At 42.9% G+C, this 72,089-nt stretch overlaps 1 protein-coding gene across 1 annotated transcript; it reads left to right on the top strand.

Moving 5' to 3' along the window:
• The first annotated feature begins 19,198 nt into the window (after positions 1–19,198).
• Positions 19,199–61,675, top strand: GUSB (glucuronidase beta). Its single transcript, XM_083174058.1, has 13 exons — positions 19,199–19,534; positions 22,656–22,844; positions 26,969–27,150; positions 30,454–30,596; positions 32,820–33,007; positions 34,646–34,786; positions 44,523–44,701; positions 44,821–44,967; positions 46,725–46,809; positions 47,032–47,208; positions 47,930–48,065; positions 48,338–48,473; positions 61,531–61,675. Exons 1-13 carry the CDS (start codon positions 19,328–19,330, stop codon positions 61,631–61,633), a joined length of 2,013 nt encoding a protein of 670 aa, XP_083030184.1. The 5' UTR covers positions 19,199–19,327; the 3' UTR covers positions 61,634–61,675.
• The last annotated feature ends 10,414 nt before the right edge of the window (positions 61,676–72,089 follow it).

Here is a 72,089-nt window from a genome sequence, read left to right as displayed (position 1 = left end):
ACATCCAATGGGCATTATGTGTGTAACAATGTGTAAGGGCATTATGGTGTGTGGCATAATAACAAGTCACTGTCAACACTGCCGCTGTGAGAGGAGGCGGAGCAGACAGGTTGCTGTATACAGTAAAAAGTAACAACCAGAGAGCGCACTGTATTGATCTAATTTACTATTTTTATTTAGTATTTATAAAGATGATAATCTAAATCACATATATAGTAAAAAATTAATAAAACAATAATTAAATACACCTTAAAAAAGATTTATAATAAATTCTATATTCATTGATTCATAAAATGCATCAGCATCCACCTTCATTGAACAATTATGTTAATAATTTCCTTCTGGGCAACTCAGACCCATTTAGAAACAATTGTAGCTTCCCTTGTATTTTTGTATATACTTCAGATAAATATAAAAGTTTGAAGCAAAGTTAATGCAACTGAACTGAATGTTCTTTAAATGATCATGTGCCTCTGTGGCCTGCAAACAAATAGATGGTATATTACCGGCTGCTGGCTTGGTGCGGCGTTGAGAAGTGATGTAATAGAGTGCTTCTACCAGCGTTGCTCTGATGGAGGGGAGCCAGTGCTGAGAGCAGACACGCAGTGGGCGAAAGGATGGTAAGTTGGTCCCGTACCCGCTCACACCATCGTGACCCCGTTGCAGTGGGAGCCGCCGTGGGACGTCTCAGGATGGAATGGGCGATGGTAAGTTGGTCCTGTACACGCTCACACCAGCATGACTCCTATGAATAGGGAGCCGGCGCTGGGAGCCTCACTCTCTGCATACTCAAATGCCAATCACCTTCCAGATCATGGATTTCACTCTTAGGGATCGCTGCAGGTCTCCTTTATTAGAGTTGTAATATTGTGCAGATTCCACGTATAGGTAATTTTCCAAGGGTATAGAGGAATATGATGGATGGTCTGGATGCAGAAATATTAAGTTCCGCTGCGCAAATGCTGGAAGAGGATGCAGCCAGATGCAGGAGGATGGAACTACGGTACCATGGAGGAGCTGTTCTATGCAGCAGTATCGGCAGCAAACTGCAAGTAACTTCAAACATAGCTGCCTATTCAGCATGAAGGGCAAACTGTCACTGGTGGAAGGGTGATCTTTTTTGGCCATCACCGGGTGGAAAGGGATGGGTGTCATCGAAAAGAGACACCTGGTCAGAGGGGAGTGGTGCTGTTATACTGTAGCTGTCACCTGGGCGGGGGTGTGGAGGTTTGGATTCTCTATAGGCTGTCACATGGTGGGGAATTTTTGTAAGCTTTCACCAGGCCCATGTGTATGTCCGCTCTGTCACCCAGTGTGTATGTGCCACTGTCCCTCTGTCTTACGGTATCTCATTTTGGTGTAAAGGGTGTTGCGGTTTGGTGTAATGGGCATTATGGAGGGGGGAGCCAGGAACCTTTTTGACAGGGGAGAGCAAAATTTCTAGTTACGCCACTCTGTCCATGACACATATTATTTATAATAAAACATACTGTATCGTTACATGATTTAACTAATGGTGCATAGATAAATTGATAGTGGTTCAGTTGAGCACAAATGCCAATTAAACGGAATGCAACATTACAAATCTTTGTTCCAACTGATTACAAAGAGCATTAGCAGCCAGTGTTCACAAAACTGATTTTGGCTTAAAAGCGCGGCAGCACATTGCAGCGCACATTATAACAATAATTTCACAGCTGGACCAGCCTTCCTGATAAATCCATTGGTACATATTATTAATAACAAAACACACTGTTTCCCTACATGATTTTTAACTGATGGTGCAGCCGGGAAATGCCGCTTATCTGCTGCAAGGCTGTGAAACTAAATACATGATTTACAGTATAGTGGCTCAGTTAAACATAAGCGCTAACTAATGAAATGCAACAGTATAAATCTTTGCTCTAACTCAGTGGTTCCCAACCTCAGTCCTCAAGTACCCCCAACAGTGCACATTTTCCAGGTCTCCAAACAGAATCACGTGACATAATTACCTCCACCTGTGGATCTTTTAAAATTTGTATGAATAATGAGAGCACCTGCCGGGTGACCTGAAAAACGTGCACTGTTGGGGGTACTTGAGGACCAGGGTTGGGAACCTCTGCTCTAACTGATTACAAAGAACAATAATAGCCATTATTTATCGCTGGTGAGAGCGGCAGCATATTGCAGTGCAAACATAATATCAACTTCAAAGCCAGACTATATATCTCCTGGGGTTAATGGCACGGATTTGGTATGGAATCCCGGCGGTCAAAATCCCGACGCCGAAATCCCGATAAGAGGGGGACGTAGATCGCCCCCTCTTGCGGGTTCGGCACGCTAATTTATTCTCCCTCTATGGGTGTTGTGGACACCCACAGAGGGAGAAAGTTTCGGGATTTTGGCGGTCGGGATTTTGACCGCCGGGAAATTGACCGCATCCCAATGGCACAGCATAGTGCATAAAGCCTATTTAAGTGTAGACAGTGTGGATTATGTGCTCCTAGGTCGGCTCTTGCCTTAAACCTGTGAGAAGGGGGGGTTATACTGTAGCTGATATTGAATTGGAATGATCTGATAGCGCAGCTCATTGTAGTGCGCACTATTATAAGTGCTCATCAATCACCAATATAAGAGGGCTAGTGTAACTGCTAATGGTATAGAGTAGACAGTAGTGCAGGCATTCCCAACCACGGTCCTCAAGGCACACCAACAGTGCAGGTTTTAGTGATATACAGGCTTTAGCACAGAGACGGATTAATCAGAATCACTCAGGTACTAATTAAGTCACCTGTGCTCAAGCCTGGATATCACTAAAACCTGTACTGTGGGTGTGCCTTGAGGACCGTGGTTCGGAAAGCCTGCAGTAGTGCCTAGCCCAGGGCTGGGCAATTTCAACCCTCCAGATGTTGAGGAACTACATATCCCAGCATGCCTTGCATCAGTTTCAGCATGGCCACATAGCAAAACTAATGCAAAGCATCCTGGGATGTGTAGTTCCTCAACATCTGGAGGGCCGCAATTGCCCAGCCCTGGCCTAGCCCATACTCTGTTCAGTAACTATCAGTCACACATATTAACAGTCATTTTATTTTTTATGCTGTCAGAGCCTATTGACTATATTAATGACTGTCAATCAATACATAATATAACAACGACTATCATTACAGTATAATACTACTAATCGAGGCAATGCAAAAGATAAAAAAAAATGCAAAAAAATAATCGGTACTGGTTTCCTATCTGGGCGCCCTATCTGATCGCGGGTACATTTATGTGTGCCCGCGATGACCGCGATTTCCCATTGAAACCCATGTTAAACATGGAAATCGTGTCGGTCGCGTCGCGGCCGGCCATAAATGTACCCGCGATGCCCGCGACGCGATGCTCCCGATTTCCCATAGGAATCAATGTTAAATGCCCGCGATGGACCCGATTTTACTGTTAAATGGCTCAATGTACCCGATTTGGCCATAGGAATCAATGTTAAATGGGCCACAGAGCCCATTAACCCTTAAATGTCCCCCCCAATTTTTAACGCCACCCCACGATCCACGTCAACCCGAAGCGTGGCGAGCGCAGCGAGCCCGCGAGGGGCGGCGGTACGCGTCCTCCGACCTTTTCATGCCCTACTATCCACTAGGGCGTGGAGTGAGAATATAATAGTGTGGCGAGCGCAGCGAGCCACCGAGCCCGAAGCGTGGCGAGGGGACGCGGATACCTTCACAGTTATACGCGTCCCCTCGCGGGCTTCACAGGTGTCCGTGGCGACGCCGACACCTGTGAAGCCCGCCAGGGGACGCGTCTACCTGTGAAGGTCTCCGCGTCCCCTCGCGGGGCTCGCTGCGCTCGCCACGCTTCGGGCTCGGTGGCTCGCTGCGCTCGCCACACTATTCTATTCTCACTCCACGCCCTAGTGGATAGTAGGGCATGAAAAGGTCGGAGGACGCGTACCGCCGCCCCTCGCGGGCTCGCTGCGCTCGCCACGCTTCGGGTTGGCGTGGATCGTGGGGTGGCGTTAAAAATTGGGGGGGACATTTAAGGGTTAATGGGCTCTGTGGCCCATTTAACATTGATTCCTATGGCCAAATCGGGTCCATTGAGCCATTTAACAGTAAAATCGCGGTCAATCAAGCCTTTTTAACATTGTTCCCTATGTAAAAATCGCGGTCATCGCGGGCATCCCGATTTACCCGCGAAGCCCGCGATGACCGCGATTTTTACCCCCGATGACCGCGATTTCAATCGTGGGCGCCCAGATAGGAAACAAGTACCAAATAATCCTTTCTTGAACAAGGTACTTACAACTATCCAGCATTTATGCAAAAATACAGCAGGGGGTGTGAACTCTAAGGGCTCTGCTCTGTCTACAAAGCTAGCAGCTTCCAAGGCCCGCCCCTGCAATGAGACAGGCAGTAGGAGATGGTGCGATCATTTATGATGTACCCACCCTGTGTTGCACCCCACAGACCAACAGGCAGAAGGACAAGTTGCAGAGTCCCCACCCGGCCGCTGTGCCTCCCCAGCCTTCTGACAAATGGAAACCCGGGACACATGTGACCTGATGACATCACTCTCTGTGTCTGGGAACAAGAAGCCTTGGTGGAGATTGGAGATATTTTCAGATATTTTTAGGAGCGCTCCATACAGTGAGTGACTGCTGACATCTATGCCCTATGTATATCCATTTCCTATAAGCATGTTTTGCATCTGGCTTTTTTAATAGTTTTTTTTTCTGCCTTTCTTCTCTTCACTCCTGGCACACAGCTAAAATCGACCCTGTCACCGCCTGTCACCCCATAGTCATTATCCCCACTCATCACTACCCCACACCCACTACCCCCACCATCCCGCTCACAGCCTGTCCCCCACATCCATCATGCCTATTCATCCTGTCACCCCACACCAGCTACCCTCACCTTCTTGCTCACTGCCTGTCACCCCAAAGCCATTAGCCCCAATCATTCTGTCACCCAACACCATCTACCCTCACTTTCCTGCTCACAGACTGTCACCCCACAGCCATCATCCCCACTCATCCTGTACCCTCACTATCCCGCTCACAGCCTGTCGCCCCACAGCCATCATCCCCACTCATCCTGTCACCCCCCCACACACACACACACACCTTCCTGCTCACAGACCATCACCCCACAGCCATTATCCCCACTCATCCTGTACCCTCACTATCCCGCTCACAGCCTGTCGCCCCACAGCCATCATCCCCACTCATCCTGTCACCCCCACACACACACAAACCTTCCTGCTCACAGACCATCACCCCACAGCCTTAATCCCCACTGGTGCTGGGCCAGAGGTGGAACTACTGTAGCAGAGGACTTTGGGGGCACCAAGCAAAATCTTGCCTAGGGCATCAATTTGGTTAGGGCCGGCTCTGCAGTAGTGGATAGAAAAGTAAATATTTCAATGTACCCAGATTGTAGCGACAATGTATGAAAATGCTACTTTAAAGTATCGACTTCCAGGCAATATTACATAAGCTTTGGAGTCTAATAGTGTGTACACACGGGGCGATATGGCTTCCGATGTTGCCGATATAGTGAACACCGGAAGCCATATCGAAAGCAGATCGCATGTTTTTTTTAGGGCTTGCGAGCCCGATGCGCTGCTGATTGGCAGTGAAATAGAGAGGGCAGCCAAGACTATATAGTGCAGATCTGCAGATAAAATGTCCCTCTGCATGCATGCCGAGCGATGCCAGTCCCGATACTGATCGTATCGGGACTCGCATCTCACATCATATCCTGCCGTGTGTACTCACCTTAACAGTTCTACATAATAGGACTGAATATTTAATCTAGTGAAACTTGTTAAACAGGACCACTAAGAGAATTTTGCTATCAATAACAGTACCCTGTATTAAAAGATATTAAAAATAAAATCTTTCTGGCCAACCATCAAATCCCAATGTGATTACATTCATATAGATTGTAAACATATATAGTGTGTGTGTATATATGTGAAAGGGGTCCTACGGTGAGTGGCATATAGTGTAAGGTGAATAATGGGGGGGCGACAGAAAGTTTTTTGGCAGGGGGGAGCAAATTTATAGTTATGCCACTGTATATAATGGATAGTTCATTTATAACAGAACTTTTATTTCATGCTCATAAAATAAAGAAACCCCTGTACATAATGTTTTAGTTGCCTGTTATGAGAAAATAAAAATATTTTTAAAAGTCAAAGTAAACTCGGACAACACACAACACTTATGGTGTGTACACACGATGAGATTCCCTTGCTATTCGACTTAATATTCTACTGCTATACAATCTTTGCTATCTCTGTGTTTTTTACATACAATTCATACAATCAGCATTAGATTTGCACTATATAGTCATTGCTGTCCTGTCTATCTGGGTTTCGATTTGTGCTGTCACGGGAGCGCGCATCGGGATCGCAAGGTAAAAAACCTGTGCGATCTGCATGCCATTTTACTATATAATCAGAATCTAATGTCAAATCTCACCGTCACAAGGATTATGAGACTAACGATTAAATAGGTACTGTAAGTATACTTACCTGACCCCTGTTGAGATCATCTTTATCGGGATGCTGGCGATAGACTGAGAGCCGGCATCCCAATCCTAACAAAAACAGGTGACCCGAAACAAGGCGATCAGCCAAGGTATGCAAGGTGCCGACATAAAGGTGTGCTCTCCATGCTCTGCTTAATGGCTGCAGTCTGTCCACTGTCGCTGCTAGTCGCTGCTGCACCTGCCCAACTGTATGGCAGCTTGCACAATGAAGTGGATCTACTCTCCAGTTCCACCTCAGTCTGTGCTCTTCCCCGCTGCACCTGTCAAGCCAGGGGATACACTTGCAGTCCAGCCAGAGGGAAGCCAAAGTCCAGTTGGGACTGTGGGGCCAATTGCCATATATGGCCCCTGCTCCAGTCACGCACCATGGTCTGGCAGCCCACAGAGCAGAGGAGCTCTGAGCTCCTGTATAAAGAACAAAGGAGGATAGAACCAAGGCACAACCAAAGCTGCTGTACAGGGAGTGTGTAGGTCTCCCGATATTAAATGTATAGGCAAAAAAGAGGGGAGTACAGCGCTAGGTTTAACTGAAAAGAATGTACACTACCACATGTACATAAATTCAAAACATTTATTGTACAAAGAAATAAATGAGAGCTCTCATAAAAACATATATGGTGATAATAAAACAAGGTATAAAAGCAATCATACAGAGGCTCTCTGAATATAACTCCACAATGTAAGCATCAGCACATATATAGTTACCAGAGGGAGACGGGGGGTATGTGTGATCTCCTTGGTGATTATACTGCATAGGTATGTCCCAATCCGGATAAATTGCCCAGTAGTCCAGGAATCAATATAAAGATGGTTTTAGGCAGTCCTTATGGTATATAGATACCAGGCTTGGTGTTGCAATGGCTGCTTGAGAAGGAAGGTCCTGGAGGGTGGTGAACTGGTCCGGAAGTAAAGTGCAAAGTTGTAGTGCAGTCTTGGCTGGTGCAAACAGGCAATAAGGTGCAGTGGAGTAGTATATGAGCTGCTCCTGTGGTCCCTCTCAAGTCACTTCATCTGCTCTTGATTATCACAGTGGTAAGCAACAATGGAATCCCCCTCTCCCATTTGCAAACACAGGATTTTAGAGGGGGTTTCCAAATGCATTCCACAATCTCCCTCTCAGGTCAGGCGATAGCGGGGTCAAAGGGGACAGCTGACCCAGGCCCCAATGATCAGAGGGGCACCAGAATCAGCCACTCATCCCTGCCACTCATCCCTGCAGTCAGCCGCCCAGCACTCGGTTGCTGTGTGCGGCTGGTACATAAACTACCTAGCAGCAGCATGCATTTATATATTCACCCCCAAAGAAGATTTGGCCTGAGCATTGTTTTACCTGAGTCATCTTCTACATATACGAGGGTGGATCAATAAGTTGAGGCCAAATTGCATGAATTGCGCTACGAATTTGTTTTCCTGTGAGCCACGTTTTGAGGTTAGGGAACAGAAAGAAGTCACAGGGAGCCAAGTTGGGTGGATGCGGTAACAATTCATAGCGCAATTCATTAAATTTGGCCGCAACAATTCCAGATCAGAGAGCTGGTGCATTGTCGTGGTGGCAAAAAACAAACCTATAAATCAATCTGAAATTTGGTATGGCGTTGTTTGAAAGATGGTAATACACGATAGTAATACCAACTTGCCTCAGCAACGCCACCTGTCTTCAAACACAGGCACTTCTAGATCAAGCCTTGTATTAAAACAATACATTTGTATGCGAATATCTTTCACAGCTCTCAAGGTGAAGCTGCTAATACTTAGACAATTATGTAGTATTCAAAAATGAAGCTATTAGACTACATAGCGGAAATGTGACAGAGCAACAAATATTAAAAACATAGGGGCAGATGTATGAAGGGTCGTTATGGGGGAGAAGGGGTATCAGCACACGTTATGTGCACTATACCGCTTCTCCCCCATGTATGAAGGAGCTGGGATGCGGTACAGGACAGGGGCGCTATGCACTCCTGTCCATATCGGCTCTGCTATCTAAATGATAGCAGGCCGAATGTATGAAAGGTCAGCATCGCTGACCGTTCTGCCCGCTGCTGCTTTTGGCTTTGTCAGCATCAGGCTGGTGAAGCACTTTCTAAACAGCAGGGACATCGCTGTCCCTGCTGTTAGCTCTGGGCTGTGCTGGGGATCTTGCGTGAGCAGCGAGATCCCGCACATGCCCAGTGCAGCCTGCCGGGGGACAGGAGATAGCGCATCAGTTTAAACTGATGCTCTATCTCCAGGAGGGGACATCACCGGAGGGGGGAGTTAGCGCTCCCCGCTTCGGCAGACAAGATGTTAATACATCTTACTGATGTCCCTTCCTGCTTCCCCTCATTAATGAGGCGAAGCAGGAAGTATTATAGCGGCGCGATAAGCACCGCTATAATACATCTGCCCCATAATTTTTTGACTGACAGGAGGAAATCTCTAATCAGAGCTTTTATATATTTTCGTAATAGCATTTTTGGTCTATTTATCAAATAATTTGCTATTACAGTACATAAAAACTTCTACAAATTACAAATCGGACCTGCGCAAGGTGACTGTGCTTGTATTATCTAAATTAGTGAATCATAAATCATAATTTGGTTCTTTTTCTACACGTAATTGCCATCTAGAGGCCAACTTTATTATTGCGCACCCTTTATTAATTTCTAGTGCCATGAGTGTAATTGCAGTTTATCAGTCCTGCCACACTTACTGGGGTAAATGTACTGAGATGGGGATTCTATTGAATATGGGATGTTGCCATTAGCAATCAATCAAATTTGACTTCCTATTTATTTGGCACCTTCTAGAAGATGGGTCCTCAAACTGCGGCCCTCCAGATGTTGTGAAACTACAATTCCCAGCATGCCTTGCCACAGTTTTAACCCCTTCCTGACGCAGCCAGTTTTTGCCTTCCTGACAGAGCCCTTTTTTTCAAATCTGACATGTCTCACTTAAGTGGGGATAACTTTTTTTTGCTTTTACTTATCCCAGTGATTTTGAGATTGTTTTCTCGTGACACATTGTACTTCAAATTAGTGGTAAATTTGGGTCGATACAGTCTGTGTTTTTTTGTGAAAAATACCAAAATGTCGTAAAAAAATGGAAAATTTAGCAATTTTCAAAATGTTAAATTTTCTGCTTGTGAGACAAATAATCATACCACTCAAAATAGTTAATAACTAACATAGACCATATGTCTACTTTATGTTTCCATCATTATTTCAACTTCCTTTTAAATTTTTTGGACACTAGGAGGCTTAAAATATGAATAGCAAATTCTCAAATTTTCAAGAAAATTTCAAACACTGATTTTTTTAGGGACCAGTTCAGTTCTGATGTGACTTTGAGGGACTTGTATGTGAGACACCCCCATAAATGATGCCATTTCAAAAACTGCACCCCTCACAGTATTCAAAACAGCATTTTGGAAGTTTGTTAACCCTTTAGGTGTTTCACAGGAATTAAAACAAAGTGTAGGTGAAATTTCAAAATTTCATTTTTTTTGCAGATTTGCAAATTTAATACATTTTTCTAAGGAACACAGTAGATTTTACTAGAGAAATGTGACGAAAAATTGATTCCCCCAATTCTTTTGTTTTCATAAATATTCTATATGTGGCCCTAGTGTGCACGTTGACCAAACCACAGGCTTCATAATAGAAGGAGCACCTACTTGATTTTGGAGCCTCCTTTTTCTGAGATAATTTTTTAGGCACCATGTAGGTTTCTAGGCACCATAAGATGCTAAAAGTTAGGAACCCCCCCACAAGTGACCCCATTTTGCAAACTACACCCCTCAGGGAATTCATCTAGGGGTATAGTGTACATTTCAAACCCCCAGGGGTTTCACCAATTGTGGTGCAACTGGGCAGTGAAAATGAAAAATTAAATTTTTTACACAAAAATGCAGTTCTGGCTCAAAATTTTTCATTTTCCCAAGGAATGAAGGAGACAAAGCACCCCAAAATCTGTGCCCCAATTTCTCCCGAGTACGGCAATGCCTCACATGTGACCAAAAAATACCATTTGGGTGCATGGCAGGACTCAGAAGGGAAGGAGTGATTTTTGGATTTTGCAGCTCAGATTCTGGTGGAATGTTGGTGGGTGCTATGTCGCATTAGCAAGACCCCCGAAGCACCAATACAGTGGAACCCCCCCACAAGTGATCCCATTTTGCCAACTACACCCCTCAGGGTATTCATCTAGGGGTATAGTGTACATTTCAAACCCCCAGGGGTTTCACCAATTTTGATACAACTGGGCTGTGCAAATGAAAAATTACATTTTTTACACAAAAATGCAGTTCTGGCCCAAAATTTTTCATTTTCACAAGGAATGAAGGAGACAAAGCACCCCAAAATCTGTGCCCCAATTTCTCCCGAGTACGGCAATGCCTCACATGTGACCAAAAAATACCATTTGGGTGCATGGCAGGACTCAGAAGGGAAGGAGTGATTTTTGGATTTTGCAGCTCAGATTCTGGTGGAATGTTGGTGGGTGCTATGTCGCATTAGCAAGACCCCCGAAGCACCAATACAGTGGAACCCCCCCACAAGTGACCCCATTTTGCAAACTACACCCCTCAGGGAATTCATCTAGGGGTATAGTGTACATTTCAAACCCCCAGGGGTTTCACCAATTGTGGTGCAACTGGGCAGTGAAAATGAAAAATTAAATTTTTTACACAAAAATGCAGTTCTGGCTCAAAATTTTTCATTTTCCCAAGGAATGAAGGAGACAAAGCACCCCAAAATCTGTGCCCCAATTTCTCCCGAGTACGGCAATGCCTCACATGTGACCAAAAAATACCATTTGGGTGCATGGCAGGACTCAGAAGGGAAGGAGTGATATTTGGATTTTGCAGCTCAGATTCTGGTGGAATGTTGGTGGGTGCTATGTCGCATTAGCAAGACCCCCAAAGCACCAATACAGTGGAACCCCCCCACAAGTGACCCCATTTTGCAAACTACACCCCTCAGGGAATTCATCTAGGGGTATAGTGTACATTTCAAACCCCCAGGGGTTTCACCAATTTTGATACAACTGGGCAGTGAAAATGAAAAATTACATTTTTTTACACAAAAATGCAGTTCTGGCTCAAAATTTTTCATTTTCATAAGGTATGGCGGAGAAAAAGCACCCGAAAATCTGTGCCCCAATTTCTCCCGAGTATGGCAATGCCTCATATGTGACCAAAAAATACCAGTTGGGTGCATGGCAGGACTCAGAAGGGAAGGAATGATTTTTGGATTTTGCAGCTCAGATTCTGGTGGAATGAATGGTGGGTGCTATGTGGCATTAGCAAGACCCCTGAAGCACGGTGAAATGATGAACCTAATAATCCATAGATGTGTGGTATATTTTAAAACACTCCTTTATACATAGGCCGGGTTTGTCGGGGCAAGTTTCACAGTGGAAAATAGTATCCTTTCTTATTCCCTTTTTATAGCAAACTTTGCACCTTTTTTGTGTCCTGCCCTTTCTTGCAGTGGAGGGGATTTCGTTAGGAAAATGCTGCCCTGGTACAATACGGGGGCCAGTACTAGAAGTACTGGGGCCCTCTGCCTGCTGGTTCCCAAATATTAGGCCCTTTATGACTTCCTCTTGAAAGTGCATAAATGTCCCCCTCTGGCCGGTAGAACGGAATAGCACGTAAGCGTTATACAGTGCCATCTAGATGATATACACGGCCAGCTTCTTGTACCAGATTTTTGTTTTCCGCAGGGGACTGTACGGCTTCAGTACCTGATCTGAAAGATCCACTCCGCCCATGTACCTATTGTAATCTAGGATACAATTAGGTTTGGAGGTGTGGGTACTGGTACCTCATACAGGGACGGAGGTGGTACTGTCTCCATGAATTGTTGTCAGTATAAGGACATCCCTCTTGTCCTTATATTTGACCAACAACATATTTTCGGTGCATATTCCCCTGCTTTCACCCCTTCTCAGTACTTGGGCAATGTGCGTTTTTGGGAGGCCTCTTTGGTTCTTACGCACAGTACCGCAAGCTGCTGTACCTCTTGAACCAAGGGCCTTAAACAGGGGGATGCTAGTGTAAAAGTTATCCACATAGAGGTGATAACCTTTATCCAGGAAGGGGTGCACTAAATCCCAGACAATGTTTCCACTAACACCTACGAGGGAGGGGGGGCATTCTGCCGGTTCAATTGTTGAATCCTTCCCTTCATATACCCTAAACCTGTGGGTGTACCCTGAGGTGCTTTCACACAGCTTATACATTTTTATGCCATACCTTGCCCTCTTATTGGGAAGGTACTGGCGGAATTTAACCCTTCCTTTAAAATGTATAAGGGACTCGTCGATACAAATAAATTTTTCAGGGATGTACATCTCTGCAAATTTGGCACTGAAATGATCAATGACCGGCCTGACTTTGAATAGCCGGTCAAAGGTGGGATCATCTCTGGGTGGGCACTGTGCATTATAGGTGTAATGTAAAAATTTAAGGCTTGTCTCAAAACGAGTCCGAGTCATGGCCATACGGTAAAATGGGGTGCTGTACAGAACATCTGTACTCCAATATTGCCTAATTTCTGGCTTTTTTTACTATGCCCATATGTAACACCAGACCCCAAAACGTCATCATCTCTACTGCATCTACAGGGGTCCACCTAGCAAATGATGACGTGGGGTTTTGAGCAATAAACTGCTGGGCATATAAATTACTTTGGTCCACCATTAAATTTATAAAATCATCAGAGAAAAATAATTTGAAAAAGTCAATTTCTCTGAGACCTGTTGAATCAAATTGGATTCCTGGGATGGCCAAAAACTCAGGAACCTGGGGCTCAAAATTGTCTGGTGGTGGGGTCCATACGGGATCAATCATTTGGGGGGGGGGGTCTCAGCTGCTCTACGGGGGCGTCTTTGAGGGGGTCCCTCATCACCAGAGGAGGAAGAGGAGCTTAAGACGAATCCTTCAAATTCCCCGCTTGCATCACTGGCTGTGTCAGAGTCAGAGGCAAGCATGGCATATGCCTCCTCCGCTGAATACATTCTTCTGGATGACTGGGATGACATTTGGGATGACATTTGGGATGCCATTTTTATTTTTGTGTTTCTGTAAGTGTAATGTTTCAACACGTGTATAGTGTAGGGTGGGTACAAACTTTATTTCAACACGGGGGGTATGTAGTGTGTAGTGTGTATGTAGTGCAGAAAAAAAAATACTTTATACAGGAATTTGATCCCAATAAAAAAATAAAAAAATTGAAGGGGTTAAAAAAAAAAAAAAAAAAAGGTCCTGCGCCAAAAATTGAGCACAGATGTTGGTCAGTAACGTCCGTCACTGAACAGCGCTCAAAGGCAACAGGACACCCACAAAAGCAACGTGGGTGTAAAAACAAAAAAAAACTATTTAAAAAAACTGCAGAAAAAAAATTATATCAACCCTGTGCCAAAAATGCTGTTCAGTGATTGTACGTCACTGATCAGCGGCCACAGGACACCCACAAAAGCAACGTGGGTGTAAAAACAATTAAAAAAAATATACCACAGCACTCTCCAAAAAAAATAAAAATAAAAAAAAAACTGCAGAAAAAAAATTATATCAACCCTGTGCCAAAAATGCTGTTCAGTGATTGTACGTCACTGATCAGCGCTCAGCGGCCACAGGACACCCACAAAAGCAACGTGGGTGTAAAAACAAAACCCCACTGCACTCTCCAAAAAAAAAAAAACTGCAGATCAGTGATGCAGTGATGCAACACTAATTAGCAGTGAGGGGCAGCAGGCACACAACTGTGGGTGCAACCTGACAGGGTATATATAAAAAAAAAAAAACCTGGACCCCCAAAAAGTTGCTGATTAATTAATTTAAACTGATCAGCACAAAAGGGGGGGCAGCAGGGGGGGCAGCAGTCAGTTGCACACGCAGCACAACCTTTGGTGCAACTGACAGGTATATATATATATATATATAAAAAAAAAAACGGTACTTATGTAGTATCTGGGCTGCCGATTTCAAAATCGGGTCGGATCGGGAGATCGCATCGCATCGCATGCGACCATGCGATTCGATGCGATGCGATGCGATGACCCGATTTTTCCATAGGAATCAATGTTAAAATGGACTGAGTCCATTTTAACATGGAATTCAATGGGAAAAATGGGTCCTTTTCATACCCCTACTATCCAAGTGGGCATGGAGTTGGATATAAACCTGTGGCGAGCGTAGCGAGCCACCGAGCCCGAAGCGTGGCGAGCGAAGCGAGCCCCGCGAGGGGACGAATACCGTCCCCTCGCGGGGCTCGCTTCGCTCGCCACGCTTCGGGCTCGGTGGCTCGCTACGCTCGCCACAGGTTTATATCCAACTCCATGCCCACTTGGATAGTAGGGGTATGAAAAGGACCCATTTTTCCATAGGAATCATTTTAACATTGATTCCTATGGAAAAATCGGGTCATCGCATCCGATATCGGATGCGATGACCCGATTTTTCCATAGGAATCAATCAGATGCGATATCGCATCGCATCTGATTGTATGCCTTAACTTAAGGCATACAATCAAAAAATCGGCAGCCCAGATACTACATAAGTACCAAAAAAACCTGGACCCCCAAAAAGTTGCTGATCTTAATTAATTTAAACTGATCAGCACAAAAGGGGGGGTAGCAGGGGGGGCAGCAGTCAGTTGCACAGGCAGCACAACCTTTGGTGCAACTGACAGGTATATATATAAAAAAAAAACCTCTGCACCCCCAAAAAGTTGCTGATCAGCTCAGATATAGTGATCAGCACAAAAGGGGGTGCAGCAGACACAAAATATAGCACTCTCTAGCACTCTATATCACTCTCTGTCACTATCTCACTATCTCTGACTATCTATCACTATCTGTGACTCTATGACACTGCAGCAGCAGCACACAGGAAGTCACAAGATCCAGGAAGCATCCAGCTGCTGGCAGCACGCTACCAGCGGTGATCAGGTAAGTATCAGGCAAGGTTCAGGTATGTATAGCAGGACAGAGTGGCCGGTGACCGCTCTGCACGCAATTCCAGACCGGAATGGCGTCTGCAGCGCAGTCACCGTTAGTTTAAATGGCGCGCCATGGCTGTGATTGGTCCGTCGGTCCGACGGACCAATCACAGCCTTGGGGGCAGGTGGGGTGAGGTGTCGTCGTCACCGATGACCCCCTCATGCCCCCTCACACCCGGCGGTGATTGACACCTGTGTTACCGAGCGTCTGATTCGCCGGTAACACAGGAAAACGCTGCGAATGGCTGTTCACATTGAACAGCCAATCACATCGATCGCTGACGGGGGGGCGGCATCGCCGCCCACCCTGGGCATGCAGGGACATGTCTGCTGTCAGGGACAGCAGACATCGTCCCTCTGTCACTGCGTCTCTAGACGCAGTGGCACTTTGAAGTCATGACGTATATATACGTCATGTGTCGGGAAGTACATCCCGGCCATGACGTATATATACGTCAAATTTCGGGAAGGGGTTACAACACACTTATTGGAAAACTGTGGCAAGGCATGCTGGGATTTGTAGTTTCACCACATCTGGAGGGCCGCAGTTTAAGGACCCATGTTCTAGAAGATAATATATAGGATCTAATTGGTTCAACACCCATCTTAGTAAAGTTACCCCCCTGTGTCCTCTGGAGATAATTCAGCATGGATCACTAATATGAGAATTCCCAGGGGACTGTGACTAGAAAGCCACCGCCCAGACAGAAAAAGAAAGCCCCCTTGCTAAGTAGCCAGAGAATTGTGATTGGATGCGTAATCGCTATTCATCACAAATCCCTACGCAATTCCTGAACTGTTTTTGCAAATGGTTGTAGGTCTCAGGCTTCCACTATTCTGAGACTGAGACAGGCTGGAAGTGGGCATAGCTGATTTCTCAGACCCTGGCATGCCTGCGTTTCTTTCACCACACCCATGTCACGTTTTTTTGGGTAGTTTGGTCGACCCTTACGGGCCTTCCATTTCCCCAATTTGCCGAAGCTCTCATCCTTTTGGGGAGAGCTTCGGTCCCCTTGAGGGCAACCCCGAGCCGCAAGACGGAGGGAAGCCTAATGCGGGTCTCTCCAAACCTTCGGGTGCGGAGGACCCACCGTCCTAACCCTTCCGAGGGTTGAGGAAGCGGGTCTCTCTAAGCTTCGGCGAAGAGGACCCACCGATAGGGGAAAAACGGGGCCCTTCTCCTTAGGGAGAAAGCCCACTTCGATCGCACGACCCCCTTTTCACGTGTTTAGGCACAGCACTGGTGGTAGGGAGCACACCACGGGGTCCTGAGTTTTTTCAAACTCATAGCCCATTGTAGCCTATAGAGTAGCAGGTTACCTGCGGACGGCAGGTCTTAGCCTCCAGCCCCTGTACAGCCCCTCTCCCTCACCAACTGTCCCCTTCTCCCCTCCTGGCCATTTCCGCCCCAAGGACACTGGGGGAACGTAACTATACCAGCGGCATTGCACAGCAATACTGTGGACCTACAAATTGGGAAATCTCCTGGTGTGTGTGCACATCAGACCTTGGAGGCAATTTTATCTCACATTGGATTAGTTGTGTTGCTTTGCACCAATTTGAACGGGACATTAACCTACAAGGGATATCTGAAACCGTGGTTATTACTGGTGAGAATTGGCTTCATTATTGACACTAAGTTTCTAAAAGCAATATATGAAATATTATCTCCAATGCTTTTTTGATCAATGTGCCCAACAGATGTCAGTGTTGATTAATATGATATATTTTATAGAGATTATATCTATGTGTTGTTATTAATAAATTTTATATATTATTATAGTGTGACAACTTTGTTTAAAATTAATTGTGGTGTTTCTACTTGGAGTGATTCAGATTCACTTCTGAGAGCAGCACCTGCCACACTTTTTGTTTATATAAAAATCTAATTGTATAATTATTTTAATTACTTGCGCCCGATATCCCTGTTTTCTGCTGTCGCGCTGTGTATCTAAATATATCACACCTCAGCGTCAGCTGACTCAGGGTGTGTTCTTTTTGTGTATCATTAAATGGCACCCAGGCTGCATTGCATATGTGATCTTATATTAAATGGGCCCCAAAAAGGAGTTGTAAACCACTGCAATAATCTAACCTTTGTTTGCTGATGGCAGTCATTTGGTTTGGTTAATTGACACACATAATTGAGCACTCTTTTGATGGATTCTGCATCTCCGGCAGCAATTATGATGCAGGTCAACTGTAAAGGTGCGTACACACGGGGGCGATTTAGGGCAAAATAGCGGGAAATATGGTCGCTGAGCGACCATATTGCCCGCAATGGGAGTGTGCACTGGCGATATATCGCCGGGTGCGCGCTCCCGTTTTTGCCCCTGTGGTGATCGCTGGTCGCAGGAACATGCTCCTGCGACCAGCTGATTTCCACTGCCGGGCTACCCCCGGCAGTTTCTTTTACATCAGCGACCATCTCTGGTCGCTGATGAACAGGAGAAACTGAGCAATATATTGCTCAGCCATATATTGCTCAGCCATATATGGCTGAGCAATATATCTCCCCCGTGTGTACGCACCTTCACAAAAAATTGCTGCATAATTTATCCCTTGCAGGACACCAGCTACTTATTAGAAATGATGAAATCTAGGACCCATGCCCACTTTAGTGCCATATTTCTGCCCAAATGCTTGTTGGTCAAAAGAAACTACAAGTGGGTACTATGTAAGTGACCCCCCCGTGTGGGTTTCAAGTGTCAAATTGTTTGACCAACGCTGTTTAACCCTTGCAGGACACCAGCTACTTATTCAAAAAGATGAAATCTGGTACCCATGCCCATTTTATCACACTATTTCTGCCAAAATCCTTGTTGATCATAAGAAAATGAAAGTGGCTTATATGTATGTGACCCCCCCCCCCCCTGGGTGGGTTTCAAGTGTAATATTTTTTGACCAACACTGTTTAACCATTGCAGGACAGCAGCTGCTTATTCAAAATGATTAAATCTAGGACCCATGCCCACTTTAGTGCCATATTTCTGCCCAAATGCTTGTTGGTCAAAAGAAACTACAAGTGGGTAATATGTAAGTGACCCCCCGGTGTGGGTTTCAAGTGTAAAATTGTTTGACCAACACTGTTTCACCCTTGCAGGATACCAGCTACTTATTCAAAATGATGACATCTGGGACCTATGCCCTCTTTAGTGCCCTATTTCTGCCAAAATCCTTGTTAGTCAAAGTCATTTGCAGGTGGGTCATATGTAAGTGACCCCCCTGTGTGGGTTTTCAAGTGTCATATTGTTTGACCAATGCTGTTTAACCCTAGCAGGACACCAGCTACTTATTAAAAATGGTGAAATATGGGACCTATATGCCCCTTTGCCAGCCTATTTAATTATTAAAATTGCACAGGCAAAATACAATTGAGATTTGTGTCATGGATATTTTGTTGTTTGTACAATAATAATTTAATGATCTTGCTTAATTATTTTACTATTAACCTTTTCTGAATAAGATGCGGGATACCGAATAAGAAGTGAAAAAGTAGCTGTCCAAATAAGAAGCTAACTTCAGCCTCCTGTTGCTGTAACGCTGAGTGTGACTACGTACTGCTCCTGAGTGACTGACCGACTGGTGATCGGCAGCTGAGCAGCAGCAGTTCCCCCTACTGAATGTCATGTGACAGCGGAGGTCATGTGATCCCAGCACTGGTCTGGTACGCCCTCTTGCCCCAGGGCCAGGACAGGCAGAACGAGTTCTCTGTATGTGCTACTGCAGTGCAGACAGGAGGGAAGTGCGGGTATCTGCTACCAGCACTACAACTAACATTGCTTCTTGTCCCCTGGGCTGATGGCTGCACCTTGGTGGAGCTGTTTGGCAGTAATACTTCTCAGTGATGTTGTCGCACATGCTCTGACTGGGGGGATGTTATATCCCAGAGAAACCCCAACCAGGGAACTTAAGGAGCTGAATGGGATCTGGAGTTTCCGGGCTGATAAATCCCCTCAGAGGGACGAAGGTTTTCAGAAACAATGGTACAAAATTCCACTTAGGGAGGTAAGATCAGATGTTAGCTTTTTCTCCCCCAAATATTGCACTGAGTCTGTGCATTGTTCTTCTTTATGAAGTCCGCATACTAATATCATGTGGACAGTTCTCTGAGTGTAATAATATATTAGGCTATTTCTTAAAATGCTGGTCTCTCATGGGTTTTTCTAGCTACTGTAGATAAGCTGCACTATGCAGGTTGAAACTTTCATGATGTCACACACAAATGCATAGGCAACTTGTTTACTGCAATACTGTATGTATAGAAGTATTTCTGATCTTTTCTGCATGTAAGTTTGGTATCCCTGCAAGAACGGTATGCCGTCATTAGACCTACAGTGTCTAGGATCTAAAGTTCGATATGAGGATTTTTTTTAACCGACATGTGTCGACAGGCAGTAGTGAAGACCCTATCATCCACTGGCTTGGTGGGAGAATATAATAGTATGCCAGAAGCATGGCGAGTGGATGCGGTACACTTACACGGTAACCATGCCAACCTATGTTGACATAGACACCAAAAAAACATGAAAAACTCATGTCCATCTTTTCCATGTCGACCTTTTGACCATATTGACCTTATGACTGTCGACTTTTTGACCCTGTTGACCAATTGTGGACCTTTGTAGATTTAATATACCATAACCGCAAGAAGATAATAGAAATGTTGTAAGGTGGCCATGTTTTTATGTGGACTTCCAATATTGTTAAAGATATTGGCGGTGCAGCAAAATGAAACGTATGCGCTTCAAACACTGAGTGATATTGCTCAGTGACCTCAACGAGACACCCCCTGAGCTTGGTCACTGACGATAGTCAGATTTGACTGGAAGTTTAGACAGTGGGGTTATTGTTAGAGTGGGTACACACTGAACGATATGCTTAATGATATCATTGTTCATATCGCTAACACATCATACAGTGTACCCAGCTTTACAGTGATGCAGTATTTTCTTAAGGGGTCCACACACAGCGATATCAGGTCATTTTCTAAGTAATTTTACTATAGCGTTCAGAAAATGCCCCTACATTGCTGTGTGTGTAGGGGGATAGCAAACACGGCCCGCGCATCACGGCGATTCAATAACCTGCACTCTGGTTATTATCAGTCAGGGCCAGTGAACAGATTGCTCAGCAATGGCACATCGCAGTGTTCTAAGCGACCATGCTGAGCGATCTAGTATCACTCAGAACGCTCAGCGGGTCGCTACATGTGTAGGGCATGGGTGTGGTATAACACACCAACAGTCGGGATTCCGACAGTCATTAGCCTGACGTCGGAATCCTGACTGCACAGCGGGGGGAGCGCAAAAAGCCCCTTGCGGGCTTTCTGCGCTCGCCACCTATTTTATTCTCCCTCTATGGGGGTCGTGGACCCCCACGAGGGAGCAGTCTGGGTAATGACTGTCGGAATCCCATCTGTCGGTGAGTTGTCCGGCACCCGTAGGGCATATAAGACTGATTTATCATACTAATTTTACCATGCTCCTAATTAACACACCCCCCCCCCCCCCCATAAGGAAAATAAATAAATACATCTAATGCTGGGTATACCCCTACATTTATCTGGCGGGAGCATAAATCTAGTAATGTATGACAATCAACCATTTGCTCCCAAATGCTGGAAAGCAGAGTGGTCATTGAGACAAATTGGTTAATGCTGTTTGATTTAGAAAATCTATCCAAACAATCGGTCTTATCCATTTTCCAGCATTTGGGAGCAAGAAGCTAATTGCGATTTGCTGGTAATTAGCGACCGCCGAAAGCTCATACCAACTAGTTCACTTCTGTCATTTACAGGCTCCCTCAAAATGTGAATATATGGACATGAGGATAGAAGAAAAAAAAAAGTTTAATCATTTAAGGCAGTGGTCAGGGAATGGGGTAGATTACCCCAAATGGGGTCAAAATTAAATTCCTGGGGGTAATGTATGGTTGCGCTGCCGAGACACAGCCGGGCATGCATATGAATATATATCTCTGCAGCGCGACCGTCCATTACCCCTAGAAAATGAATTTAATTGCATATAGAATCTATATATAGATTCTATATGCATGTCCGGCTGTGTGTGTTACAGTACTATATTGTAGAAGGACCTAATACAGTGCAGTGAAGTGCATCAGGCCATTGTGTACAACACACTTCCCTGTTGCCCCCAGCCCCGCCTCCAAGTCCGCCCTCTTCAGTAGCGTTGACTAGTGGCAGCGTGCAGTCTGTACTGCCGCTGCGGCACCGAGTTTATTTGCCTGGTTATAGGCTCCTGTCAAGGTATACCCATCTCTAGTCTGCAGGAATTTTTTACACAGACTGTGACTATATCATCTTGAAATACTGACACTAATAGTTGCCTGGATGTCACATTATCAATGGCCATACCACACACAGCCTGGCAGCCATTGATGATGATAATTACCATGTATGGCTGTGTGTGTGGTACAACTTTTGTACCACACACAGCCATACATGGTAATCATGATCATCCTCGTCAATGGCTGCCAGACTGTGTACCGTACTAGCAGGATATATCATCAATGTCTGGGGGTGCAGTGTGTATTACATTGTATGATTTCCTTCCTTTCCAATCAATTGGTAACGTCGGCATATCTAAATATATTTTGGGGTAAAAGGTAAAAAAGTTCCCTGACCCCTGATTTGAGATATGCCAGCCCCAGATTGTTGACATTTGGCCCTTTAGCTTCAACAAAATCTATAGATATTTCTTAAACACTAAGGTGCCCGCACACTAGAAAGATTTGCAATCTTAAGATGTGCTCATAAAATAACCTTGAAGTCTTTTGTCTGTCCTGGACAAAAGATTTCAAGCAAGCGCACATCTTCACTTCTCTTAAGATACCATGTGCATTCCTATCGGTCTTTTGCTAAATCTACTGATCTTTCATGCAACATGTATAAGAGCGAATCCGATCGATACTGATCGATTTGTGGCTGATTTGCGGGGAAAAACGTCCGGTTGGTTGGAAATCATCCATTCGACAAAAAAATTGTTCTAGTGTGTGGGCACCTGTAGTGATTTGAATGTACTTTTTTTCCATAGCTGCTTATCTACTTCTGGAAGTGTTGTGTTTCTGTTTTTATAGTATCACAACCAATTTGTGTTTCCTCCTACAGACAGGACCTGTTATAGACATGCCAGTACCTGCCAGCTACAATGATATCACCCAGGACATCACTTTGAGAGATCACATCGGATGGGTCTGGTATGAGAAGGAAATCTGGCTGCCCAGCCGGTGGTTGGAAGACCAGGCCTCTTCCAGAATTGTCCTCCGTGTTGGTAGTGCCCACTACTTCTCTATTGTTGTGAGTACAACTAAACATCTCATAGCTCCATGTTTTTTTGCTTGTTTTTTAAATTTTATTGGTTTTTAGAAAAACATAATAAGAGAACATAGACTAAAATAAAATAAATGAAAAATATCTTTGTAGAGTATAACAGACAGGATGCAAGAGTATAGGATATATTTACCACAATATTATACCCCTTTCACATTGCACTTTTAAACCGGTATATTGCCGTTTTTTTCCCATTTTAAAACGTTTAAGGCTGCAATGTGAAAGTGCCAAAGTTGATTTACCGGTTAAAGATAACCGGTATTTCAACACGGTTAAAAAGCAGAGTCCTACACGTTTTAAAGCCGTTTTTTAGGCAGTGTGAATGGCTCTATTTCAATGGCTTGAAACGTGTCCCTTGGGGGTTAAACGGGTTGAATTTTGAATGGTATTAAATGATTTTGAAAACGGTTTTCACCTGCAATGTGAAAGGTCTCAAGGCTCAGACCCGTTTTTTAAAGTGCCATTTAAGAATACCGTGTCATTACCCATTTCTGCAATGTGAAAGCAGTATTTGTAACATCATGTAGATATAATGGGCATCCAGTCTATCAAAAAAAATAACAAAATCATATAGGATACAAAAATTAAATGATATAAAATAAACAAACCGGTACTTGTTTACTAGCACGGCCACACCGATTCTAATCGGGGGCATCGCAGGTAAAAAATCTCATCGGTCGCATCGCATGCGTGCTAAAAAATCGCATGCGATGGTCACGACGCGATGCCCCCGATTTCCCATAGGGAACAATGTTAAATGCCTCAATTTACCCAAATGAACAGGGAACAATGTTAAATGGTCCAGAAACCCCCAAAAACACCCCAGAACAGTGAAATGGCCCCCCAAAATTTGTTAACGCCACCCCACGATCAACGTGAACCCGAAGCGTGGCGAGCGCAGCGGTACGCGTCCTCCGACCTTTTCATACCCCCACTATCCACGTCGGCGTGGAGTTGAGAATAGAATAGTGTGGCGAGCCCGAAGCGTGGCGGGGGGCGAGGGGACGCGGAAACCTAGACTATCCAAAACAACCCTTCCCAAATCCCCCCACCCTATGTGACCTAACCCCAACACAGTCATATTTGGATCCCTATAATGTCTTATCCCTATCCCACTACCTAAACTATCTAACTCAGGCATGTCCAACGTTGGCCCTTCAGATGTTGTGAAACTACACATCCCAGCATGCTTTGCCACAGTTTTGCTATTAGAGAATGCTAAAACTATTGCAAAGCATGCTGGGATGTGTAGTTTCACAACATCTGGAGGGCCAACATTGGACATGCCTGATCTAACTAAACCCACCCCCACCCCCCCCCCCCCCATAAGAAGGGGGGGGGGGCAAAAAACTAATGACTTAAGCTGGGGCTCTCCTACAACAAAACAAATGTATAGAACCCTCAGGTTAAAATAGCAGGTATCATGTATATAGGATTATATTGTGATTGACCGGGCTATTAACCTAGCACCCCCAACTGAGAACTCACTGTCCCATTGTGACCATTTAAAGAGAAGCTACATGTAAAAAAACATGTGAAAGAGATCCCATGCCCAAAAACTGATAGATAGCAGGATATGTAGCGGGAGAACTAGCAGGCACATCTTACTCCCAGCTACTCCAGGCCACCCCCCTCCTCATAGCCCCATGTTAGGTACAAAACTAGGTAGGAAAAGTTATTCATAATGTTTTTTTTTAACCATTGTAAAAGTAATTGTACACAAAAATAGGATGCAGTCAATTTACCTACAATCAAAATACCGACAACCATTGACTGACCAGGTCAAAATACCGACATTTAACTTGTTCATACTTTACCATCCCAGCGGACATGGAGGAGGAACATAATAGTATGCCGAGCACAGCGAGGCACCGTGCCCGAAGTATGGCAAGCGCAGCGGTACGACGTTTGACTGTCCATGTCGCACCGACATGTGCCGACATGGAATTTCATGCGCTACCATTCACTAGGGCATGGAGGGAGAATAAAATAGTGTGCCGATATATATGTCTGTATTTTGACCGTCGGACAATGGTTGTCGGTATTATGTCCGACTGTGTTTTGCCCGTGGGTATTTCATACCGAATCCACAAGAATGGCAAGTTACTTTATTTATTATTATTATTATTATTATGTATATATTTATTTATTTTTTTGTAACAAATCGTAAATTACATGGGATTGCTGATTCAATGATTGTGTCAACTAAAATGATGGGATGGCTAGCATTACTTCATCACAACATTAATGTACTGGGTCTGGCACCCTTTATGGCCATAACTGTGTGGAGTTTGTATGTTTTCCTCATGCTTGTGTGTTTTCTCCTACAATCCAAAAATATGCTAGTAGGTCAATTTGCTCCTAACAAAAAATGAACCCTAGTGTGTAAGTGTGTCCAGGTGCTCAGTGCAGATTAGAAGGGCCCAAGTGGTCTTTATCTGCCTTCAAATGCTATGTCTCTTACTACTATTTATTTGTCAGTTGCCATTTTCATTAATACATTTGCTGTGCAGAAGTCCCTAAAATGAAACTATAGAAGCACAATAACATTAAAGGAGAAACGTAGTTCCAAACATGGATGTGGTGTGCCATTCCGGGTGTAGCAAAACTATGTCAACATACCACCTTAACTGTATCCAGAGTAGTAAGAGGGTTCTGCATATCTCCATTATATCTCAGTCTTGGCAAGTCCAGAGTAATAGTACTATGAAGAAATACTCATCTTAATTTTTTGCAGGAAAAAGCTTGTTCACAACATGATCATATAACAGACCTGTATTACCGGAATGTCTGGGAGACTCCCAAAATATCCCAAGAGAGTGCCCATTCTCTGGGGGCATGATTGTAGTGCTTACCAATGCTACATGATGCCAATAAACGTGACAGCCGTCCTAATTTAGACCTGCTTCCAGGACAAGTTTGTTCTCAAAATGGCCAAAACCATGTGCACTGCAGGTGGGGCAAATGTAACATGTGCAGAGAGAGTTATGGGGCCTACACACGGGGACATTTGCTTTGTATTCTCAGTGATGCTAGAACGCTCAGAACACATAGAATAGAATAGAATAGAATAGAATCAACTTTATTGGCCATGTATGCTTGCGCACACTAGGAATTTTTTGTGGATTTACAGTGCAGCATCAAGCAGGGATGAAGGGGGGGGGGGGCAGGGGGAGAAGGCATTACATACATTACAATAAAACATTACATGTGGGGAACACATACCCACCGAGGTGCACAGCGCCTAGGCAGCCATCAGCGGCGCCACTGTTCGCCGAAACAGCCAGGTAGGTAACAATACAAGCAGAGACAGTACAGTTATCACACAGGGAACATATTTGGCTGAGCTGCACAGATCCTAGGCAGCCATCAGCGGCGCCATCTTGATCATGCTGCTCAGAGGCAGCAGTAAAAATATTTGTATTTATGTAGCACTTTTCTTCCAAAGCTGGCACACCCTGCCAGCTTGTTGCTGGCGGGGTGTGCAACCAGCGAATGTACAGCATACAGGCTTTGCATACAGTGGGGGCAGAGGTATATGATGATGATCATGGTAAAGAAACAGTAAAACAAAGAGTAATACATAGCTTTCCTAAGAGGCTGAGATAGATGGTATCTTGGGAAAAGCAAAAATAAAACATGGCAGTGTTTCATCGCTGCAGAGTGAAGTCAGTGCTGTGTGCTGAGCCATCTGTCAGGACCAGTGTTCTCCGGTTTGAGGCTAGATGTATGTGTGTATAGATTTAGCAGTATGATCACATTTGTATCCTACTTCATGCACTAGAAACTGGTTTGATATAATTGTGTAACTTTTATTAATTTCATATCTAGCCGATTTTTTATTTTAAAGATTGCATGAAAAAAGAGGCATCCATTGTTCAGGTGATCTTGTATTCTTGTACCACACTGATAAATATAGGGTTCCGTTCATAACCTGCCACCTGACAGGAAACATGTCTTGTTTGGTTGACACTGCTATATAATTGTATAGATGCTTTTTGTAGTCTTTAGGTGGCTTTCATTGTTTTGTATGTAGTAAGCATGGCTGTTGGTTCTACTGCTCATTAAGTGTTTATATGACTTAATTACAGTGGGTTAATGGTGTTCAAGTGACCCAACATGAAGGAGGGCATCTGCCATTTGAAGCCAGCATAAACAAAGTTTTAAAGGATAATCTTGGAACTTTCTGTCGTATCACTATTGCTGTAAATAACACACTGACCCTAAACAGCTTGCCTCCGGGATACATCCAATACATGGAAGACACCACACGGTAAGTATAATAATGTGTGTGTACAAATGTATATTGTCAGGGCCAGCGCCACCACTAGGCAGGACTAGGCATTTGCCTATGGCGCCAGCCACTGGAGAGCAATAAATGAGCCGCCGAGGAGAGGTACTATAGAGGTACCATAAAAAGCGGGGAGCAGGTGAGACAGAGGGCTTCCCCCCCCCCCCCCATCCCGCCTGTGAAATGCGGGGGCTGCGGAAACACACACACACACACACACACCCCGGAGTGCGGGCGCCTGCTGCAGTATCGCCTGCAAACACCCCCACCCCCCCCCTGGAGCGCTGTTGCCCGCCACAGTATCCCCCCTCCCCGGAGTGCGCGGGGTGGGGTGGGGGGGTGTCATCGGGCGGCGGATTTGCCGGGGGGGGGGGGGGGGGGAGGGGGGGAGGCTTGCACTGGCCCTGTATATTGTTGCTCTCTCATTATCAATTAAAATTGACATATTTGTCTGGTATGCATTTGGACACTGTTGGACCGATTTGGATGAAACCAACGGGAGGTGGCTTGATTGGGTCCAGTTTAGGTTCATGGCCAGGTTAAAAGCCTTTGTGTGTTCTCTTTAGGTCATCCTTGTGACCTACCCTGTCAGTTTCAGTACTGGACATCTTTTGGGAGCACTGCCAACCAGACAATGGTGACTATGGTCAGATGCAGTATCCACGTTGGTTATATCGAACTAATTAATTGAAAAATTTATTTTAAGACCAACCAGTGCAGATCCTTACCCATATTGTACACATAGGTTCATGGCCACTAAGACCCCCAATCCTGACCCCAGGGGCCCAAAAAGGGGTCTGGCCACTACACAAAGTGGGTCAGGGTAACAAGATATGGCAAAGTGGAGTAACATAGAGGTGGTAGAGGACATGGGGTTTAAGACAAAAAACGCAGTCAGATCCGGCCGACCTAGGTGTATGCTGGGAACACCATGGGAATGGGGAGCATGTTCAAAGCCTTCTGCTGGATGGATTTGGATGAGAACTTCAGACAACCTCCTGGGTCTGTTGGAAGAGCTGTCAAGCTTAAAATAAGAGAATGATCAATTTCAAGTAATGCTAATTGCACAACCAAACCCCAGCAACACTTAGTACCTCAGCGTATAGACAAACTCATAGCATTTTGTTTACTGTTGAGTGACAAATTATCGCTAGATGTAATGTATATTTAATTATGTGTGTTAACATGTTACATTCCGTTATGGAGACTTATTGGAATGCATAAATTATGCACTTATGAGGAATGTATGTTATTTTGTAATTAAAATGCAGTGACTTTTAGGGAGCTCATGGGACACTCTCACTTTGAAAGTCATATGCAAATAGTTTTTGCTGACCAAGCTGTGCGGCTGTATGTAAAAACGAGAAACAGGTGTAAAAACAGTTTTGTTGGGTTTCAGAATTCGGAGTCAAACTGGTTTTAATGAAATCAAGAATGCAATTGACATTCAAGTTTTATTTAAACTTGTGAAAGAGACAATTACAGGTGTGTGTGTGTGTGTGTGTGTGTGTGTGTGTGTGTATATATATTTCCCAACCCTGAGAATTTGCTTTTATACATACAATTGGTATTTTTTTATTTGTGAGATGATGGCAACATAGCGACCATGCAGTGGGTGGAGTCAGTAACTGGCGGTTACTGATGGTAAGAGGGAATTTCCTATTGGCCAGGTCCCATGATACCCAAATCCAGTCTTTGATCACTTGGCGAGGGCCCATCCGGTCAAAAGTCTCAATCAAATTGGTTCTATAATTATTTTTTTTTGAGAAAATAAAAACAAACTTCTGCTTGATATATGATCCTGCACAAATGTGATAAAATACTATGCTATTAAATTAAACCAATTTGGCCACAAGGGAGGCTCCATAAGTAAAGGCATGTCCTCATTCTGAGTGTTGCTGTATCACATTGTGTTTGGAGGAAAAAAATCAGTGTGATGATAGTAGAGTGCTTCTTAATTGGCCAACTGCTTTAAACGCGTGCAAATGTCTGTGCTTGTGGGCCAGCAATCTAGAGCACCGAATTTAAAGAGGAACTCTCTGATCGAGCAGGGACAGACAGAAAAGCAGCACAGTGTGAGTGAGGGAGAAGGGGAGTTAATGATAGGATGACAAGCTAGTAAGGAAGCCTTAATGATGCATAATGGAGTTGGTCATTGATTTAGGAATTAGCGATTGAGGACTGGGGTTAATGATGTAAGAAGAGTAATTATTGATGTATTAATGGATTCCTGAGGATGATCATGCTTTGTTGGCTTGTGGGAGGAGGTGTTGATTTATGGTGATATGGACCTGTGTGTTTGTGGGAGGATTGGGGAGGCACTGATAAGGTCTGATCAGTGAAGGTGCCCACACACTAGAAAGATTTTTTTTGGTGATCGGCCGATTTTTACCGCAAAATCGTTCAATCATGATTGGATGCGCGCTCCCGCAGATCTTTTACTAAATCTTCTGATCTTACATGCTGCATGAAAGATCAGAAGATTCCGTTAAAGATCCATAGGAAAGCACATCGGATCTAAAGATAAATCTTTGGTAAAGATGGGCTCTTGCGTGAAATCTTTTGTCCAGGAAAGACAAAAGATTTAAAGGCTAATATATGCGTGCATCTTAAGATCGCAGATCTTTCTAGTGTGTGGGCACCTTTAAAAGGAGACATGGAGAATAAATTAGAGGTGGATACAGGAGTGTGACGCAGAAGAGGAAAGAAGGGTTTTGCTATGGATTTAAGGGTGTTTTCACATTTGTAAAGGCCCCCATACACTACTGCAAGGTATTACATGTGATACCCAGCCAACTACCTGCCTGGCTCCCGGCTGGCTGGATTGCAGACAATACACCATATGCGCTCCATTTGATTACTACAGCAGCCATGGCAATCTCCAGATCTGATGCGCACGGGACTACACATCTGATCCGGAGATAAAACTCATACTATTGGCCCGATGGGTCAAAATCGTGTGGAAAAATGGGCATATTGTATAAATGTATGGGCATCTAAATTTAATTGTCTGTATAAAAAAATGGAAGTCCTTAATTTTCCAACCTTGTTTTGTTTCTTCTGAAAATTTTTAAAACCTACCCAGAAAAACACAAACCTCTTTTTGCTTTTGATACTTGCCATGTCTATTGTAAACACATATTGGTGTAAAGTAATGACTCAAGTATTATTTTCATTGATTTTGTTATTGTAATGTTCTTTTGCACAACCTGTATTCTCCAATGATACCCTGTACCGGACTATTCAGGATTACTCCATTTTTTTTCTTCTTCTTTTTAATCCTAGATATCCCAAAGGATATTTTGTCCAACATATAGATTTTGATTTCTTTAATTATGCTGGCATTCATCGTCCTGTGGTCCTGTATACAACACCGTCTGTTTACGTTGATGACATTACAATCCATACAGACATCCAGCAAAATGCAGGTGAGTCAAATTGCAAGAAAAATTGGAGTAAGGAACAATATTGTGCTTTAACTCCTAGCAACCAGTCAGAGGTTATGGGTTATAGCAGACTTCATTTAACATACACTGGGCCAGATGTACTAAGGTTGAAAAGTGATAAAATGGAGAGTAATAAACCACCAGCCAGTCAGCTCCTAACTGCCATGTTATAATCAGTGTTTGAAAAATGATACTGTAGGTAGGAGCTGATTGGTTATCACGCTCTATTTGATCACTTTTCAAGGTATAGTACATCTCGCCCACTATCTTCTTAAACCAGAATGAGACTCTTTAATGTGAAACGGTCTCTTGTTGAACCAATTTCTTAAAGTGTCATTGAGTTTAACACCCCCTTAAAATGCCCATACACGTGTCCGATTCGGGCCTGATTTTACCCAATTCCATCGATTGAAGTCAGAGGTCGGACAAGCTGCACATAAGATAAAACCGCGAAGCGTGGCGAGGGGATGCGGATTACATGTGAAGTAATCCGCTTCCCTTCGCTGCGCTCGCCACGCTTCGGGCTCGGTAGCTCGCTGCGCTCGCCACACTATATGAAATCAACTCCACGCCGATGTGGATAGTGGGGGTATGAAAAGGTCAGAGGACGCGTACCGCCGCCCCTCGCGAGCTCGCTGTACGCACCACGCTTCGGGTTGGCATTAATAGTGGCGGTGGCGTTAACAATGGGGGTGCATATAACATAATAATCACCCATCAGGGTGCATGTACAATTAAATCATCGTTTTGATCGCATGCGATCTGGTAACATGCAATGCGATCAAAACGTAGGCGCCGTGCTAGGAAACAAGTACCGATAAATCTTATGTGCAGCCATCAAGGGGGGGGTGGGGGGGGGGGTTGTAGTATTCGCAGGGCGGTGTCACAGGGACTCGGTAAGCTGTGAGCTTGGCTGCTTACTGAGCCAATCAGAATGACCCCCCTAATGTACCCTGATTAGGCTTACCTTTAGTTCAGGGAAGTTATTTATTGCACACAAACAGTTTCGCCTGATGCGCTCTTTGCTGATGAGGTTGAAAAATGTGGCCAATAATTGCATTTATGCATGTTTTTCAACTGATTTCTAGAGCAGACAAATAAATAGCACACCAAATAAAAAAATAAATAAAAAAAATGGCATAACGCTACATGATTTGTCTGTCTTGGTTGTGTAAATTACTGTTGTGTTGTGATATTGTCATGTGTGCATGGCCCTATAATGACTGTAATAACTTCAGAATCATTATTGGGTATGTTGGCATATGAGATAGAAAGATGGCCTCTATTAGCCTGCATATGTAAGGACCTTCAGAACTCCATAAACACCAGATGTGATTGGTCCTTCTACTACATATGACCAGATCCCATCCAGCTTAAGTTCTTGGGCCAAGCGACAGCAGTCACCAACTGAGAAGACCTGGTCAGCTGATATATCAATTTGAATATCGCTGCCAGTGACTTATGATTGTTTCAGCATGTGAAGCTAATCCAACATGGTACTGTTCCACTGGTTTTGCTGTGTAAATGATTGCCGCTTTAAATAAACTGGAGATTTCTTACCAAATCTCTCACTTTTTGAATCTCTCATCCTATCAAATTCCCCCCCTGTTTATGGGCACAGTGTCGCTATGCTTGGCACATTATTCTATTCTAACTCTATGTCCGCTTGTAAAGTATGATCCGAGTGGACCTGCACCAAAACATTCTGAAAAACTCCTGTTGACCATGTGTCCTGCCAATCACCTGCTGGCGTCTAACAGCGCTACTGCCGCTCTAGCAGCTGCTGGCTATCTTTAGCTGTCTAACTCAGGGGGGTCGACTAGGGATGGTTGGCGATAACATGGTTGATCTAAACCCAGTCGATACAGGAACATAAGCCATGCTGTTACCAAATACCACTGGTGATATGCTCATTCCGATATGAAATGGGCTTTAGTGCTACACCAAGTTTACATGCACTCTGGCAGAGTGAGAAAAGCTCAAAGATGGTAATGTGTATAATTTGTAAATATTACTTTGGGTATGCAAGATATAATGTGGATAAAATAGAAAAAAAACTGTTGAGGTTTTTTTTTTTTGGGGGGGGGGGGGGGGACGGACATTTGAATTATTTATTGGTTATGCCAGTTTGTACAATCATATACCCTTAGTAGACCAATAAATTGACCTGGATATGTGCTTGTCGTCCCCCCCTCCCCCCAAAAGGCTTGGTGGACTATGAAGTGGCAGTTGTTGGTTCGGATTACTATTCAGTTAATGTAACCTTGCGTGACCAAGATGGACAAGAGGTAGCCACTGGTCGAGGAGCTGTAGGACAGCTCAAAGTTGTCAACGCACATCTATGGTGGCCTTATCTGATGAATGTAAATCCTGGATATCTGTACTCTTTTGAGGTAAACTAGCAATTTCTTTTGTTGGCTTAGTCAGTTTGGATCAATAGAAATAATGTAAATTCATGGTCATGTGAACTGATGAAATCCTATGTGATACTTCTGGAGTTTTTGCTCTACTTAGTACATCTCGACCAGGGTCCCAGAGAAAAAGGTTTGAGAACCCTTGCTCTACTTTGTCAGGACCAACGCATTTGAAGGCCCTGGGGCTGAGCAGTACATGGGATTTGAGAGCGGGTTAGTTATTTCTAGTGCCATGTGAGTGTGTATACCACATCAAAAGCTAAATAAAAGTATTTATTTGTAAAGAGTACTTTTTGAGACCTACCTCTCCATTAATTTGTTTAGCTTAATTAAATAATGACAAGTACATTTTTTCTACTAAAATGTGCATTTTAGTAATTTTGGGTAAAACGGTGCCCATACAATACTACAATGTATCTTAGCAGTGTATGGGCCATCCAACCCCGCCTGTGCTCCTTTCATATGCGATGTATCGCATGTGAACCCGCTTCCCACGGTATCACATGCAGAGGAGGGGGGCCGAGTCAGAGGTCGGACAGAAAGCAGGTCCGACCTCTAGCATAGGTTTGGTGCGCACGGCACCATGCATCGGAACCAACGGGGACATCAAACACATACGATTTGGGGTGATTTCTCACACTGATCCTTTGGGATCCAGTGAATTCGGCCCAAATCGTACTAGTGTATGGCACATTTACGGTGAACTGGTACCAATTCTCACTTCTTAAAAATTATAAGGTTTACAGTAATCTGGTAAAGATCTATTTTGAAAGCAGCAGATAAAATACGATTATTGAGTTTTTATTTTTTTGTCTTCTACCATAGTTAAATCATGTAATTTGTTGTACTTGGGGCCTGATTCAGAGTTGATTGCTGTTTGCAATCCGTTTAATTACTGAATACAGTAAGTTTGAATCAAGACTGTTTGATTCGGTCTGAGTGGTGGCTATCTACACGCAGTCATCTGCAACTTTTACAGATGAGTGATCAGATCTGAATAAGGCCCTTAATATGATGGGATAAGCTAATGAAACACTTGCTCCGCATACATGCTTTACACCTGAAAAGCATGATCACGGTGTTACTGTAGGTAATATTTTTTGGTTTATTTTCCATACTAAAACAAAGGGAACTTGCAAAAGAAACTGCTATGACCGACAGTGGTCTTTTCTGTCTTCCTTGCAAAAGTGATGCATAATACTGTATGTGCACCCAATGCAAATGAGCTTATTAACATTTTCTGTGCCAATGCTGCACAGGAACTGCTCAGTGGAGTATCAGGGGTACGTTTAGGAAGGCACTGTGCCTCCCTGTATTACACAGCATTTTACTGACATCAGTCCGAAAACCAACAGAGTTTATACTCTATATACGATTCCACATATGCACACTAGTATTAGATTCATTGTCTTAAGACATAAACTATTTGTATGTTTTTTTATTTTTATTTGTGGGGTGGTAGGATTATCCCAATCCACAAAATGGGGTCAATTTAATTAACTTGCAACTGCATGGTGTATAAAGGTATTAATTTCCCCTCACAGCCCAATTTTGCCCCAGATTATTGTACACAGCTGTTTCAAGCTTAACTTTCTTAAAACCGTTGATGATTTGCAGGTGAAGGTGACGGCTGCTAACTCACTGGATGTTTACACTTTACCTGTTGGAATAAGAACAGTCCAAGTTACAGGACAACAATTCCTGATCAATGGAAAGCCTTTCTACTTCCATGGCGTCAACAAACATGAAGACTATGATGTAAGTGAAATGGGCCAGCATGCGATATGGGCGGTCCAATTTTTAATTCCATTTTTAGCAGGGTTTGCTGTGATTTTCATTTACATTTCTTTTGGTGTGTACACACTTGTACAATCATGACTATATTACAATTTAGGCTATCTGCATACAATCTATACAATTTAGACTACAATCTATACAATTTAGACTACAATCTATACAATTTAGACTATCTGCATACAATTTAGACTATATAGTGCAGATCTGCACTATATAGTCTATGCAGCCAAGACTCTCTGGCTCCGATACGGGAGCGTGCATCGGGATCGCAAGGGTTAAAACCTGTGCGATCTGCATGCGATCCAGATGAGATTTGGACTATATAGTCCAAATCTCATGCACATTGTACAAGTGTGTACACACCATTTTTTGGCTTTTACATTTTTTTGGGTTTGTTTTGAAATTCTATATTTATTAAAGGTACTATAGCAAAACAAACCAGCTTTCTCTTGAATAGTAAATGTCCATTTAATTCCATAAAATGTATTGATTGTGTCCAATAGACACAATCCCTTGCTTTGAGCTGGATGCACTAAACCACGCCGATGCAGTCAAAGTAATAATATAAGAATACATATGTGAATAGTACCTCAAAGGACAGCTCTTCAGTGGTACTTTGCAATGCTTGTCTGTAAAACAGGGTTTTTACCACATTTCTTTTAGCTGATCGCACGCTTAGCATTTTCTATGCTTTGTAGCTTCTGCAAGACCAGCTTTTTAACGCTGGGTATTTATTTATGTGCAGATTTTGTTACACTGTCTGGTATATTTTGACCAAACTGGTTAATAAAATGCACTTTGGTCAATACCTAAGCCACAGAAGTGAGTTGTATTTGCTCTTATATGATGGAATTCCCAACTAGACATTGACCATTTTACAATGTGGGAAGCCAAGTAGCCGATAGCTCTTGCCACTTATTAGTGCTAATTAATGCTTTCATTTAACCCCTTCCCGACATTTGACGTACATTTACGTCATGGCCGGGAGGTACTTCCCGACACATGGCATAAATGTACGTCATGAGTTTAAACTGTCACTGCGTCTCGAGACGCAGTGACAGTGGGACGATGTCTGCTGTCCCTGACAGCAGACATGTCCCTGCATGCCCAGGGGGGGCTGCGATGCCGCCCCCCCTTCGGCGATCGCTGTGATTGGCTGTTCAGTGTGAACAGCCATTCACAGCGTTTTCCTGTGTTACCAGCGAATCAGACGCTCGGTAACACAGGTGTCAATCACCGCCGGGCGTCAGGGGGCATGAGGGGGTCATCGGTGACGATGACACCTCACCCCACCCTCACCCCACCTGCCCCCAAGGCTGTGATTGGTCCGTGGGACCCACGGACCAATCACAGCCAAGGCGCGACATTTAAACTGACGGTGACTGCGCTGCAGACGCCATTCCGGTCTGGAATAGCGTGCAGAACGGTCACCGTGCCTGCCTGCCGTGAATACCGACCTGATCCTTGCTAATACTTACCTGATCCTTGCAAATACCTTACCTGATCACCTACTCACTGCTTGTAGCGTGCTGGATGCTTCCTGGATCTGACTTCTTGTGACTTCCTGCTGCTGCTGCAGTGTGATAGAGAGATAGAGAGAGAGATAGAGAGAGATAGAGAGAGATAGTGACAGAGAGAGCTATATTTTGTGTCTGCTACCCCCCCTTTTTGGGGGTGCAGGGGTTTTCTATATATAAATAACTGTCAGTGCTGCTGCTGCAGTGTCATACAGTGATAGATAGTGATAGATAGTGATAGATAGTGAGAGGTAGAGAGATAGAGAGATTTGTGTCTGCTACCCCCCCTTTTTGGGGGTGCAGGGGTTTTATTTTGCTGCTGCTGCAGTGTCATAGAGTGATAGATAGTGATAGATAGTGAGAGATAGAGAGATAGAGAGAGATAGTGACAGAGAGTGATAGAGAGTGTATATTTTGTGTCTGCTACCCCCCCTTTTTGGGGGTGCAGGTTTTTTTTATACATATAACTGTCAGTGCTGCTGCTGCAGTGTCCTAGAGTGATAGATAGTGAGAGATAGAGAGATAGAGAGAGATAGTGACAGAGAGTGATAGAGAGTGTATATTTTGTGTCTGCTACCCCCCCTTTTGTGCTGATCAGTATATCTGTGCTGATCAGCAACTTTTTGGGGGCGCAGAGGTTTTTTTTTTATATATATACCTGTCAGTTGCTGCCAGTTGCACTGTCAGTTGCACCAAAGGTTGTGCACCTGCTGTCCCTCACTGGTAATCAGTGTCGCATCACTGATCACCTTTTTTTTTTTTTGTGAGTGCTGTGGGGTCTTTTTTTAATTTTTTTTTTTACACACACTGATTTTGTGGGTGTCCTGTGGCCACTGTGCGCCGATCAGTGACGTACATCACTGATCAGCTTTTTCGGCACAGGGTTGATCTATTTTTTTTTTTTTTTTGATCAGATTCCTGTTGCCTTTGAGCGCTGTTCAGTGACAGACGTTACTGACCAACATCTGTGCTCAATTTTTGGCGCAGGACCTTTTTTTTTTTTTTTAACCCCTTCAATTTTTTATTTTTAACCCCTTCATTTTTTTTTTTTTTTTTATTGGTATAAAGTATTTTTTTTTTCTGCACTACATACACACTACACACTACATACCCCCCGGGTTGAAATAAAGTTTGTACCCCCCCCTACACTATACACGTGTTGAAACATTTCACTACCAGTAACACAAAAATAAAAATGGCATCCCAAATGTCCTCCCAAATGTCCTCCCAAATGTCCTCCCAAATGTCCTCCCAGTCATCCAGGAGAATGTATTCAGTGGAGGAGGCATATGCCATGCTAGCCTCTGACTCTGACACAGCCAGTGATGCAAGCGGGGAATTTGAAGGATTTGCCTTAAGCTCCTCTTCCTCCTCTGGTGATGAGGGACCCCCTCAAAGACGCCCCCGTAGATCAGCTGAGATTCCCCCCCCAATAATTGATCTAGTATGGACCCCACCACCAGACAATTTTGAGCCCCAGGTTCCTGAGTTTTTGGCCATGCCAGGAATCCAATTTGATTCCACAGGTCTCAGAGAAATTGACTTTTTCAAATTATTTTTCTCTGATGATTTTATAAATTTAATGGTGGACCAAACTAATTTATATGCCCAGCAGTTTATTGCTCAAAACCCCACGTCATCATTTGCTAGGTGGACCCCTGTAGATGCAGTAGAGATGATGGCGTTTTGGGGTCTGGTGTTTCATATGGGCATAGTAAAAAAGCCAGAAATTAGGCAATATTGGAGTACAGATGTTCTGTACAGTACTCCATTTTACCGTATGGCCATGCCCCGGACTCGATTTGAGACAATTCTTAAATTTATACATTACACCGATAATGCACAGTGCCCACCCAGAGATGATCCCACCTTTGACCGGCTATTCAAAGTCAGGCCGGTCATTGATCATTTCAGTGCCAAATTTGAAGAGGTGTACATCCCTGAAAAATGTATTTGTATCGACGAGTCCCTTATACATTTTAAAGGAAGGGTTAAATTCCGCCAGTACCTTCCCAGTAAGAGGGCAAGGTATGGCATAAAAATGTATAAACTGTGTGAAAGCACCTCAGGGTACACCCACAGGTTTAGGGTTTATGAAGGGAAGGATTCAAGAATTCAACCGCCAGAATGCCCCCCCTCCCTCGTAGGTGTTAGTGGGAAAATTGTCTGGGATTTAGTGCACCCCTTCCTGGATAAAGGTTATCACCTCTATGTGGATAACTTTTACACTAGCATCCCCCTGTTTAAGGCCCTTGGTTCAAGAGGTACAGCAGCTTGCGGTACTGTGCGCAAGAACCAAAGAGGCCTCCCAAAAACGCACATTGCCCAAGTAATGAGAAGGGGTGAAAGCAGGGGAATATGCAACGAAAATATGTTGTTGGTCAAATATAAGGACAAGAGGGATGTCCTTATACTGACAACAATTCACGGAGACAGTACCACCTCCGTCCCTGTACGAGGTACCAGTACCCACACCTCCAAACCTAATTGTATCCTGGATTACAATAGGTACATGGGCGGAGTGGATCTTTCAGATCAGGTACTGAAGCCGTACAGTGCCCTGCGGAAAACAAAAATCTGGTACAAGAAGGTGGCCGTGTATATCATCCAGATGGCACTGTATAACGCTTACGTGCTATTCCGTTCTACCGGCCAGAGGGGGACATTTATGCACTTTCAAGAGGAAGTCATAAAGGGCCTAATATTTGGGAACCAGCAGGCAGAGGGCCCCAGTACTTCTAGTACTGGCCCCCGTATTGTACCAGGGCAGCATTTTCCTGATGAAATCCCCTCCACTGGAAAAAAGGGCAGGACACAAAAAAGGTGCAAAGTTTGCTATAAAAAGGGAATAAGAAAGCAAACTATTTTCCAGTGTGACACTTGCCCCGACAAACCCGGCCTATGTATAAAGGAGTGTTTTAAATTATACCACACATCTATGGAATATTAGGTTCATAATTTCACCGTGCTTCGGGGGTCTTGCTAATGCCACATAGCACCCACCATTCATTCCACCAGAATCTGAGCCGCAAAATCCAAAAATCACTCCTTCCCTTCTGAGTCCTGCCATGCACCCAACTGGTATTTTTTGGTCACATGTGAGGCATTGCCGTACTTGGGAGAAATTGGGGCACAGATTTTGGGGTGCTTTTTCTCCTTCATTCCTTGTGAAATTGAAAAATTTTGAGCCAGAACTGCATTTTTGTGTAAAAAAATGTAATTTTTCATGTTCACTGCCCACTTGTATCAAAATTGGTGAAACCCCTGGGGGTTTGAAATGTACACTATACCCCTAGATGAATTCCCTGAGGGGTGTAGTTTGCAAAATGGGGTCACTTGTGGGGGGGTTCCACTGTATTGGTGCTTTGGGGGTCTTGCTAATGCGACATAGCACCCACCATCATTCCACCAGAATTTGTGCTGCAAAATCCAAATATCACTCCTTCCCTTCTGAGTCCTGCCACTTTTTGGTCACACATGAGGCATTGGCGTACTCGGGAGAAATTGGGGCACAGATTTTGGGGTGCTTTGTCTCCTTCATTCCTTCTGAAAATGAAAAATTTTGAGCCAGAACTGCATTTTTGTGTAAAAAAATGTAATTTTTCATTTTCACTGCCCACTTGTATCAAAATTGGTGAAACCCCTGGGGGTTTGAAATGTACACTATACCCCTAGATGAATTCCCTGAGGGGTGTACTTCGCAAAATGGGGTGACTTGTGGGGGGGTTCCACTGTATTGGTGCAACATAGCACCCACCATTCATTCCACCAGAATCTGAGCTGCAAAATCCAAAAAATCACTCCTTCCGTTCTGAGTCCTGCCATGCACCCAACTGGTATTTTTTGGTCACATGTCAGGCATTGCCGTACTCGGGAGAAATTGGGGCACAGATATTTGGGTGCTTTTTCTCCTTCATACCTTCTGAAAATGAAAAATTTTGAGCCAGAACTGCATTTTTGTGTAAAAAAATGTAATTTTTCATGTTCACTGCCCACTTGTATCAAAATTGGTGAAACCCCTGGGGGTTTGAAATGTACACTATACCCCTAGATGAATTCCCTGAGGGGTGTAGTTTGCAAAATGGGGTGACTTGTGGGGGGGTTCCACTGTATTGGTGCTTGGGGGGTCTTGCTAATGCGACATAGCACCCACCAAAATTCCACCAGAATCTGAGCTGCAAAATCCAAAAAATCACTCCTTCCCTTCTGAGTCCTGCCATGCACCCAACTGGTATTTTTTGGTCACATGTGAGGCATTGCCGTACTCGGGAGAAATTGGGGCACAGATTTTGGGGTGCTTTTTCTCCTTCATACCTTCTGAAAATGAAAAATTTTGAGCCAGAACTGCATTTTTGTGTAAAAAAATGTAATTTTTCATGTTCACTGCCCACTTGTATCAAAATTGGTGAAACCCCTGGGGGTTTGAAATGTACACTATACCCCTAGATGAATTCCCTGAGGGGTGTAGTTTGCAAAATGGGGTGACTTGTGGGGGGGTTCCACTGTATTGGTGCTTGGGGGGTCTTGCTAATGCGACATAGCACCCACCAAAATTCCACCAGAATCTGAGCTGCAAAATCCAAAAATCACTCCTTCCCTTCTGAGTCCTGCCATGCACCCAACTGGTATTTTTTGGTCACATGTGAGGCATTGCCGTACTCGGGAGAAATTGGGGCACAGATTTTGGGGTGCTTTTTCTCCTTCATACCTTCTGAAAATGAAAAATTTTGAGCCAGAACTGCATTTTTGTGTAAAAAAATGTAATTTTTCATGTTCACTGCCCACTTGTATCAAAATTGGTGAAACCCCTGGGGGTTTGAAATGTACAATATAACCCTAGATGAATTCCCTGAGGGGTGTAGTTTGCAAAATGGGGTGACTTGTGGGGGGGTTCCACTGTATTGGTGCTTGGGGGGTCTTGCTAATGCGACATAGCACCCACCAAAATTCCACCAGAATCTGAGCTGCAAAATCCAAAAATCACTCCTTCCCTTCTGAGTCCTGCCATGCACCCAACTGGTATTTTTTGGTCACATGTGAGGCATTGCCGTACTCGGGAGAAATTGGGGCACAGATTTTGGGGTGCTTTTTCTCCTTCATACCTTCTGAAAATTAAAAATTTTGAGCCAGAACTGCATTTTTGTGTAAAAAAATGTAATTTTTCATGTTCACTGCCCACTTGTATCAAAATTGGTGAAACCCCTGGGGGTTTGAAATGTACACTATACCCCTAGATGAATTCCCTGAGGGGTGTAGTTTGCAAAATGGGGTGACTTGTGGGGGGGTTCCACTGTATTGGTGCTTGGGGGGTCTTGCTAATGCGACATAGCACCCACCAAAATTCCACCAGAATCTGAGCTGCAAAATCCAAAAAATCACTCCTTCCGTTCTGAGTCCTGCCATGCACCCAACTGGTATTTTTTGGTCACATGTGAGGCATTGCCGTACTCGGGAGAAATTGGGGCACAGATTTTGGGGTGCTTTTTCTCCTTCATACCTTCTGAAAATGAAAAATTTTGAGCCAGAACTGCATTTTTGTGTAAAAAAATTTAATTTTTCATGTTCACTGCCCACTTGTATCAAAATTGGTGAAACCCCTGGGGGTTTGAAATGTACACTATACCCCTAGATGAATTCCCTGAGGGGTGTACTTTGCAAAATGGGGTGACTTGTGGGGGGGTTCCACTGTATTGGTGCAACATAGCACCCACCATTCATTCCACCAAAATCTGTGCTGCAAAATCCAAAAATCACTCCTTCCCTTCTGAGTCCTGCCATGCACCCAACTGGTATTTTTTGGTCACATGTGAGGCATTGCCGTACTCGGGAGAAATTGGGGCACAGATTTTGGGGTGCTTTTTCTCCTTCATACCTTCTGAAAATGAAAAATTTTGAGCCAGAACTGCATTTTTGTGTAAAAAAATGTAATTTTTCATTTTCACTGCCCACTTGTATCAAAATTGGTGAAACCCCTGGGGGTTTGAAATGTACACTATACCCCTAGATGAATTCCCTGAGGGGTGTAGTTTGCAAAATGGGGTGACTTGTGGGGGGGTTCCACTGTATTGGTGCTTGGGGGGTCTTGCTAATGCGACATAGCACCCACCAAAATTCCACCAGAATCTGAGCTGCAAAATCCAAAAATCACTCCTTCCCTTCTGAGTCCTGCCATGCACCCAACTGGTATTTTTTGGTCACATGTGAGGCATTGCCGTACTCGGGAGAAATTGGGGCACAGATTTTGGGGTGCTTTGTCTCCTTTATTCCTTCTGAAAATGAAAAATTTTGAGCCAGAACTGCATTTTTGTGTCAAAAATTTAATTTTTCATTTTCACTGCCCAGTTGTACCACAATTGGTGAAACCCCTGGGGGTTTGAAATGTACACTATACCCCTAGATGAATTCCCTGAGGGGTGTAGTTTGCAAAATGGGGTCACTTGTGGGGGGGTTCCTAAATTTTAGCATCTTATGGTGCCTAGAACCTACATGGTGCCTAAAAAATAATCTCATAAAAAGGAGTCTCCAAAATCAAGTAGGTGCTCCTTCTATTATGAAGCCTGTGGTTTGGTCAACGTGCACACTAGGGCCACATATAGGATATTTATGAAAACAAAAGAATTGGGGGAATCAATTTTTAGTCACATTTCTCTAGTAAAATGTACTGTGTTCCTTAGAAAAATGTATTAAAATTGCAAATCTGCAAAAAAAATGAAATTTTGAAATTTCACCTACACTTTGTTTTAATTCCTGTGAAACACCTAAAGGGTTAACAAACTTCCAAAATGCTGTTTTGAATACTGTGAGGGGTGCAGTTTTTGAAATGGCATCATTTATGGTGGTGTCTCACATACAAGTCCCTCAAAGTCACATCAGAACTGAACTGGTCCCTAAAAAAATCAGTGTTTGAAATTTTCTTGAAAATTTGAGAATTTGCTATTCATATTGTAAGCCTCCTAGTGTCCAAAAAAATTAAAAGGAAGTTGAAATAATGATGGAAATATAAAGTAGACATATGGTCTATGTTAGTTATTAACTATTTTGAGTGGTATGATTATTTGTCTCACAAGCAGAAAATTTAACATTTTGCAAATCGCTAAATTTTCCATTTTTTCACGACATTTTGGTATTTTTCACAAAAAAACACAGACTGTATCGACCCAAATTTACCACTAATTTGAAGTACAATGTGTCACGAAAAAACAATCTCAAAATCACTGGGATAAGTAAAAGCAAAAAAAAGTTATCCCCACTTAAGTGAGACATGTCAGATTTGAAAAAAATGGCTCTGTCAGGAACGCAAAAACTAGCTCTGTCAGGAAGGGGTTAAAAAAGAAAAATAGCTTGGCTCTTTTACTTCTATATTGTTGACTTACCAGATTGAATTAGGGCTACTTCATATGCTCTGGCTCCTGCCGGGCGGCAAAACCCCACATGGCCAGGAAGCCGTGCCGCACACAGCAGTTTACAATGGTGGGATCTGGCTGCAACCGGGCGGCCGGGCCGTGGCCGTTCCATGTGAATGGACACATTTGTGTCCATTATTAACTACGGTGTGCGGCACTGCTTTTCGCCGTGCAGGGTTTCGCCGCCCGGCAGGAGCCGGAGCGTGTGAAATAGCCCTCACTGTACCATAGCTAAAACGGGTGAAAAATGCTCAGCATCTATGCACTCAGCGTTTTTCACCCATCATCGTTACCCATACACGCTGGGCAAAAACACCCGGTGTGTATGGACCTTAAGTGGATTCCTTACAAAGAACCATCATTGTCCAGTATTTGCCCCTGATTACCAGTCAACGATGAAACATTCGAAAGTGTATGTATTTATAAATATATAATTTCTTTTCCAGAGCTGCATGTGTTCACATTTGTGCCTTTATTGTACTTGGCTAATGTTAAAAAGCGTACATCCAGGCTCAGCACACTGCAGGTGGGCATAAGTGACAGAATGAAGGAAGTGTCCATGTGCACACTATTCTCAGCAGTTTCACACAAGTCTGTTGGCTTAGTGCTCACTCTGTTCCCAATAGAAATACTGCTCCTTGCAGTAATCCCATGTCAAATGGAATCCTAGATGATGATGAAGAACACTATGACCCTGATGATCTATGCAGCAATATATTGGTATAACTAAGTATTTTTATGAATTTTTTTATTTTCTTTCTTTTTTACATTCAACAGATTCGAGGCAAAGGTTTAGACTGGTCTTTAATCATGAAGGATTTTAATCTACTGAAGTGGATGGGTGCAAATTCATTTCGGACTAGCCATTACCCTTATGCTGAAGAAATCATGGACTTGTGTGATAAATATGGTATTGTGGTCATTGATGAATGTCCTGGAGTGGGAATAAAAGCAGCGTAAGGAACCCTTCTTTCCTAGAGTTTGTCTGTTATTACTATTAGACTGAGTATACACCTGCCTATTCCTGTACATTAATTATTGTATCATTCTTTTTGTCTCCTCTGTTCTCCAATAGTGAGAGCTTTGGAAATAAATCTCTGCAACATCATTTAGTTGTCATGGAGGAGTTCGTGCGCAGGGATAAAAACAGGCCGTCCGTGGTGATGTGGTCAGTTGCCAATGAGCCAGCCTCACATCTCAAAGTTGCCGGTTACTATTTTAAGTAAGTGGCAGAATATCCTTATTCATTTTCTTCATCGTTCAGGGTAGAAACTCCACCAACATAAAGTGGCCAGTTACATAAGTGACAAGAGTTTCTCTCTTCTTCCAATCTCTGCATCCAGCGCTCTCTAGAGCCACTGAGTAATAAATGTAATGCTATTGTAAAGCACAGTAATGGTTGTATTTGGCTGTGTAATTTTGCTTGCTCAGCATACAAAATGAAAAAGCCAATGCAGCCTTGTGATATATACATTTTAGTCTTGCTTGTAAAACCTCTAGAGAGTACGGACTACCGGTCTGCATCAACTTGAGTTCCAGGTAACGAACTGTAAGCCGAATACTTTTATCAATCATATAGAATATATTTTTCTTGTTATATTGTCCTTTGTCTGCATTCTGTTTGCTCTTCAATCAAATTTATCTCTGCCATATTCTGTGGTTTAGTAGCTAATTTTAGCCAGATGTTGGGCAGCGATGTAACATCCCCATGCATTGTCATATATTTTGTTTTCTGAGTATGTTGGTCATTTTAAGAACCTGTGACCCAGTATTTGGTATATTTTGTTGGCATTCATACATTAGAATGTCGACATGATGATTGTACTTGGCATGTTGACATTGATATCTTCAACATTCATCATATTGGCACTTCAAATGTCAACGTGTTTAGCATGTTGCCATAAGTCCCTAGATTAATGGTCTAGCAGTGACTTGTCTGGTTCGGCGGCTCAAGTGGAGACTTCTGGAACAGAGAGGGATGTCTATCTGCAGATCCTGACAGTAAGTGTGGGTAATGTCTAACACTAACCCTCCACTGCCACAGACTAACCCCAACCCACTGCTTCTAGTCTGTTCATTATTTTGACATTGTAGAAATTTCAACATTCTGCAGATGCCGTTATGTTCAATGTTGATATTTCAACAATTTATACATCATAATTGTCAGTATTGTGGTCTTGACATTATTTCTACATATCCCATTGGGACATGCTTGCCAGCTAGTCCTCCTGTGACAAATACCCCATGACAAGTGTTGTTTTTATTTATTCAACAAAAATAAGTGCTTTCATATCAATACATGATATCTGTTACCTAATCAAGTGCATCACTTCATTATTTGAGGATCATGACCCACTACTAAGGAGGACAATCCTGGGATTTTGGCCCAAAATAGTCTGCATCAATTTGTAAATACACATGTGACTTATTTATGCCCGCTTGGCTCATATGCTGCCCAGCAACCAGGTTGTGCGGTGTAAGGTCTTGCTTCAAAGCCACACAAACCTGCTTGCCCCTTCAGCAGCGGCTGCCCACATTGAAGGCCTGATTCAGACCTAGTTGTAGTTTAGTGAGGAGCTGCTAAACTACAACTCCCAGCACTAGGCTGTAGGGAGGGGGTCCTTCTACGCAGTGTGCCTGCAAAATTTTGTGGGCACATCACTAAACTGTGAGTGCTTTGCTAGATGGGCGAGGAGCCTGCACATTAGTCTGTCCCCTGCCTGCGCTGCCTAGCTGTGAAACCAGATACAGGCTAGCCATGTTCTGGAGAGCAGCATGTGAGTAATCTATAACTGTAAAATCTATTACGGTAATCCGTGATCTGAGATTTTAGTAATCTGAGTATGAAGTTGTTACCTGTTCTCTTATTTGTAAAAGCACAGATTTTCAATACTGTGTATTTATTTCACATTCCTGCACTATATAATTTATTTTATCAGATGCTTATTTTGTGTTTTAACCATTATTTTCCTTCCACAGAACTGTGATTGGCCACACTAAACAGCTGGACCCCACTAGACCAGTAACCTATGTTACCTCCGCTTCGTATGACCAAGACCAAGGTGTAGGTGGAGCTCCTACTTATATTCTATTTCATAAAATGTCTAACAGTATTTTTCAAATAACTAAAATCTGCTTTGGCACCTTGGGGCCCAAAATATATAAATGCTTAGGTCACTATTGAGGAAGATCTTTTACAGATGTGTCCATATACATCTATCCTCCATATATAGTGTGTGTGTATGCATGTAATATTGTATTTAATAGTGTACATTTTTATTTCCAGGCCCCCTATGTGGATGTCCTCTGTGTCAATAGCTACTTCTCCTGGTACCATGATCCTGGTCATCTGGAGGTGATTCAGCTCCAACTTAATAACCAGTTTGACAAATGGCACGAGACATATAATAAGCCGATCATACAGTCTGAATATGGAGCAGATACCATACCTGGCTTCCACAGTGTGAGTATGTGCTACAGATTACTGTAACAAACACCTGAAGACCTTGGACAAGTACTTCCCATCTATTTAGGAATTGTGACACCTTTGCCAACACCATGGCTTCTTGATAATTTTGTTTATTTCACATCATTGGTAAAATATGGGAGTGAACAAAACTAGAATCCTGATAAGAAGTTATTGCTGTAACCATTTTATAACCACTAATTTGTGTTACTTTGAGAACAGTGTTTTTTTGTTTTTCTTACTTTTCTTACTTTTCTTACTGTCTTAGCTGACAAAACTATTTTCTATAAGTGTTCATGAAAACAGCAGCACAATCGGGTGTGCACAAATCATCTCTTCTTCACCTTTACATGTTATGTTGCCTGTTCTGTACTAGATATACTATAAGCGACTCTAATTGCAGCGGTAAATTACTTCTCCTGATAGGATACCCTCCCTTAGAGACACATATTTAATATTTGAACTGTCCGCTTGCTTATTCTTTTATCTGATGGTTGTGGTAACTTCTGCAGTGCTGGGGCATGCAGGATTGCTTTCTTTGCACTATTGAACTATTATAGCCGGGGACTCTATTGTAGGTCTTCCTAGCTAATCCATGTTGGCATCTATGTGATTCCGGTGGATGGATATGTGAGCGAGTGCCTTGGTCTCAATCAGTCCAAACTTTTTTGGTTCAACATCCATTCATAAAGAGGTGTTCTGCTTTTTGTGCTTTCAGGATCCACCATTAATGTTCACAGAAGAATATCAAGGAATGATGTTAAAGAACTACCATTCTGTGATTGATGAGAAGAGAAAGACCTGTGTCATTGGAGAGCTCATTTGGAATTTTGCAGACTTTATGACTGTACAATGTAAGTCCTATTAGCGGATAGGTAGATGGTCTGTTCCGCTGTAAAAACAGCTTGTATTAGTCGTTGTGTATGTATTGTACATTTGGCACTGATCAGAACACTGGAAAACCTTTGGAAATGCAGATAACCATTTCTGTACATACATGATAGATGCAGCCCAGTGTACAGTATGTAAAGATCATTACCACCTGTCCAGGAAGCCATTTCCATGCTAAATAATCTGTTTACTTTTTATAGCTGTTGCAGTGTTTAATTCTAATATTTCTATACAGCAACGACCAGAGTTGTGGGGAACAAGAAAGGAGTCTTCACCCGCCAGCGGCAGCCCAAGTCATCAGCCTTTGTTTTGCGGGACAGATACTTGAAGCTGGCCAATGAAACGGGGTACTTGAACAAACCTTATACTAGGTATTAAACCGCCTTTAAAAATGTCTTACTGTATGTGCTTCCACAGACTTACGTATGGGCTGCCTAAACATGAGGCAGAGGACACTGATTAGGTTTACTCCAAGTACAGTGTAAAACTGGTTCTTTATGTAACATTGCCTTGCTTGCAGCGCCATAACAATGCCTGCGTATTAATAAATGGACAAAGGGAGCAATTCCAATTCAGTGCTAGGTCATCTCGGACATGTTAACATAAAGACGCAAGGCTTTCCACCTATCCCATGCAGACGTGTGCAGGCACACGTCACACAATCTGCTCCAACAATGTGAATGGACCTGCTCACAGGCTTAGTCTATTCCTCTGAGGAAAATTCTTTTTTATTTTTTTTAACCCAACAAGAGAACAGTGCCTTGAATAAACATAATGTAATGTGCGATATGTATTATGTACTGGCATGGCACTTTGAGGATCTTTTGATCTGTAAGATTGTTGTGTGTCAACTGTATACTTGAGTAGAAACAATGATCAAAACATAATTTTATTAATAAAATTATTAAACGTGATTTGAAACTTGTCTTACTGAAAATTAATTTATTTTAATTATATTTCTTCATCTTTCAATCATCACCCTAATATTGCTTGCATGAACAGCACCTGAATGAACTAGTGACTGAGAAGGCTGACTAGCTGTACTGATTCTATATGCAGTAACTTTTCATTCACACATTTGCATAAAGTATTACATGTTCCTGTACAATGCGCTTTGCAGCCCATTACGGTATATTAGCGGAGGGGTGACTAGTCGCCTATGTGACACTAGCCTAAACTATTTAGCTAGTGTGGATATCTGCAGGCTGTCCGTTTTGTGTTTGGGGGAGAAGGATGGGGGTCTTTGTACGTTATTTAATTGTTGGACCACCTAGATAAATCCATAGAGCCATTTGTATAACACACATTTTCCCTAAAAAATATTTTTTTTGACCAATATCGTTGAAAGACATTCTATTGAACCCAGTGTCCTGGACGAAAGATGTTGATGAAAGATATTGACGATATACAAAAGACGAAAGATCTAGCTATAGTTTAAGTTTATAGGCTCTTTTTGAAAGATATCCAAATTGTGCTGCATGCACAGTTGACCAACAACCTTGATGAACACCTGTAGGGTATGCGCATCATCATTTGTCTTTCGTCGCAAACGCACTGAAAGATATTTTGACCAATTTCGTTCAGAGTGGACGAAATTGGTCAAAAAAGTTGGTCAAAAAAATTGTACAGTGTGTATGCACCCTAACTGTATTCTGGAATCCAATAATGATATTGCATGACCATTATAGGGAGATGTCTGTTTATCTGCACAAATGGATACAGAATGCAATTCTTTATATTTGTTCCCATGCAATCTGAAATAATCATTGGTCCAATTTAAAAAATGTTTTTAATAATGCTAATTGGATGGACATGGATGTTTAAAATTGAAAATGCAAATGTCATCTTTTTATACTGTTTTTGAGCGTGTGTGTGAACTTTGTTAGTGGCTACTGTAGGTCATGTTTCCTTTTTCAATCCACTTTGTCTCGAATTCCACATGTGCAATTTTCAGGTTAAAATCTTATCAAAGGATCTGCATGACCAGATTTTCTGCTTCGTGTCTTAGGTTATCCTTATTTTTATATGACATATCTTGGCACATGGGAGGGTTTTCCATTTAGCAGGTGCGACAGGTTACAGAACAAATAATTTGTAAAATACATACTTATGCTTGGCGCAGTCTAGAATAGGCAGAGGGAGGAGCATGTGTTTGGGACCTGTAGGTTGAGAATTTGTTAGAACAGATTTCCCTCCAAAATGGCTGTGATTTGGGCATAAGACATGCTACATAGGCCTTTGAAAGTATATTACATTCCCTAAAAGTATATTACAACCCCTAAGTGGCATTCATTATAAGAATGACTACCAGTCAAATTTTTGAATACCACCAGCTGTTCTGCATGGGAAAGAGGCTGGTTGGGCCCATAAAGCACAGCCAGTGGCCTGCTAAAGACTAGGAGGTCTGGTTGCACTGATGAATCAGAATTTCATATATTTGGTTCATCGCGTGTGTTGAGTTTATTTATAAGCAGCCACTTCCCAGTATGGAGGTAGTTGGAGGGTGCATGTGCCCTCCACCCATTGAATTCTATGGGAGCCGGTTGGCCATGTATCTGCATCACAATCCCACTAAAAGAACACTGCTATATGCCGCAAAGCTGTAGTGAGACACATCTGTAAATCACTGATACTGGCTGATAGAATAGGGTTTTCATCAGTTATATCTAGGGATGGCCATTGGTGCCTTTGCCATCGATGGCAAAAGTGCAACTGGATATCGATAGTGTAAAACTATGCAATGGGTGACCATCAATAGTTTTACATATGGTCATCTATTATGCCTGTGGGCCAATCAAAGCACATGGGCAAATCTTTGCAGGTGCCAGGGGGCAGAGATATGCTCTGTGTCCCAGCACATTGGTAAAAAAAAGGGGAAAACATTGGGTTTGCTGTGCCATCAATTATGGGAAACCATTTGGTTCTCACCCATCGTCGGTATAAGTATTTGAAATCGGCCATCAATAATTTTGAATCATCGATGGCCATCCCTAGTTATATCTGCAAAAGGTGGCTATTTTGAGTTGAAAAATTATGTCTTCTAAAAATGGATAATGCTGCTTCTCAACTCTATGGGGGGAATTCAAGTAATTTGAGTGCCAGCAGTCACTAGATGATGCCCAACTGAACAAATAAAATGTTGCTTCGTGTAGGCGCACAGACACTGGTGCTGACATGACTGTTTATTATGATCTGTCATTTTTTTCAGGTTGGTAACTAGTAGTTAAATATATGTGAAGATGCACTGGCTTTTTGAGATCATAGTACATTAAGAACTTCTTAAGATCTTAATGTACTAAGAAATTTACTCTTGAGCAATCACACCACTTCTACATAGGGATTCTGCCAGTGACTGGAAACTAAGTCAACATACTTTCCAAATAGCCGATAAGCTCTGGCTGACTGAGCTGTGCTAGCCTGTCTCTTGTCACTGGCGCTGCTCAGCTTGTTTGGATGGGAATCGCTTTATTTGGATATACTAGTTGGTATAATAAAATCCCCAGAGATATTCAGGCCTAAGGGCATCCAAAGCTTACCTTCTGCATGCCCTGTTTGCTCACTAGGGGAGGAAGATCTGGGTGACGAGATCTAGAAATCAGGTTCCTGTAATATATTTGTAAAGTGAAAAGAGATCTTCATTGCTGGTAGACTGACATACATTATTGCATTACAGAAATGTTTCTGTGCTAGCCATTTAACACTTAGGGGGTTATTCAATCTCGGATCACGACTGTCAGTCCTTTCCGAAAGCTGTGACCCTTGCCCATTTTAGTTATTTCTCCTGTCTGAAATAGCGGCGGGGATTGAATATCCCCTTTAAAATGACTGTGTTGATCAGAAACAAACTTTGTTTTATATATGTTAGGTAGCTGAAGCATGCCTGTAATGTACATATCCTTTTATTTTTATTATCATGTTGACAGTTAGTGTGTTTGCTCTGCTTGACATGTATTCCCATGGGTAGTTAATTACCTCCTCTGTTGTTGGTGCATGTACAAATGAGGAAGCCGATCATTCATTAAGGCAGGGCTGGGCAACACCGGCCCTCCAGATGTTAATGAACTACACATCAAAGGATGCTTTGCATTAGTTTTGCTATGTGGCCATGCTGAAACTGATGCAAGGCATGCTGGGATGTGTAGTTCATCAACATCTGGAGGGCCGGTGTTGCCCAGCCCTGCATTAAGGCCATGTCACAAATACACACTTGTCCCCGTTCGTCGCCTGCCACCATCGACAAGTGTGTTTGTAGATCACCGTGGCTGCCAATATCTGCACTAGCGGGGATAGTCAAGTGTGTATGGACTGCAGTGCCTGACTTAAAGATAAATATTTTGCCCTTGTGGCCCATTGAGATGTGCATGGTTGGGTGCTTACAGTAAGTGTGTGCATTTAAGTTAAGCATCTTCACGATCAGTGGCTAGGTGGATCCTGCGCATTGCTGCCATCGACAAGTGCATATACATGTGTTGATGGTGGAGCGGGGACCGGCACTAGTTAATAATCTGCTTCCTCACTTGTACGTGCACAGATGACAGAGGGGGTAGCTAACGACCTGTGGGAGCACGGATCAGTAGTTGGGCACAGCATACACACTGGGTGATATAATGAAAGAAATCAATCAGAAGTGCCAAAATGTGCGAAATCGCCAAGTGTGTATGGGGCTTCACTTTGAGTTACACAGATTTCACAGTTTGCACAATACAGTTTGCACCTACATAAGCCAGCCTTTGAGGGTTAGATGTTTGCATCTGTACTGTGGAAACAGTAGATGTAAAGGTGGATTTCTTTTGAAATGCAAATGTAGAAATACAAATATCTTTTACTCGGGTGCAAACAGGACATTTTTATGTTAAATGCCAACATTTTAGGACCATATTCATTAAAATGTTTTTATGGATTAAATATCCCATAATAAAGGATTAGAAGATTTTCTGCAGTCTCTTTGTTTCAATTGCAGCTCCCATCAGTCTGTCTCTGCTGCAATCCATCCTAGATGTCACGTCAAGACTGATCTTCCTCTATTACCATTCCCCATTTTACCTCTGGTTCCTGCTGCTATCCCTTAGGAAATGACCTACTATGCTTGATTTCACACCAACATTTGTAGTTTTAAACACTCCTTATTAGATCTTGCCATGTAACTCTCAGTGGTGTTCACTACAAACTTACGATTGTTCCATCATGCATTTTGATTTACTCGTCTTTTTCCTAATCTAATCTGGGAGGTGCTGCATTAATAGGGTTGTGCTAAGGGCACAGGAGCTGGACACAAAAGATTAATTTATTTGGTTATAAAGCTCCTTCCATCAACAACTATCTGTTTTAATGCCCAAAGTTTATTTTTGTTTTAGTTGTATGGCACCTGCCTTTCTCTGCGAGAACTCTGGACATCCTGTTTCATGGCATTAATGCATGTATAGATGTTGGAAGTTCCTTTGCAGGATGTCTTATACAGACAGTGCTGCTGTCAACTTTCATCCAGAATCCACTGGAACAAAACCAGTCAGAATTAAGTGGAACTTTGTCACGGTTATTAGCAGTGATGAAGCAAGCTACAAGTAGTGGCAGCGGTTCCAAAGATGGATGCTGTCATCCAAAATGAAAGACACCCACTCACTCTCCCATGATTCTGTGGCTGACCAGTAAAGCTTTGCTCTGAGTCACTTAACAAGCACCCTAGTTTACTCTGCAGTATCCCTCATCAAAGGAAATAACGCCATTTGGAGTAAATAGTTCTGTAAATAAATCTTCATGGGGGTCTGAAGGTAAGAAAAGTGCCCCTGCAGTTGAGGGGGTAGGGGTCAGGAAGTTAAAGCTTCAGTCTGGTGTGAGTTTACAAAAAGGCCACCAGGAACTACAGACTTTTAAGATGGTTAGCAGGAACAGCAGCCTCCTGTGTGTTAGAGAGAGAAGAGCAAGGTACAATGGCAAAATAGCACATCTCATTTAACAGCAGAAAAGAATGAATGTTTGTAAATTAATATAATACTGCAAAACATCATAAATCCACAAGTGTGCTCCTAATTTTTTTATTTGCAGATTGATGTCTGTAAAGGTTCTAGGGCTAAGCTAGGAGGAGGAAGTCTTGGTAATTTAGATTAGCACCAGCTGTAGGTACCACAACTTGTCAAGTGCATAGTCACTAGGTGTACATGTCCTCTTCTTAGGCATCCTGATGCACCATAATAATAGTGCTTACATCTTCAGCTTTGGAAATACTCTTAGGGGTCCCTAGGTTGTTCAAGTAAATTAATTACATTTTACAGGTTTTCTTTCAGATTCAAATTTCTACTCAAGAAGCCTATGGGAGCATGGGTGAAGAGGTCTATTTATTTGAACTAGAGATGTGCAGTCTCTGATTTACTCTGATTTCAAAGCAGGATCTTATTGGCTATGAACTGTTATGTGATTTGGGATAGCCAATTAGATCCTGCTTTGAAATTGGAGTAAATCAGAACCTGCACATCTCTAATTTGAACCCAGTTCTTACTAGAACCATGGTGAAGGTCCGATAGAAGGTTGTTTTATTTTATTTTCCAGTAGTCCTTTCGCTATCTAGGGAAATGGCAGATAAGGAACAAGACTCTTCCTTCTTCTAAAAATGTGAGCTTATTTTGAAGTCCAGCTACATTACAGCAGACGAAGCACTGACATCTATTCTAGCTTCTAGCTGGGTAAACAATCCTATGAAATGGTCAGAGTTTCTGTAGAATGCTTAGAAAATGACCGTCCTTAAGCTGTGTACACACGGTACACTTATCGCTGGCAATATGGTCGCTGAGCGACCATATTGCCAGCGATTGGAGTGTGCACCAGCGATAAATCGCCGGGTGTGCGCTCCCGTTTTCAGCCCCTAAATGCTCCTCCGACCAGCGACTTCCCCTGCCTCTTCTTCCGGCAGTGTGACATTTTCATCTGCGACCATCTCTGGTCGCAGATGGAAACGGGACACTGAGCAAATATGATTGCTGAGCAATACATTGCCAGCGATCATATTGCCCCATGTGTGTGCACCTTGAGTCCATACTTCTTCAGCTCAGAGTAACTTCTTGGGACTGCAGATTTTAATTAAACCTTTGCTTGACTCAAAAATATCTGACCCTTAGGCAGCTGCCAGGCAAGGGCTTTTTTTCTCAAAAACATTGGATGACCTTGCATTTAATAGACTCTGTTTTAGACAACGCTTGACAATTTGTGAGGCAGCTATTGGAAATGAGTATTCTACCAGTACATCCCTATCTAAGGGTCCTAAGTTTTTTATTTTTTAGCCCAACTTTAGACGGGATGCGGTCAAATTCACAGGGGTCAAAATACAGACGCCGGAATCCTGATTAACGCAATGCCGGCACTTTGTCCCTCTGTGGGCGTCCACGACACCCATAGAGGGAGAATAAAATAGTGTGCCGAGCATAGCGAGGCACCGGGCCCGCTGCGTGGCGAGCACAGTGAGCCAGCAAGGGGGGGGGGGGGCGATCCACGGCCCCCCTTGTTGGCATTGCGGCGGTCGGGATTCTGGCATTTTTCATACTGATCCCCTTTAGGCAGCAGGTTTTAATGACCAGGAGGAGTTCAGGGTAGCTAGTGCTCCCTCTTTATGGAGTGGCTCAGAAAAATGCAGTCATGCCTGGACATTAGGTGCAAAGAATCTAAGCCTTCAGACAAGGTCCTCCAAGGATTAGGGATCCCAATTACTGACTATAATCTACTCCCGGATCAACATGAAATCAAAATCTAGGACACTGCCCTCCATTCCCCCCCCATGATTTATTTTAAATCATCGAAATATAAACTTAGCAATGTTTACTCCATCATATTTTTAAAGCGTAAATAAACAATAAAAAATATTTTAGACATAAAATAGAAATTATTTATATATATATATATATATATATATATATATATATAGTAAATGGTGAGAATGGCTCTCAATCAAAACTTATTAAACTATAGAGTGCCATTCTCACCATTTCCTAGATCTATCCACATCGAGACGGATCAACAAGCGTCCCAATAGGAGAATTACTGGCGGCCACCTGTCACTCAGGACTGTGTTTTAAAGGGAGGAATTTTCCTTCAGGACAAAGACTTTTTTTTTTAATCCGGATCAACCTAGGGTTGTAGCGCAAGACAGTACCCCCCTCCACATATACATATATATATATATATATATATATATATATATATACACACACGCACAACTTTACAAATTAAATAATAATAAAATTAATGATAAAAATGTACAGTATATCCCTATAAGACCACCAATTGCAGCTCTGGTATCTTATACATATAACATTCGCACTCAGCAGTTGAATTTGATATAATGATGCCTTTGAATAGCTCAAATGTGCAGTCTCTTAAGCTGGGTACACACGGAATGATTTGAAGCCCAATGTTGGCATTCCTGATCGATTAGAACGTCCAATCGATCAAATTGTTCCTTGCATCGTTAACAATGGTCTAGAACCTTTTCTGCATGCAAGAAGATCATAGACAAATCGTTTGTCAAGTGTATCAAATTGTTCCATGTGTACGCACGACAAACTATTTGATACACTCGTGAACGATGTCGGAACAATTCCGACATCGTTCCGTGTGTACGGCCCTTAAGCGCTCCAAATAATCTCCCTTTTGGAATAATAATCAAGTTGAAAAGGGGAGCGGGTAAATAGTCATTGGAGTGTGGAAAGCATGAATCCCACAGATTTTCATGTGTGAGATGAGTGAATCCTTAAGACAATTGCCGTATATTTGTACCAATATTTAAATGCAGTAGTATAGTTGAAATGGGATGTGGTCAATATGCCGGTGGTCGAAATACAGACGCCGGAATCCCGACTGCCGCAATACCGCCACTTTGTCCATACGACACCCATAGAGGGAGAACAAAATAGTGTGCCGAGTGTAGCGAGGCACCAGGCCCGCTGTGTGGCGGGGGGGCCTTGTCAGAATTGCGGTGGTCGGGATTCCAGTGTCGGTATTTCAAACACCGGGATTGTGACCGCCGGCATTTCATACCGGACCCGTTCAAACATATCTCCCAACATGACCCTCTCCAGGAGGTATACAATACTCTATTCATGGACTTTCCCCTTAATCAGGGGTGGGGAACCTTTTTTGTGCCAAGGGCCAATTGTATGGTGGAAAAATCCTTCGGGGGCCATATGTAAAAATGTCTCTTAAAAATTGTCCTGGTGCAGCCGTCCCATGCTCCAGCGGCTGCCGCTGAATAGGACTGACAGTCTCTGGTTACTGTTGATTAAGAGGAATCTCGCAAGATCTCCCCTGTACTTGACTCTTGGCAAAGCTGACGGGTGGGTAGGAGAGCCACTCAGACTGGCTACGGGGGCCGCATACAGCCCCAGGGCCTGAGGTTCCCCACCACTGCCCTTAATTAATGATTGCCAACACCTTTCTTATTAAGTAACCTGTTCCAAAACAGCTGATAGCAATCATACATTAAGCGGAAAGTCCAGGAACAGAGCATGGTGTCCCTCCTGGAGAGGTTCATGTTGGGAGGTATGGTTCAATTCTCCTGAGGAAACTGCCACAATCCACGGTGAAGAAAATGTGTAGAGACTGTGGTCCTGCAACACAATCTGGTGTCCGCTACGACCAGCATTTACAATTGTGCTACCTCCAAAGCAGACCATTTTCCTGCGATAGCCTCCCGTAACGAGCTGCCCACCTGTGACACCAACATTGGAAACAAGTGGAGCGCTCCAGATTGATACTGACCGAGAGTCTGAGCAGCCCCGGCTTATTCCATCAGCTGTGGTCCGGCAGGTGCGCATATTCTCCTGCCTGAGGCTGAATGGCTGAGCGGCATCTTCTATCCCCTGTGCCACGGGATGCGCCCGTCTGAGACAGCAATGCACGCTGTGGCTTAAAGACATCAAAGCCTATTTATTCCTGCTGATTAACATGACCAAAGTGGAAGTGCAAGGTAACTGAACTATACTACTGCATTTAAATATTGGTACCACTATACCGAAATTGCCTTAAGGAGTCACTCTGTCTCACACATGAAAATCTGTGGGATTCATGCTTTCCACACTCTGATGACTATTTACCCGCACCCCATTCCAACTTGATTATTATTATTCCAAAAGGGAGATTATTTGGAGCACTAAGGGGGTTATTCTAGTCCATTCTTTCTGACAAAATCCTTCTTAGATGGACAAAACCAGGTGCACTGCGGGTGGGGCAGATGTAACTTGTGCAGAGAGAATTAGATTTGGGTGGGGTTTTTCTTCAAAGTGAGATGTATATTGAAGTGTAAAATCATGCAGTCAGTATTTTCCCTGCACAGAAACAAAATAACTCACCCAAATCTAATTCTCTCTGCACATGTTACATCTGCCCCCCTGCAGTGCACATGGTTTTGTCCATCTAAGAAGGATTTTGCCAGAAAGAATGAACTAGAATAAACCCCTAAGAGACTGCACATTTGAGCTATTCAATAGGCATCATTATATCAAATTCAATTGCTGAGTGCGGACGTTGTATGTATAAGATACCAGAGTTGCAATGGGTGGTCTTATAGTGATATACATTTTTATCATTAATTTTATTATTAATTAATTTGTCTTTTTAGTAAAGTTGTGTATATATATTATTTCTATTTTGTGTCTAAAATATTTTTTATTGTTTATTTACGCTTTAAAAATAAATGTACAGCTATTTTCTTTATTCTGAAGCACCTTTTAATTTGTATGTTAGCTTTATATGGATGACCAGGCTCACCATATGGGAGCTGCTCTTTAAAAATCTTTAAGTGGTAAATGTGTCACTATTATTCATTATTTGTAACTTTAATTTGCCCCTGATTTTTAGTTTATATTAAGCTGGATTCACTGCCTGTCAACACCCCCCATACTGCAGCTTTATGTTATCAAGGCTTTGCTGGTTTGGGCACTATGCGTGGCATTGCATCCACGAATCTGCACATGTGCAGATCCATAATCATCAGAGACTTTTATGTAAACCATCAGGTTTGTATATATCTCTGAACTAGGACCTTGGTTCTAAAAAAAAAGTCTTAAGGCCCATACACACTGGGCGACTTTGACCTCAAAACAGCAGGTTTCAGTGGCTTTCAGCTGAAAGCCACCCAGTGTGTATGCCCCGGCGATGAGCAGCGAGCGGTGCGGCGTACTCCTGCGTCATCGCCGGGAAAGCCGTTCATTTGCTGGTATTACGAGCAGATGATCGGCTTTGAGGACGGCTTTGCATAGCGAAGAGCTATGCAGAGCCGTCCCCCTCCCCCCCCCGCCCGTTCCCCTGCTGATGGCGCCAGGCAGGGGGAAAGCCACTCAGTGTGTATGCACTGAGCGGCTTTCCCCCCAGCGATGACAGCGGTCATCGATGTACATACATGCTGGGCATAATCACCCAGTGTGTATGGTTCTTTAGAGACCAGTTAAAATAGTATCCTACTTATGCATACAATAGAACATGATTACCTAGGTATTTCAGCACCCACAGATGTGCCCTCATCCATCTTAGCCAGCCTCAATATAGCACAGAGTTTGACTGGAGTGGTACACCTATTAAACTGTAACGCAGGTGTTCTAAGGCAAGCTCAAGGAGGACCGAAACCCTCATGTAGAGCCGAAGGACAACTAGTATACACCACAAGACTGTGCTGGTTGATATGCAGCACTTGAATCTGTGTTTGACGGAGTCTGTATACAAAACATAACATGATAAAGAAAACTGCTGCACCCACTGCATGTAGCACTTTGCAGACTCAGAAAAGTCACACATCTCAAATTAATAAGTACAGTCTCCTGGCTTGTCCTAGTCACTATGCATTGTGTCTAAGATGCCATTTTGGCAAAATAGACTCCTAATGCTAGCAGAGCCTTGTGGGACCTGGTGTTCGAGTTTACAGGGATAGTATGTGTACTTATATTATTCTTTAATTATTTATTTTGTGATTTGCATCCTTTAAATCAGGGGTGTCAAAACACAGATTTGGTGAAGTGTAAATGTGTGGGGGCCGACCATTCAGCCTGACATTCTTTGAATCATTAATCACATCAGAATGGTCCCCCACTCTGCCCCCATTCACTGTATTTCCCCCAGCCTGCCCCCCTCACTGTATTTCCCCCAGCCTGCCCCCATTCACTGTATGTCCCCCAGCCTGCCCCTCCACTGTATGTTCCCCACTCTGCACCCATTCACTCTGTCCCCCAGCCTGCCCCCCTTCTCTTAATGTCCATCAGTGCCTCCATTCATTGTATGTCCCCAAGCCTGACCCTCCTTCACTGTATGACCCCCATTCACAATGTACCCCACTCTGCCCCCCATTCACTGTATGTCCCCCAGCCTGCCCCTGCTCCCCCTTCACTGAATGGCCATCACTGCCTCCATTCAAAGTGTGTCTGCCAGCCTGACCCACTCTGCCCCCTCCCTTCTCTGTATGTTTCCCAGCCCCTTGTGTGAGCCAGAGGAAGGAGAGGCAAAGCAGGCACTGCAAGGACAGGAGATGCTTGGGCTCCCGCTGCTGCCCTACTCCGCTCTGCATGTTACAGGAGCAAGCTTCCCCCTTGCTGCCCCCCTCCCCAAACACTGCTGTCACTGTGATTGTGGAGTAGGGTGATATATGATTGCAGCAGCAGTGGTAGGATGCCAAACACATCTGACTGTGGCGGCCCGCACCCCTCACTGCAGCAGGCAGCAAGGTTAAGGCGCGCTCGCCGGGGCCCCACCTTTAGTGTGCTGTGCTTCCCACATCTGATGCTCTGCCTGCTTCCAGCTGGAGACTGAGGGCCCCTTAAAATGACAGCACGGGCCGCAATTGGCCCCCGGGCCTGACTTTGGACATGCCTGCTTTAAATTAATGCATATTTTACGCAGAATGAAAATGCGGTAAAAGTGTTACTTATACTATCATTGCTGCTGCCAGGATAGTTCAGTACAGCAGGTATAGATACATATTACCTGAATATTTTCAGTTTATATTTAATTAAAATTTCTTGAACCTCATTTTATAAGAAAAATCCTATAAAATGTCATAGTGTAACCGTTCAGCCTCCTCCTGGAAAATACTACTATTGTAACAAAGTGCTAGAAGGATTTTCTACATGGAATGTGCACCAAACAGCTACAGCCCAGGTTCCTTCTCTGCAGATAGAATCCATCAACCGGCATCAATGCCTAATTGATGTGTCGGGGAATCAGGGGAAAATCCCCAATTCGCTAAATCTGATCATTGGTCGTAGTCAATGAATCAAGGATTTCCTCTGGCCCCAGCATCGGTAGAGTAGAGATACCAATCTAATATGTGGAGCCTTTAAGATATTTAGGTTTAAAAAAAAAAAAAAAAGATAGCAAGTGTTCCTATATTTGTTAATATCTTAATTGGTAAAGCAAGTTTCTAAACAACCTATTTTACTTCTACATTCCCTTTTAAAACAGCTCTCCAGATACTAGGTGGAGGAATCCTATCACTGAAGATGCCTCTTGTAGCAGGCAAGATGCTACATCATATCTCAATGACCAAGGCAATGGCTACTGCTGACACACACACATTATATATATATATATATATATATATATATATATATATATATTAGTCCCACAGTATTATATTAAACATGCATATGTATATCCATAAGTGTTTTATATGTGGAAGATTAAAGCATGCCTCATTTTCCATGCTGAAGAGTGAAATTATTAATAGAATAATGAAATTTGTTGTTTTGTTGTAGCTTTTCATGGGTTGAACGAGGACGAGTACTGGGTGTGCCTTTAAGAATGCATTTCAAAAACAAACAAATAAAACCTGTTCTGTTCAATCTGGATTGCCTAGTCTAACGTGGCGAATTGGTAACATGTTCAGCACTGCCACTTTCTACCATTGTACAAATAATAGCATTTTAAAAGCAATGTTGTAATTTATTTAATAATTGAAAACATTCATTGTGAGGGGCAGTCAAAGGGGAGTAGCATAAAATATTGATAGATATAGTTTTAGATAAAATTAGTTTAAGGGGGATTTTTAATGTTGGGTCACGACTGTCGGGCTGGTCCGACAGCCGTGATCCTGTCTTGGTCTGCTCGACCGAGATTTTGCAGGCGGGATTCAATGTTCCACCTGCCGAGTGTCGAGAAGGGGGCATGGCCACGAGAAGCCGCCGGGAGCTTGTCAATTCCCGGCAGCACGTGCCCGACTGTTCTGTTCACTGTTGAGGAAGACAGCATTGAATAGGGCCCACCACCATTTCCTCCCAGCAGGAATGATGGCGGGAGATTGAATATGTTTGTTTTTGCTGATAAGTCAATAATATAGTGTATATTATATTGGTGTTGTCACTCTAACATAATACACAGTAACAAAAAAAATATATAACAGTATAATACAGAGCCAGGAAACATTTAGGGATTAGCGAATGGTGAAGTGGTAAACAAACATTTGTAAGCCCAAATCAACATGGGTCCCAATATGCTGTTTGACTGAAAAAAACATGGAGCAATAAACATGGATCTACCAACGCTTCCTTGCCCAGCTGTATATCCTTAGCAGCTGTGCCACATACACCCTTGCCGAAATTGGTGAATGTACACCACATTCCTATAAATAGGTAATTGGCACTAGCCCAGTTTTCTGCATTTGCAGTTCTTCATAGCGATGTTACAAATATATATTTTTTGTGGGATGTGGTATGAAGAGGTTTGTCCGCGGTTTCTTTTTTGTGTGGTGTGGAAGGTAATCAACTATATAATTTTCATGATTACAGTTGTAAAGAAAAGAATTTCTAGAAAACTTCTCCAAAATATTCATGTCTATGAAGTTAGACTTGTTTAAAAAAAATTATGTTGCTCTGTATGCTACAGTATTTACATTGGATCAGTGCCTATTTCCCTATAGATTGTAAGCTTGCAAACAGGGCCGCCTTACCTTTTCTTTTATCACTTTTCAGTTGTAAAGTGCAACAGAATTTTCTGCGCTGTAATGTCCATCTGAAAATCCCGAGCACTGTTATACACATCTATCATCTATATATGTCTAGTGTCCATTTGTCCCACCTGCCGAGTGTGTCTACTGCCATCTGCTGGCAGCAAATAAAACTACATCTATTTCTCTCACATGCAAAAACACTGAGGCAATCACAAGGCAGCTGACTAGCTTTTGAAGTATTTGCTTTGAGCAGACTTAGTAGTAATATAGGTACTTGTTTCGTTTCACGGCGGCCGATATATAGGATGCGATATCGCCCAATATATCGGCCGATCCAATGCTATTTTTTACCTGTTCATAACCCCACTATCCACTACGCATGGAGTTGATTTTATATAGTGCAGTGTATTTTATATAGTACACCTACCAGAATAATCAGCAATAACTACAATACAAGGTTCCACTGATATTTTATAAACCTAGTGACACTAAATAATGCTTTAATAAATCTCTATTATTTAATGATCTTATATAGAAATAATAGAGATTTATTAAATATGTCAAATTATTTTTTTTTTGTTTTATTCAGTTTATTGGTTTTAATAGCAATGTTTGCATAACACATATAGGAGGAGAAAAGTTGCATAAGAAGGAAGGGGCGAAGTGGAGGTGTCATATGTTCTAGGAATTTGTTGTCACATGAGAAATATAAAAACAGCTTGAGGAGAACTCCAAAAATAACAAACAATAACAGAGAATCTGATGCAAGACAAAATGACAATAGATGGACAAAAAGACTGCATGAAAGTCAATTAACACAATCAGGAGATATTCTAAGGCAGTGGTAGCCAACCCTAGCCCTCGAGAGCTACCAACAGTGCACATTTTCCAGACAACCTAGCTGCTGCACTCATTAATCACTGACACATTTTAAAAGATACACAGATGGAGCTAATTAGCTCACTTGTGATTCTGTGAGGAGACCTGCAAAACATGCACTGTTGGTAGCTCTCGAGGACTAGGGTTGGCTACCCCAGGTCTAAGGCAAGCATGTCTAAACTATAGCCATCCAGCTGTTGTGAAACTACAAGTCTCATCATGCATTGCCACAGTTTTCCTATTAGGGAATGCACAAAGCCTGATGGGATGTGTAGTAACAGCTGGAGGGCCACAGTTTGGGCATGCCTGGTCTAACGTAATTCTGAATAAACAGAAAGTTATAAAGATGGAGGAAGTAAGACTTACTAGCTGGCATTTGTTGAACTTCACAAGTCCCCAAAATACAGGAATGTATAGTGTTGTGAAAGGAGGGTTCAGTCTGAAACTATTTATTTTTTAAATTACACATCCAAAGAGGGATTCAACCCATTGTGAGGAGTAATAATGGTTTGTCAAGTAGGGAGCCAACCAGGGCATGAAACACATTGGGGTGAATTGCGGGCCATGCTAAACACACACGCAGCCAGCTCCATCTTGTCTCAGGCCTGAACGTGGCTTTCCGTGAGCACTGTAGTCAGACCTGCACATACAGCCATGGCCAAAATTGGAGAATCAAACAAGTATTGGTTTTCACAAATTCTGCTGCTTGTGGTTTAGACCTTTTTTGTCAGATATTATGGTATACTGAAGTCAAATTTCAAGCATTTCATAATTGTCAAAGCCGGCTTCTCAGAAATCCTTCTTGGTCAGCAGCTGAAAGAAATTTGATGATGATGGGGGAGTAGGGAATCCTATATTTATCTAGCTAAGCAGTTCCCAACCTTTTTTCTCTACCGTAACTCATGATAAAACGTTTAATTTATGACTAGCCCCTCCTCTCAGTTTCAAATACCCACAGTACTTACAACTGGAAGTGAGCGGTATACATGTCCTTATATTAAGGAGTAGCGCGCGGTTAGTAATTAGGTTCCTCTGTGTCTGGCTGCTGGCTTTGTACGGTCTCCAGGGTTCCCACTAACGCTGCTGCTTCCTCCAGCCATGCCAGCACAGGGCAGATAATCCTTGATGTTTGAGGGCAGCTCCCAGAGGATTGCTGGTCGGGCAAAAGCACAAGGAGACACTGATTATGCGGTAGACAGAACCAGAAGCAAAGCAACAGGGTTCATCTCTACAACAATGGGAGACTACTTCTGCCATTAACAATTTATTTTTAAGTTTCCCCAACCTGTCTGCAGTGTACTCACAGGGGTACAAGTACCCCAGGTTGGGAACTGCTGATCTTGAAAACCCAATTTCTAATTAAAATTGAGCCAAAGCTTCCTAGTATTACACTCCTTTTTCTTGGGGACAATGCAAACATTATCTGTAGTTTTTAGCTGTGCCCTTTGTTTGTAGATACATTTACAAAATTACCTGGTCAGATTTCCTTTATGAAAGCATAAACGTATAGGGGAGAACCTTTCTACCATTCAACTGTGTTATCAGGGAATAAACAATACAGCAAGTGTAAAGCTTCACTTCCTGTTTACAGCAGAGCATCTTCCAATGACTATGGACTCAAAATCCCATTTACTGGAATACATCATCAAATACAGCAGCTTGCACTTTTTTGGGGACAGCAAGTAGACTCGCACAATGAGATGACAAATGATGTATAGGCAGATTGGTACAGCTAGCTTGCTTATGTGACTGTCACTCTATTGTGACTTTAGCCATCCTTTTACAGCTGATCAGTTGTGCACTCATCTATCTTATCAGCCATGAGAACATCCTAAAGAAAGATAAAATAATAGATACATTGCCCTTTATGTGTACTTCTTAATCTCAGCCTCTGGCCCCCTAATGCTGTATATTTTCCAGGTTCCCTAGCAAGTACACAGCTAATTCAATACATGACAATACATTTAAAAGACCCATAGGTGGAGATCACTTGTGATTCTCTGACATCTGGACAACATGCACTCTTTGGGCTCCTGAGGACATTGTTTAAAAACCTATACCCTAATTCACACTGAGTCTATATAGAGACAAACCTGTAGTGCGGTCATACATGCAATTTTCCCTACCACTTGTCTATGTAGCTTCTGACCCAAACAATGAATCTTCCCATAATAGCACGCATGGACAGAGCAACATTTCTTCCCTCCGGCACTCATGTAGGGACTGCATGAAAATATATCAGCCATGTTTTACCATCCAGCAAGGGAAATATTGATGGTACCATGTAAATGTCTTCAGTACAGATCCTTGCTCTGGACTAGGTTTTAGAATGGGAAACACCCCAATAGTGCAGGTTATAAGGATATCCCTGTGTTGTGCTCGTGAGGACGATGACTAAGATACTAATTAATTCACTTGTGTTTGAGCATGGCTATCCATAAAGCCAGATACTGTGATGACCAAGTCTGGTTATGCTTTAGGGTCACAGCACGCTCGAAGTTCAAACCAACAGCTTTAACCATTTAACTCAGGCATGTCCAAAGTCCGGCCCGGGGGCCAATTGCGGTCCGTGATATCACTTCAAGCGGCCCACAGCCTACACCCAAAAGTGTGTGGCTGGAGTCTGATGTGGGACCCCGGCGAGCACGCCTTTACCTCACTGGCTTGCTGTCTGCATTGGTGAGGGTGTACCAGCTGCCACTGAGAGACATGTTTGACATCTTTCAGATGAGTATGTGTCCAACTCCTGCAAATATAGATCACCCTCCACTGCGATTGCAGTGACAGAAAAGGGGAAGCTTGCTCCCGTAGCAGAGAAGGGCGGTGGTGGCGGGAGCCCAAGCATCTGTGAAGGGAGGCAGTATGTGGTACATTCAGAGAAGGGTGGGCAGGCTGGGAGACAGTGAGTGGGGGGCATACAGTGAATGGGGTACATACAGCGAAGGAGGGGCAGTTTATGGAAATATACAGTGCAAGGGGCAGAGTGGGGGAAATACAGTGAATGGAGACACGCTGGGGGACCTACAGTGAATGGGGGCACGCTGGGGAACCTACAGTGAATGGGGGCACGCTGGGGAACCTACAGTGAATGGGGGCACGCTGGGGAACCTACAGTGAATGGGGGCACGCTGGGGAACCTACAGTGAATGGGGGCACGCTGGGGAACCTACAGTGAATGGGGGCACGCTGGGGAACCTACAGTGAATGGGGGCACACTGGGGAACCTACAGTGAATGGGGGCACGCTGGGGAACCTACAGTGAATGGGGGCACGCTGGGGAACCTACAGTGAATGGGGGCACGCTGGGGAACCTACAGTGAATGGGGGCAGGCTGGGGGACCTACAGAGGGGTCAGGAAGGGGAATATACAGTGAAGGAGGGGCATGATGGGGGACATACAGTGAATGGGGGCAGAGTGGGGGAAATACAGAGAAGGGGCACGCTGGGGGACATACAGTGAATGGGGGCACACTGGGGGACATACAGTGAATGGGGGCACACTCCGATGGTTCAAAGAATGTCCGGCTGAATGGTCGGCCCCCACACATTTTCACGTCACCATATCTGACCCTCTTTGCAAAAAGTTTGGACACCCCTGATTTAACTGATCATTTATATAGTTTTACAAAAAGACTAAAAATTTCACATTTATTTTTTTAACTTAAAAAATAACATTTAAATATTTTTAAGAATCAAAACATGCTTACAATGGCCTCTATTCTAAAACCCTGTGCTATGTATTCCCAGTAGTATTACCCACACTTCCCTGAAGGTAAGACCTGCAAACACCAGTGTATTAAGGACACTACTGTAATCTCATTATCCTCAGGGATCGATGTATGAAGCAGAAAAAGGGAGGAGAAATGCCCCATGGCAATCAATCAGCACTGAAGTAACATCTGTAATATACAAGCTACAATATACTGAGCAGCGGAGTGGTTACCATGGCTCATTTCTACTCCCTTATCACTGCTTCATATATCTAACCTAGTGCCCCACACAACCATGGCTATTACACTCATCACCCCCCCCCCCAAGATGTCACAGACATCACTACAGGGAGGCCAAAGTAGTGGGAGGGTGTAGATCATGGGTCTTCAAACTGTGGCCCTCCAGATGTTGTGGAACTACATGTCCCGGCATGCCTTGACAGTTTTGGCATGCTCTTATAGGAAAAATGTGGCAATGCGTGTTGGAACATGTAGTTTCACAACATCTGGAGGGCCACAGGTTGAAGACCCATGGAGTAGATTTTCTGTTTAAATGGTAATGGGGAATGTGATGCGGTAGTATCAGGGAATACCCAGTGCCATGCAGTGGATACAGTTGAGTAGTTTAATGGGGGATAAGTATGTATTTGTTCTAATAAACCAAGATGTGCAATAGCAAAAACAAAGGTTTATTCACTGCATTGATTGGACTACAAAAAAAGTAAACCAAAACTTTAGTCTTGCTCATAGGCTGGTGCCTATGTAATTTCAATACAATAGCCACAGGTGTAACACCAATTGAACATTAAATAATAATAAAAAAAAACAATCCAGACATTGTGTTTCTACATTTATTTTATACCAAAAATGATATGCAACCAAAAAAAATAAAAATCTTACATATTTACATGACACTATTTTTTCAACAGAGATTAAAATAGAGCTCTGAATATGTCCGAGAGGGCTGGTTAGGGAACTGGGGACCAACTCACAGGTCATTTTGCTTGAAGTGTTTACTCTGGAGTCACAAAAGCAGTAGTTCATACAGTCTGAAGGAACATTACCATTTACATCAACACTTAATATTTGGCCATGCAACAGTTTTACAGTAAAAACAAAAAACTCTGATTTAGCAGTTGTTACGGTCTTGTGGCCTAATACTCTTACAAAACGATCAACTTGCACCAACCTTGAAAAACTGCATCTGTCAAACATGTGTGGTCTTGTTCATCTAATACTGTTAAAACACAACTTAAAATGACAAATGTCAGTCCTGTTCATTGCCTGAATAGAAAGTAATATAATTGGAATGATTTTAGACCTCTACATTAAAATGGACAAATAATTGTTCTTGCAAGTAGCAGATAAAGAAACATCCGCTGCCAAAAAAGGTCAACATGTTAAAGCAGCTACACAGTTGTGTTTTTCCTCTAACTGTACATACATTTGCTTCACATTGTAGATACCCATAGTAAACGTAAGTGGCCACCTTAAGACATTCAACATGAGTGGAGAAGAGTAGTAACCTACCATTGCACTCAGGACTTCAAAACATTAAACAAAAAAAAAAAGGAAGAATTTATTTTAATTGAAATTGTTTTTTTTTTTTAAGATTTGAGGGATTTACACTTTTGGATTCTTGTTAATTTTTGAAAAATGCAATTAGTTGATATCCATACCAATGTCAAACATTGGTAATGTGCTAGAGTCATGGTTTCTATGAAGCTTAAGCTTATTCCGGTGGTTACTTGATGGTTATGTTGTAACATCATTTTTGACAACCAAAAAGTGGATAAGTATTTAATAAATGCAGTTTTAGGACAACAGGACATTTTGGGTAGAACAGTAATTTAATAGATCTAGGATTTAGCTTTTTTTCTAATTAAGATTCAAATGAATTTTTTCCTTTTACCAGAAAAGCCTTCCACACACATATCCCTTGGATTTTTAAAAAGTGACAGTTAGTGAAGAACAGTGCTTGGAAAACATGACCTGTGTGGGGTCCTGAGGACAGAGTTTGAGCATCACTGTAGTAGAAGATAGTCTTAAGGTGCATACACACTGGGAGTTTTCGCCCAGCAAGTATGAAGACCAATGATGGGGAAAAGCAGCTCAAATGGCAAAACTGAGCTACTTTCAGCTCAAAAGTGCCCAGTGTGTGGGCCTTTACATACCCACTGGGCAAAAGGTGCAAAACACAAGTGAGGTTACATCTGCCTGTCAGATCATCAAGTCTAATAGAATCTAGATGTGAAAGTTACTGGATCACAGGGTGACCCCCAATTCACGCAAATTAGCCATTCTTCTAGCTATATTAATTTGTCCACGTTAGAGTTCTAGTTTTGGATTTTTCAAAAATGATATCTCTAAAAGGAGGCCATACACAAAATCGGACCCGTTTTCCCTTTAAATCTCCTTCCGATATGGCATTTTTGCACGTGATTAGTCGCATGTGATTTATTGCATGTAAAAATTCCCAGGAGAGCCGACGGGAAAGTTCATGGGAAATCGGATAAAATACTTTGCAGTTGCCGCCGATGGTCCAATTGATCGTATGTGCTGCATATTAGATCTCTAGGATCCGATCCGTTAGACCAGGCATGTCCAAACTATGAACTTCCAGCTGTTGTGAAACTACAAGTCCCATCATGCCGTGCCACAGTTTTGCCATTAGGGAATGCTAAAACTATGGCAAGGCATGCTGGGATGTGTGGTTTCACAACAGCTAGAGGGCCATTGTTTGGACACTATGGGGGAAATTTACTAAAGGAAATTTGTAAAAAAATAGTTGTATTTGTATCCAGAAATACACTTATTTTTTACATTTACTATCCCGAAAATACGGCAATTCGTAGTCGTATTGATGTGCTATCAATACGAATACGAATTGCCGAATTTTCGGGATAGTAAATGTCAAAAATAAGTGTATTTCTGGATACAAATACACCTATTTTTTACAAATTTCCTTTAGTAAATTTCCCCCTATATGTCTACACCTTAAGTTAATTTTTAAGGTGCCTTCAGGCTACTTGTCAGCTTCATATTATTGGTGAACAGGACTTAAACAGCAGAAGCTACAGAATACAAAGCAGATGGAGACGCACACATCTGTATCTATTGCTTGGAATTTGTTTAGTAAACAAGCTTTAACTGTACTTTGATTTACCATGGTGGCTAGCTATAACAAAGTGATCTATTGTCATGGAAGCAAATTAATGACCTTACCAAAAAATACATTCATCGTCAAATATTAGAAAGTGATGCTTTATAGTTGTCAATTTTATTATCAATTTCAGACATATACCACAATAAATGTTTAGTATCCAACATTTCATAGTGTTCAAATATGCTAAGTTACAGTACAGAGGAAAAAGACATTTACCTGGCAGAAGGAAGGAAACAGGGTTTTGTACCACCTGTAGCATTATAAAAATAGAGACCTCGATTGGGCTGGAATTTCCCCACAGCTTTAATGACAATTCTATTCCTACTACATAAATTGTTTGGGGTGACTCAAACTCCTGCATAGCTCTCTCATCTGATACACCCACTAGAACTGGTGCTAGAGATGTAGCCTAGTTTGGCAGGTGAACGGAACACCTGGACAATGAAATACTGTATTTGGCCCACAATAGTTTTCTTATTTTTATCTTTACACAATAACTATACAATGGAATGATTGATAGCTCATTTCTGAAAAACAAAGACAGCAGCTTTATCCAGAAAACATACTCCGATCAGGAAAACACCAGTTGCTGATAGGCTAAAACAATTGGTACCTCGTATATTTAAAAAAGCCAGATTGAAACAAACAGTTGTCTTGGACATGTAATCTTACAGTAAATTAGCACACCAGCTACAGCTCTAAAGACACCCTTGGCTGAAGTTTGTTAAACCGGAACAACATAGAACATGAGACTTCTGAAAGGTGCTTTATAAATGTGAAAAATACTGTTACCCTGTATGTGTAAGGGGTTTTTCTGAAAATAATAAATCACATACTTCAGTGCAATAAGAGGGTATATAATTAGAATATGTATGTGTGCAGTGATTACAGACCCAGCATTTTTGCAGCTACAGTATGACATAGGACCTAAAGTACATTGGTGCTTTGCTCATAAATAGTAAACATCAATTACAGATAAGGGAACATGCACAGTAGGTTTGTTTCTTGCAAGGGGGAAAAAAAAATGTTACCTATAAAAGAAGATGATATTAAACCATTAAAGCAGCAATGCCCACTGATAGTTTATTGCTTCCTTTGTTAGATTCAGTCTCTGTATGTAATTATGCAGCAATGCTTTTCTTTACGGGCAGCTTCTAGGAAAATTCAGGAATTCACAATAAGCCTTTCGAAGCTTTTTGAGCATGCGGTATACATGGCAAAAATGGCAGACGCATTTAAAAGTGGGATGCTTATAAAACAACAATGCACAAAAACCTATATAACAACTTAAAACAATTAGATAAAAGTGCACTGTTTCAAC

Source organism: Crinia signifera, chromosome 2 (genome assembly GCF_055691185.1).
Source record: "Crinia signifera chromosome 2, ASM5569118v1, whole genome shotgun sequence".
NCBI classification, from domain to species: Eukaryota; Metazoa; Chordata; class Amphibia; order Anura; family Myobatrachidae; genus Crinia; species Crinia signifera.
This window is presented reverse-complemented; position numbering and strand designations above follow the sequence as displayed.

Excerpts from the sequence above, each read along its gene's own strand:
- GUSB (XM_083174058.1), top strand. The coding sequence starts at position 19,328 with ATGGCTGCACCTTGGTGGAGCTGTTTGGCAGTAATACTTCTCAGTGAT. Across the intron at positions 34,787-44,522 it reads ACAAACATGAAGACTATGAT|ATTCGAGGCAAAGGTTTAGA; the intron begins GTAAGTGAAATG and ends TACATTCAACAG. Across the intron at positions 48,474-61,530 it reads TTGAACAAACCTTATACTAG|CTCTCCAGATACTAGGTGGA; the intron begins GTATTAAACCGC and ends CTTTTAAAACAG.